The 72,089-nt window shown below is 50.4% G+C and overlaps 1 long non-coding RNA gene across 1 annotated transcript; it reads right to left on the reverse strand.

Annotated features, from left to right (window-relative positions):
* Positions 1-37,910: 37,910 nt before the first annotated feature.
* Positions 37,911-45,318, reverse strand: LOC144119034 (uncharacterized). Its single transcript, XR_013312239.1, has 4 exons — positions 45,194-45,318; positions 43,653-43,786; positions 40,507-40,678; positions 37,911-38,121 (listed from the first exon to the last, which is right to left on the reverse strand). It is a non-coding gene; the product is annotated as an uncharacterized LOC144119034 (long non-coding RNA).
* Between the last annotated feature and the right edge of the window lie 26,771 nt (positions 45,319-72,089).

Here is a 72,089-nt window from a genome sequence, read left to right on the forward strand (position 1 = left end):
GCTTAGCAACCGGACCGACCTTCACGTGATCGCCGTAGTGCTGGGCGTTTCCATCATTGGCTGTGCGTGTATGCTGACATACTCGCCCACCGACCACGGAATGCTCGAGCTGAACGCCGAGGATGTTGGCGTCGGGAAGGGGAGCAACCTGGGCGCCGAGCTGCAGACGCTGCTGAGCCTTTCAGCGATGCTGATCTTCCGGACCGCCCTTCACGTGATCGCCTTCGTGCTGGGCGTTTCCATTTGGCTGTGTGTGAATGCCAACGTACTCGCCCACCAATTGCGGCATGCTCGAGCTGAACGCCGGGGCTGTTGGCGTCGGGAAGGGGAGCAGCATGGACGCCGAGCTGCAGACGCTGGTGAGCCTTCCAGCGATGCTGAGCAACCGGACCGACCTTCACGTGATCGCCGTCGTGCTGAGCATTCCCATCGTTGGCTGTGCGTTAATGCCAACGTACTCGCCCACCGACTGTGGCATGCTCGAGCTGAACGCCGAGGATGTTGGCGTCGGGAAGGGGAGCAGCATGGACGCCGAGCTGCAGACGCTGGTGAGCCTTCCAGCGATGCTGAGCAACCGGACCGACCTTCACGTGATCGCCGTCGTGTTGGGCGTTTCCATCGTTGGCTGTGCGTGTATGCTAGGCTACTCGCCCACCAACCACGGCATGCTCGAGCTGTATGCCGAGGATGTTGGCGTCGGGAAGGGGAGCAGCATGGACGTCGAGCTGCAAATGCTGGTGAGCCGTCCAGCGATGCTGAGCAACCGGACCGACCTTCACGTGATCGCCGTCAAGCTGGGCGTTTCCATCGTTGGCTGTGCGTGTATGCTATCCTACTCGCCCACCGACCACGGCATGCTCGAGCTGAACACTGAGGATGTTGGCATCGGGAAGGGGAGTAGCATGGACGCCGAGCAGCAGACGCTGGTGAGACTTCAAGCGATGCTGAGCAATCGGACCGACATTCACGTGATCGCCGTCGTGCTGGGCGTTTCCATCGTTGGCTGTGCGTGTATGCTAACCTACTCGCCCACCGACCACGGCATGCTCGAGCTGAACGCCGAGGATGTTTGCGTCGGGAAGGGAAGCAGCATGGACGTCGAGCTGCAGCCGCTTGTGAGCCTTGCAGCGATGGTGAGCAACCGGAACGACCTTCACATGATTGCCGTCGTGCTGGGCGTTTCCATCGTTGCATGTGCGTGTATGCTACCCTACTCGCCCACCGACCACGGCATGCTCGAGCTGAACACTGAGGATGTTGGCATCGGGAAGGGGAGTAGCATGGACGCCGAGCAGCAGACGCTGGTGAGACTTCAAGCGATGCTGAGCAATCGGACCGACCTGCACGTGACCGCCGTCGTGCTGGGCGTTTCCATCGTTGGCTGTGCGTGTATGCTAACCTACTCGCCCACCGACCACGGCATGCTCGAGCTGAACGCCGAGGATGTTTGCGTCGGGAAGGGAAGCAGCATGGACGTCGAGCTGCAGCCGCTTGTGAGCCTTGCAGCGATGGTGAGCAACCGGAACGACCTTCACATGATTGCCGTCGTGCTGGGCGTTTCCATCGTTGCATGTGCGTGTATGCTATCCTACTCGCCCACCGACCACGGCATGCTCGAGCTGAACACTGAGGATGTTGGCATCGGGAAGGGGAGTAGCATGGACGCCGAGCAGCAGACGCTGGTGAGACTTCAAGCGATGCTGAGCAATCGGACCGACCTGCACGTGACCGCCGTCGTGCTGGGCGTTTCCATCGTTGGCTGTGCGTGTATGCTAACCTACTCGCCCACCGACCACGGCATGCTCGAGCTGAACGCCGAGGATGTTTGCGTCGGGAAGGGAAGCAGCATGGACGTCGAGCTGCAGCCGCTTGTGAGCCTTGCAGCGATGGTGAGCAACCGGAACGACCTTCACATGATTGCCGTCGTGCTGGGCGTTTCCATCGTTGCATGTGCGTGTATGCTACCCTACTCGCCCACCGACCACGGCATGCTCGAGCTTAACGCCGAGAATGTTGGCGTCTGGAAGGGGAGCAGCATAAACGCCGAGCTGCAGACGCCGGTGGAAAAGCGAGGCTCAACAACCGGACGGGACTTTATGTGGTTGCCGCCGAGATCGGCGGTTCCATCCGGGGCTGTTGTGCGTGTATTCTGACATAATAGCCCACCCACCACGGGAAGCTGGAGCGGAACGCCGAAGATGTGCGTAGTTACACAGCGTCCAGTGACAAGAAGATTGCGGCCAAGATACTTGCCGCAAACGAAAGACCTGTGCAATACGCAGGGTAGTGCGACCCGTGTTCTGAGACAGGACGATGGCCTGATATTCTGGCCTGAAATATCTTCGGCCAGCAATTGTAACGTTGGAATATAGAATCACTAAGCGTGTTCGTGTATACGGCTTCGATTTCGGGATATTTTCGGCGACGGCGCCTGTTGGCGCCTCTTGCGCATACAGTGACGCGGTCTGTTTCACGTAAAAAAGAGTGCGTTACAAATAGTTGGATAATGAAACCGGTTTGAAATTTCTTAAGGACGCTATGCAGATCAAACCATTCGTGTGAGAGATCAGCGCACCAATCCTGTGTAGGTAAATGAAAAAATTAGCGGCGGTTCAACTGCGGCTGAACCTGGTTACAGCGCAAATGCTGTGGTGTATCGGGCAAGTATAAACGCGCCTTGGCCTTTAAAGTTGAGTGCGTTCCGCGCACTAGAAAAGCAACGCGCCCACCCTGTCATGTGGACGTTAAAATAATGCGTAATCGCGAGAGTTTAGTGACACAATGAACGCTGCGACCTATTTCAGCAGCAGCGCATGTCTGCCACAAAGTTGTCAACGCTAACGAATGCAGCCTACATCTCTCTCTCTCCCTCCTCTACGTACCTCTTAGCGCGATGGAGGTGTGCACTGCCCCAGAGAGCCAGCTATGCGCCTACCTTTCCTCAAAATCATAGGAATGTAGAGCGTTGTCAACACTAACGTCAGTGAACACAACGCAGTGGTCTATAGCTACAACGTTGTGAATGTCAACGCATGTAGCGAAAATGTCACTTTCACCACATAGGTTAAAGCGCGACTAAGGTTGGCTTTTCAACTTTCTTTTAAAGAAAGCGAGTGTCGCAGCGACTGTCTCACATATATCGGTGGAGAACCGAACCGGATTGGAGGAAAGGAAATGGGATAGTAACTAATTTTTCTCGGAGGACACCCGAACTGCGCCGTAATGAAAGGCATAAAGGATCGAGTGAAGGGAAAAAGGAAACAAAACGTACTATAATGGAGGTCTCCAGAATAATCTCGACCACCTCAGGACCTTTAACGTGCGCTGACATCGCACAGCGCACGGGCGCCTTTTGCGTTTCGCCATCATCGAAACCCGTCCTTCGCGGTCGGGTTCGAACCCGGGTACTCCGGCTCCGTTTACGGGTACCTTATCCACTGAGGCACTGCGGGCGGTCAGCCGCCAAGAGCTACGAATTGTATTATAAGCTTGATCGTCGTAAGGCCTATCCAGCAGCAGATAAACTGCCCAGCAGGAAAGAGGAAATAATGTGGAGGAAACTGCAAACCGGTGTGTTTCCAAACCCTCATCTTTACAGTAAATGACATCCAGGAGTCTCAAATTCTAGATTTACGACCCGCCGCGGTGGCTCAGGGGTTAGGCCGCTCGGCTACGGATCTGGAGTTCCCGGGTTCGAACCCGACCGCGCCGGCTGCGTCTTTATGAAGGCAAATCGCTAAGGCGCCCGTGTGCTGTGCGATGTCAGTGCACATTAAAGATCCGCAGGTGCTCGAAATTAGACCGGAGCCCTCCACTACGGCTTCTCTTTCTTCTGTAACTCACTACTCTATCTCTCCCCTTACAGCGCGGTTCAGGTGTCCACCGATATGTGCCATTTCATCCCCCCCTCCCCACAGAAAAAATAATTTGAATACATGCGGCTATTTTTGACCCGCAGACAATCTTTCATTCGAATCCACGATAACGAATATGGTCCTTTTCATTTAGCAGCCAGGGTGCACAATTCAGACTTTCGAGCGTGCGTTCTGTCACGTGGTATCTTTCATATTTCGCGGTCTCTTTTTGCAGCGCGGAAAAAGTACCACGTGAGACATATCGTGTAATAATTGGTTTTGGGGGAAAGGAAATGGCGCAGTATCTGTCTCATATATCTTTGGACACCTGAACCGCGCCGTAAGGGAAGGGATAAAGGAGGGCGTGAAAGAAAGGAAGAGTAGGTGCCGTAGGGGAGGGCCCCGGAATAATTTCGACCACCTGGGGATCTTTAACGTGCACTGACATCGCACAGCACACGGGCGCCTTAGCGTTTTTCTTCCATAAAAACGCAGCCGCCGCGGTCGGGTTCGAACCCGGGAACTCCGGAACTCCCTAACCACTGAACCACCGCGGCGGGGGAGACATATCGTGTAGGAAACAACTTTTTTGTGTCGGAAACTTTTTTAAAGGCTTCTGAAGGTGCTCTAGAACTTTGCGTATCACACTTGGGATCTGAAGCGAGCACTAATGAACTAATTAAGGGAAATCTAAAACAAAATAAGAGATAGACTGGCCTTAAGGCTGCGCGCTTCACGCAGCCAGTCTATTGCACTCCACCCATGCCCTGAGGACTTATGCAACGTCACACTCCAATCTTCAGCCACCAACGCCAGTTCTTCCCCCATGGAAATTTGTACAGTTCAGCGACAACAAGCCAACAGATAATCGCCGGCCAACATCTGCTCATTCGGCATCGTTGCTTCGCCAGAAATTTGAGGAACAAGATGCTTGTCTGCCTGAAGGATCCATTGCTGTCTACGTAGACGCAAGCGTACAAGACTGCAAAGCAACAACAGCTATCTACTGCCCGTGCAGACCTGCCCTGAACCAAACCTTTTGGTTTCAGCTTACGGAACCCCCTTCGTCCATTTGTGCTGAGCTCGTTGCAGTTCAAGAAACGCTCTGCTCCGTGGCCAACATAACTATGCTCCCTGCGGCCCGCGTTGTCATCCGCACTGACGTCCTGTAAGTTGTCCGGTTGCTACGACGTGTTAGCCGCTGTCCAACGATATGTCAGGACATCCACAGGCTCACGGCACGCAGCCAGTACGTATTGAGTGGGTCCCACGGGATCTGCTGATCAATCAAATCCAGGCAGATTAACGACTGCCTTGCGAATACAAACTCCTTACCGCCTCGGCTTCTTCATTTGCACAATTTTACCCTCCTTTCATCAAGAAAGGACCTCCTCCGGCGCCGCACACGTGCTCTCGTCCCTCCGTGTGCGGTAACGTTTCCCCGCGGTCTTAGCCGTGCAGAGGAGGTTGCGCTTAGGAGGATCCGGGTCGCGTTTGCCCTCACACAAGCCATCACTCGGGAGTGGCCTCAGTACCGATAATTGTTTCCTCGGCCAGGGTGTCCGATATGTAAACACGATTGCATTGAGGCCGACATTCACCACTTACTGTGGCACTGCCCAGCTCTCAAGCCTACAAGGATCCGGCACCTGATGATAGCGGGTCTTTCATCCAAGCAACCCTCCTTCATACATTGCCTGGACGCAGGTACCGTACCATCGTTCTCTACAGGACTTCATCAAATCAGCTAACCTTTTTTTCATTCATTTAATCAGTACTACCTCATTCATCACACCTTTACCCATCATTAATGCCCTGGGCAATACATTTCGCTTAAAAAATAAAAATATAATGTGGGTTTGCTCAGCTATTCCCGGATACACAAAGCGAAAGATGGTGGTGTTCACTGTGTTCATTGGCGTTGGCGTTGGCAACGTTCTAGATGGCGATGGCTTTGAGCAAAAAAAAGGGGCATAACTGGCTCCCTCGATATGAGGAGGCCTCATTCGAGCTTTGATACATGTGGCGGTGATGAGAGAGAGATGTGGCCCGAATGCATTAGCGTTGACAGCGTTATGGCTGACATGCGTCACTGCTGCAATAGCTAGGCCGCAGCGTTCATTTGGGGATCAATCTTTAGCGATCAACCATTAACTGCATCCCACCTGGCAGGATGGCAGGGAGGGCCCGCTGCCTATCCAATGTGCGGAACGCAGTCAAAGCAGGCTTTTGCAGTTGGAACCCAACACCACGCACAATAAAGCGAGATTGAGGTCTCCACTGACCCACAGAGCCGGTTGTGTGCCTTTCCTTTCGTGAAAATTAACGGCCTTTGCAAAGGATTCAACGCCAATGCACTGCATGAAGGCCGCCGGCTCACTTGTTTTGTTTGGTTTTTGAGGAAAGAAAACGGCACAGTAACCGTCTCACATATCTCGGTAGACCCCCGGACCGTGGTGTAAAGCAAGGGATAAAGGAGGGAGGGAAAGAAGAGAGAGAGACATGAAAATGGCTTGGCTTAGCTTATGGTTAAGCCTAGGATGCGAAGCATACGCGGCATCGGTGAGACATTCTTGAGTCTGCAGTAAAACCATTTCTTCTGCGCGCTGCTCCTTTCATTTCTCACTTTTCTTCTTCCGGTAAGCACGCTCCTTTACAAGGCGCTGTTCCCGCTGTTCAGGAGTTTCTTCAGCACGCATTTTCCGTTTGGTAGCATTTCGCCGCTCGAACCGAGTAGAAGTACTCGAAGCTTCATCCTTCACCTCGGCATCGGTTGTCGAACGCTGCCGTCTAGCTGCATACTGTGCACGTCGCTTGGCAAGCCGTACGTCTTGTTCTTCTCACGTTTCCGTGGCTCTTTGTAACTTGCGCTTTGCGGTCTGGCGAGCCGCCCTCTCCCTGGCCGACATCTCGCTGCTCAACTGGCTAGTAGTAAGTGGATGAAAGGGGAAGAGGAAAGGAAAATGCACGGGCCTGTGACTGGTGTTAAAACACCACAACCACTGCCGGCGTGCAGATAGAGAGAAGGATAGGTAGGGTTTCAGAAGAAGAAGGAAGAACGCGCGCGCAGGGGCGCGCGCGCCAACCCCTCAACTGGCTCAACGAGTGCGTCGCCTTTTATACAATTGCGTGACGTCAGTATCTCCTAGCGGTAGAACGGGAGTTAGGCCGCCGGCGGAGGCTGCGCGTCCGCTAGCGAGCGCACGAGTTGAGCCCCAGCTATCACAGCTGTTGTGACGTCATATCACGTGGTGCGCCGATGTAGGTCAAGTGGTAGCTACGCCGCCGCCCGCGGCGCAGCAAGGAAGAGCTCGGTTGTGCGGCTAGTATGCTTCGCATAAAAATGGAAAGTTGAATGTTGAGGAAAGGTGCGCCGCTGCACAGCGGCAGAACACTTCTCGCTAGGTGCTACTAGTGGCGCATGCGCAGTAGTGACTAGGGAGCGAGAGAGAGAAGTGCGCCGTGCGTGACGTTATTTGAGCTCGTATATACGCCGGCTCGCGCGAAGCGCGGTGTTGACTAGCGTAGTGAAGCTTTTCGCTTCAAAATAGCCTGAGTTACTATAGGCTAGTGCCAATATTATTCACTCGGTTCCATTCGCGTCCGAGGTTGCTTTCATTTTTAAAACTTTCGCCCAAGTTGTATGGGACAACCTTCATATTCGATATTGCCGAAACATGGCCGTTTATAATTCGCCATTCTTTCAATGCTTGGCAACAGTGAAGGTTGTTCCGCGCAGTTATCAGATGCTAATGTCCCTTTGGTTTAATTCATGGATTTGTAAAACGAATTGGTAAGAAATTCCAAGACTATCCAAGTGGATGGCTGCGGAATAATTTCGACCACCTGGGGATCTTTAACGTGCACTGATATCGCACAGCACACGGGCGCCTTAGTGTTCTTCCCCCATGGTGGTGGTGGTAGTGGTTTTATTAAAAATAATAGTAAGAAGGAAGGAAAAGATTTTTGCTAGCCCCGGCATCTGCCATCGATACTGAAGCACCTGAGCTGGGGCAGCGGAAATAAAGGACAGCAGGCAGAATGGAGAAATGAAATGAAAGAGGTGAGGGGACAGGAATAGAGGACAGGGGGAGAAGTAATATGTACAAACTTTTTACACAATAAGTAATATGTCCAGGTTGTGCGCGTGATTAGTTCAGTTTAGAGGAATTAAATCACACACGCGCACAGCACTGTGCAGGTTACAACTGGAGTGGGGCGTCCAGTTATTAATCGTTCAAGGTAGAACTCGCGGAGCGTTCGGTCACTGCGTGTAACTACTTGACGGAGAACAGACGGGACGTCAAGCCCGTGTGTTCGAGGAATGCACAGAGGCTCATCAAAGTTCGCTCACGAGTGCGCGCACTGCCCTGCGACCACAATAGCGTCTTGATGGAGTCTGGTGGTATGCCCTGCGCCCTATAGGCCGCGAGCATATCGCGACGAGCATCGGCGAACGCGGAGCAGCAAAGGAGCAGATGTTCTAGTGTTTCCACTGCACCGCATCCGTCACACACATCACTCATCGCGATTCCGTGCCGCACCCGTCGTTCCCCGGGCCACACGCAGCCAATGCGCACGCGGAGGACCAGTGCACGTTGCGACCGTGTAAGTGCGCGACAGCCGGTGACACTGTCGATGCGCTCACCTCCCGCGATGCGTGGGTCGGGGTGCTGCTTTCGGAGATGGTCATGAATGGCCGCACGCACGTCCTCCAGCGCAAGGGGCAGATCGCTGGCAGGTAGTTGGTGTGCAGCGGTCGCGAGGTCGTCAGCTTCTTCGATGCCGGCGATGCCGCAGTGACCGGGAACCCACTGTGCACGCACGGCACAACCTCTCTGCGCGAGGCGCTCGATGCGCGAGCGAATTTCCCGCACTAGTGGGGTACAGCGGCCGTTAGATTGCAGGCGGCTGAGGGCGGCGCGGGAGTCGCACAGCAGAGCACTCCTGGGCGGCGGAGGGCCGAGGGTGAGCAGCAGGTCCAGCCCGAGCCGGATCCCCATCAACTCCGCCGTGGTGGAGGAGCCCAGGAAGGTTGCGTGTTGCTGGCTGTGCAGTCGCAGGGCGGGGATGGTGGCCGCCGCAGCAAGGGAGCAGCTGTCGCGGGCCACTGAGTCGTCGGTGTACACGAGGAGATGGTCCTGGAGCTCCTCGTGTATGACGGCTCTGGCCAGCTGCTGCACAGCGCAGAGGGGTGTGCTCCGCTTTCCCGCGATGCCGACGATCTCTCGCTGTACCTCCGAGGCAGCAGGCCAGGGCGCGCAGGAGCAGTAGGGGGGTGGGCCTTGGGTCAATTGCTCATACTCGAGCAGCGCCGCGCCCATTCGTGAGCGCGGGTGCGAGCGCATACGCTGCAGCAGCGAGCCGCCGTCCGGTGCGCGGTGAAGCCGGTCGATGTGATTCAGTGCCCTGCGCGCTGCTTGGAGCTCAAGGGGCCACGCTCCTGCCTCGGCCAACGTTGCGGCGCACTGCGAGTTTTTGGGCAGGCCTAGGCACACGCGCAGGGACTTGCGGTGCTGAAGCTCGAGCTTCTTCCAGCACGGCTTGCGCACCGTGACGAGCGGCAGCGCATAGAGCACCGCCCCCAAAGCTGCGGCATTGTATAGACGCAGCGCGGCTTGCTGGGAGATGCCCTGGCCTCGAGCGGTGAGCTTGTGCACGGCGGCGGTGATCCTCTTCATCTGCAGACAGGCCTTGCAGATGAAGAGGATCACCGCCGCCGTGCACAAGCTCACCGCTCGAGCCATAAAAGTTATTTTTGAAAGGCCAATTTTTATTGTACAGCACACGGCCGTTTATTTTTTGGCCTTGCATCGACAACAGGGCAAAGCAAAATGAAGAGTAACAATAATATCTCAGCTTCGCTTAAAATTCCGATTCTAAATTTACATTGATTAAAACTTCGATGCAACGCCACCAGTGTACAATCAGCGTTGAAAGCAAGGAAGGATTCCACTTAGACTTTGAATTTTTTGAGCAGAAGCCTCTTACTGGACCACTGATTTTTTGTGCGCTGAATGCATTAGCGGTACCTAAACAAGCATTCACCGGCTCCATATGTGGTGTAATGTTTGGGTTCACGGCCACGAGCTTGGTCATGTTCATGTGCGGCACTAACTGTCTCGGCCAGGTATATTATGCGCTCCCAAGTACCCTTGTTTATACACATTGATTGCTGGTCTGGCGGTCAAAATTCTATTTTTGTATTTCATGAGCGTATGTAGCTGTGACTAGCCAGCCCGTCTTCATAAAGTTCATTCTTTACTTAAATTCACCTTGCAAATATGGCGCGATAGTTTTGAAGTGTCCGTGTGGTCGCTAGGGGATTTCGTGGCGCACCATTACGCAGATATCGGCAGCTCTTCACGTGGCTTCACATCCTGTCTATTACACGTTATAGCACGTGTTCCGAGCCGCTAATTAGTGGCCCTTAAAACTAAGTTTTTCTCTTAATGTCATTTGCGCACGTTCCTGTGCGACGTGCTTGTACAAATCATCTGTTTATCCTCCTGACCAAACATCCTCATTGGTGAAGAAGTTGTGCCCGGCTTCCGAACGAAGGAACTCCGATTCACTTCCGCTTGACAACCTTTTAAAGCGAAAGCTTCACCACAGCCGCTCAATTGCAACGCACTTGGTGCCATTGAGCAGCCGTGGCTTTACTATCCACGCGGTTCCGATTGCGCAGCGTCTGTACGAATGACCTTGAACAGGAGGAGCGGAGCTTTATAGGCAACCACGTGATGTTCCACGTGACTCGCAGCAGCTGCAGTCGCGCGCTCCGCCGTCGTCGGGCGGCTCCGCGCGGCCTATCCACCGTCTCGCTATGGACGAAGCAAGTCAGCCGGAGCCGACGTCCTCGAGAGTGGGTACTCGCAGACTCCGGACCGAGTCTGATCACCCGGTCAACATTGCCAACTGTGCGAGGGATTTAGCAATCGATAGAGAGCGTGTATGCGCTAAACGGCCTGCCGAAACAAACGGAGGGCGGGAGCTTCGCCTGGCTCGACGGCGAGCGAAAGATGCCGAATGAAGACAGCGACGAGCCTTGTTAGCAGCCGCGGCGGAGACTAGCAAACCGCTGGAAGCGAGTTCTCGCAGTGCGGAACCCGCAACCACCCACTTGGTTCTTCTGCCTGTCAGACTGTGCTTCGGCCCCAAGAACCTTTGAAATTGACCTCACATGTAATCCGGGCTTTCGCTTGCATAGCTAGGGTTAGCTGAGCTAAGCCGCAGCCATTTTTTCTTTGCAGCGATCCTGTTTCTCTACGTCACTACACCCATTCCACGAATTCGAATTTCCCAGTCGCGCCCATGCGTGGTTTTCCCTCCGAGCGGGATCATTAAACCTCTTGCTTTAAGGGGTAATGCATTGTTACTAAGCGCCCTGATGTCATCTAAAATCAAGAAAGATTGATATCAGTCATATTTCACGACAGTTGACAGGCGTAAATGCATTTCGTTCATTTTCTTAATGCTGCTTACTAGCAGTAACAACTAGCTCTGCTTGCAATCCACTTTTTCACATAACTTACGCTGACTCTATAAAACCCTGTCAGACGGCTGTACCTCTCGCTTGCCGTAGACATCTCAATGGCACCGTTAAGGGGGTAAATTGGAAAAGAACTGCATGTAAGTTCGCTCCGTCTCCGTTGACACCGAACACAGATCAGTGGACGCGATCTTGCTCTACGTTTCCTTCGCCTAAAAAATACAGTTAAGGAGGCAACCCCGTGGAACCCTTACCTCGTAAATGGGAGGGAGGCCGTGAGAACGCTCGACGCAATGTTGCAGGACGTCACCAATGAGTATCACCTCGACGTCGCCGCCTACCTGCACTCTACTCTAAGCACGAATACACCAATATTAAGAAAGGGAGTAAGAAAGAAGTAAGAAAGGGAGTATGCTTCCGAGGGAACTAGCCATAAGTAAAAACCGGATGTGTGCGTTAAAAGTCAAGGAGGGCAATGCCATTAGCGATGTGGATAAGTTAGGTAAAGTAGATGAAGAGTTCTACCCAAATCTGTACAGCAGCCAGTGCAATGAGAACGTTTATGATACAGACAGTAGCACACACCATTGCGGCATCCCGCCACTAAAGAAAAAGGAAGTGAAGAAAGCATTAGCAACAATACAAAGGGAGCTGGTGAGGATCAGGTAACAGTAGAACGGTTGAAAGACGGAGGGCAAATTCTGCTACAAAATCTAGCCACCCTGTATACGCAATGCCTTACGACCTCGACCGTACCACAAGTTTGGAAGAATGCGAACATTATCTTAATTCATAAGAAAGGAGACGCCAAGGACTTGAAAAAAAAATACCGACTGATCACCTTATTGTCCGTTGCCTACAATGTATTTATTAAGGTGGTCACTAATAGAGTGGGGGTAACCTTAGACTTCAATCAACCAAATGATCAGGCCGGCTTTCGTAAAGGATATTCAAAAATAGATCATATTCACACTACAAATAAGGCGATAGAGAAATGCACAGAGAGTAACCAACCTCTATATATCCGTCACTGAACACGAGAAAGCTTTTGAAAACGTTGAAACCACAGCTGTCATAAAGGCATTGCGTAATCAGGGTGTGTAAGAGTCTTATGTAAGAATACTGGAAGATATATAGAAGAACTGCACAGCTGCCATAGCCCTCCATAAACTGACATATTAAATTCCGATAAGGAAGGGCGTCAAACAAGGCGAAACGATCTCGCCGATGGAATCCACAACGTGTTTAGAGTTGGTAATCCGAGGCCTGAATAGGGAACAGTTGGAGATAAGAGTTAATGGATCATGATCATGAGAGGGAAATAACTAAAAGGGTAAAAATTAGGTGCAGCGCATATGACAGGTTCTCTCATTTCGTGAATAGCAGATTACAAATATCCCTCAAGAGAAAAGTGTACAGCAGCTGCACCTTGTCGCAACACTTCTACGGGGCAGCAACGTGGAGGCTAATGAAAATTGTTCAGCTTTAGTTAAGGAGGACGCAGCGAGCCATGGAAAGAAAAAGGATAGGTGTTAAAAGAACGGACGCGGGAAGAGTGGGTAAGGGAACACAGGCTGGTGAATGACATCCTAGTGGAAATCAGGAGGAAGAAATGGGCTGGGCATTTAATGCGAAGGCAAGATAACCGCTGGTCCTTAAGGGCAACGAAGTGGATTCCAAGAGAAGGCAAGCGTAGAAGAGGGAGGCAGAAAGTTAGGTTGCAGGATGAGATCATGAGGCTTGCAGGCATGGGGTGGGTGCAGCTGAGAAATGAGAGGATTAATTGGATAGACATGGGGAGAGGCCTTTGCCCTGCAGTGGGTGTAGTCAGGATGATGACTAAGCTGTCCTCTAGAGAACGGGAACGTGCTGGACGACACCCGACTACATTTCAGCACCGTTATGTTTATGGTTTGCAGTCTGCAGAAGAACCCCGACGTCATGTCTGGTTGCGCACTCAAGACGAGTAGCGCGCCGACAGTTGACGTTTCAATCTTCGTCGGCGCCAGGCAGAATGCAAGCCAGCTGACCGAGTCTGAGTTTGGACATCCATTTGTCCCAATGGACTCAGTGAGAACGTTTTCGCTGGTGCTGCGGGCCGTAGAAGATGATTCGCCTGCTATGTTAGCGGAACCCTGAAGTTGTTCTTGATGGAGTGACAAAATCCTAGTGACGCCGAACCCGAGGAGAAGTAGTGCATGTCGCAGGTCGGAAGCAATTTAATGAGCGCTAATATAACCATGTGTTCGTGCTCGTGCACTTTATTTCGAGGCGTCAGCTTTACATGTTCCATTGATTCAAAGCTGCTAGTTGTCGGCGTCGGAGCAGAAAAGATCGGAGAGCCATGGAGATAGCAAGAAGTAGAGAAAGATAGAGAGACAACGTTATTTCCCACAGGTGCCGCGAAATAGTGCAGGTGCGTCCAGTGCGGCCCTCAGGCGGGGGCGACGTACTGGGCCCATAAAATGAGTGAAAGTTGCGTGGTCGTATGCGGCTTGTTTAGGAGTTGGTCCCAGCATTCCGCAGAGGGAGCTGCCAGGAGGGCCGTGGGGGAGGGTTATTTTCGCATTTCCAGAGGATGTGCGGCTGAGTGCCGGATGATCCGTGACTGAAATTTGGGCATGTGGGGTCGTATTCCCTGTTGGTGATCAGTGATAACTTTGAGTGGCCGAGAATTAAGAGCGTCTGCAATCATCGTAGTAGGGTGGCTCAAGCTTCTTCGATGTCAGGTTGGAGAGGCAGGAAAAGGTGTCACGTCTTTTTATGAACATTGGTGACGTCTGCACATGTCTAGAGGTCAGCGAGGGCTCCAGGGTCCTTGCCGCGGCCGCCGGGATTGTTAATGCTCGTTCACGTCGGCTGGCCTCTTCCTTACCAGCCTGTTCGGCGTCAGTGGTGTAAGCAGGGGCTTTTTATTTTTCAAACTTTTTAGGTTCCCCAACCTGATATATGTCCCTTCGTTACCGCACTTGCCCTCATGGGCGGGTGCCCAGACTAGGTTAATTTTGCGATCGGTTGTGCAGCCGCGCAGGATGCGTGCGGCGGCAATGCAGATGCAGCCTGCCGAGTAATTTAGGTTTGCTCGTTTTGTGTCACCGAGGACTGTGCGCGTACGGCGGTCAGCGATAGCCAGCGCTATCGCAGTCTCTTCTGCTGCGGCGACGGATGGGGCGCATACCGCGGCGGCGGAGATAAGCGTAGATCGCGTCGTGGTTGCACAGACCACGTAGGTTGCACCTTGTCTTGCCGCGTCCTTGTGTGTAGTGTGTTCGTCGGCACGATAGAAATCATCCAGTTCTCGGGCTTTGTGCTAAAGGTGCGCGTCGTGTCGGCGAGGCAGCTGCTTCTTCGGTAGCGGTTTGACAAAAAGGCGGGTATGTAATACACCTGGGAATTAGTGGAGAGGGAAGCGACTGCAGCAGCTTTGGAGCGAGTACGCATTAGCGTAGAGGGCGTCGCAGTCCAAATAGAACTTCAGATGGCGGAAGGCGGCGGAGTGTCGGAGGCAGCAGGTGCCAGCTTAGGACCACTAGGTGAATGGCTTAGTCGCGCCACTGCTCACGCAGTAGGAGTGATAAGTGTCTTTGCGAGGGGTTTCGCGGCTGGCGCGTCACTGTCGCTTCAGACTCCCTGCCGACGGGGTGTGTGCAATGCAGTCAGTGTTGTCGGTAACGCGTTACAAGAAACGGCGTTACAGGTAACACTTTATTTTTCGGTAAATTAGTAATGTTCCCGTTACCATTTCGAAACTGTAAAGGGCAACGTACTTGCGTTAACATTTTTCGGTAAAGTGAGGTGTCAGGTTACTAGTTACTTTTTATTCATTTTGTCAGCCCCCCCCCCCACCCTCTTCGCCTCCTTTTTTTTAAAGAAACAAAGCGCGGAGTATCTAAAGTGATGTTGCAGATAAACAAAATGTACAGGTGTTCTCGACAACTCTTCTTGCGGCTCGCGTGCGTGCCCAAAACACCTGTCATTGACGGCGCACCCAACTGAAAGAAAAAGTCTCAGTACCCATAACGCACAAAACATGTCCACGAACACTCATTCACACACTTGCCTTCAGCTACCACCCTTCGCAAACCATTGCACACAAAAATCCCTAAAGTTTGGAAGCGTGCCCGGCATTTTGGAACATCACATTGTTCAAAATTACTGTAAATTTTCTGATAGTTGAGCGATGCTTTGTTCGGAAAGTTAGAATTGATGATGAAGTTTCATTTTGTGCTTAATGTCATGTTCAGAAAATGACTTCACTATGTGCCACAGTGCCTGAAGCCAACACGTATAACTCTGCAAGACTCTTGACGCGACTCTAGCATAGCTGAGCTCCTGAACATTTGTGTAAATTATTGTCCTTAAATCCAAATTTCGGGTAAAATTGCTGTTTTGGCTAGATCCATTATATGAAATATATTTTTAATAAAATTGTTGTCGTGAATTCTTGCAGCGAAGACGCACTGATTAAAATTTACGGCCATGCGGTAATGAAAAGTAACGAGTGGTACATTTTTTCGGTAACGGTCACGGCAAGGCGTTACAATTTATTTTGTAGCTAAGGCAGGGCAGTAACGCGTCCCTGTGTTTTTAGCGTGAAGAGTAACGTATTTAATAATTTTTTCGGTAACGCCTAGAACACTGGATGCAGTGTAATGGAACGGCGACGACATCAATGTCTGTGGCCTGCGAGGCGACCGCGCCTACGTGAACAGCGGAACGAGGGCGCGCACAAACGTACGCTACCGGCTCCAAGGCACGAGAGCCGATAAATCCTATACGGTGGCTGCAGAGGCGGGCTTCAACATCGACGATCACCGCTATGGTAAGAGCGCGGAAAGCCAGTCTCAACCGGTTGAAGAGGCGTTGAAGCACGCAACGAGAAGCGGACATGAAGCGACAGAAGCGTGCGGGCAACGTCGAGTTGAGGAAACGTGAAGCGGGAGAAATGGGGCAGAGGCGCGAACAGGAGGCTCGATCAGGTAGGTGGTGGTGGTGAAAACTTTAATGGACTCAGGGGACTTTAGGACACGCAGCTGCTTGGGCCCCCGCACGGCCCCTCTGCACAGAAACGTTCAAACGTTGCACTCGCGGAGCTATAGAGCTTTCTAATTCATACTCATAACCAGTCATAAGTGTCCGCGGCGAATTTTTCTGCCGGCATCTTTTTCGTTGATAAGTATGTGCTCGAATCTTCGCCAGTACAGACAATGCCGCGAAGGCGGTTAATCTTTGTTCTTGCTCAAAGCGACCGGTGCGCGGCTTTAACATTTTCTGCTGCGACAAATGGATAGTTTTATCTAGAATGACTGCAGCTACGTTCAAAGACTTTCATTGCTCGACATTGCTCAGTTACCTTTGAGGCTCAATGGGAGTTTTTTGGCAACTTTGTCACCGCGGCCGAGAGAAGGCGAAATCCTGTCTTTCGTGGTCCGCCCAACACATCTCTTGCTATCTGTACCGCCTGCTTGTTCAGGTATCTGTGGCCGAAAGTGAGCCCTATAAAGAGTCCTTTAAGAACCACTTCAGCAATGCAAACTAGACTGACAAATCCTAGGCATTTTGTCTTCCTCGCGCTATGGGCGCTATAAAGTTACTCGACGTCTCCGCAGTGGCTAGAGCAAGAGTCGCACTCGCAGACTATTGGACAACATTGATTTGTCCCTGATTGGCGCGATGCGGCGGCAGGCGCGCACGCAGCTGCATGTTAACTGGCGCCATCTGGCGCCCTAAAAGCAATCTGCGCATGCGCACTGGCGACGCGCGTGCTCGCGGTACGCGGGTAATGTATACAGCACGGTACGTGTTATGGTAAAAGCGCCTAACATCTGCAGGGATGGTCCTCGCTTCTCATATGGGTAAATAACATAACGCGCTTGTTTCATCCTGACATGCGAAAGAAAGCACGCCATTGCTCTCATGGATACTTCCCCAAACAAAATGGAGCAATGCTCATTTTCCCCTGAGGTGCGGAAAAAGGACGCAGTCGCTGGTTGGTTCAGGCGCTCGTGACTCTCCCGAAAGAAAAAAAATCTTGGTAAGAGCGCAAATGCGAAAGCCTTTCCCTGTCCTCATTATACCTTAACTTTTTTCTACTTAATTTTTTATCTTCTGCTTTTCGTTTAATTTTTTCCTGGTTTTATTTTTATTCACTTCTTCTCTCTATTTTCTTTTCATTTTTTATTTTTATTCATTTTCACATTTAGTCCTATTTTCCAATTTCTGGTATTTTTGATTACTTATACGCTGCATGAGAACTTCGGCTTAATCAAATTTCACGTTTTTGTTTTAATCACCACACAACTTATGTTTGATAGTTCGTGCGGACAACTTCCGTCTACAAATTTCGTCCACGCCACTCATGAGCCAAGAAAGGCTTCCGCCTTAAAATGCTCTGTGGGACGTTATGCCACGCGACTATCCACGCCTTGCCGCAGCTGGGCGCGTTGAGCCGACGGCACTCGCTCCCCTCGCAACTATCTCATCTTGCCACGCTGCGTTGCGGAGCCGACCGCCCCTCCTCGCGACGGCCGTAAATCGCGTGACGCTCCATTGGCTATATAAGAACGTGTGGCGTGTGCTTACTTTCGTGTGATTACCTTAACTGAGCTTTCGCCTGTCTTGCTAGGTTCAGCCGGGTTGAACCACAGCAAACTTTTTGGTGCAAAAAGCTCCTCTTTTTGAATGCAAAGCTGGAGGTCAAATGACGCATGGATTTGACCTCTGGCTCGCCGCACGTGTGGCTGAGACGTCATAACACGCAACTTGTCGCACTGGTACCGCTCGTTCCGCAGCTGCGCTGACCGCGGTTCAGACCGCTCGTTCTCAGAATTTTCGTCACGTGCCTAACCACGTACTTCGCTCTTGCTGATTAAAGGCCAGAGCTCACCGCCTAGACACCCCCCCCCCCCCCCCACCACCAACCAAACCACATGTGTGAGAGCCCGTAAGGCCAGCAGTTTCGTTTATAATATTCCTTCACTGGCAACAACAGACACCGCAGAAGGCGACGTGTCTTCCCTGCCCTACGGGAATGGGATCTATAGGAGCTCTCACCAATCTGGCGAGTGCTCCTTGTCACCGGGTGTATCTGTTGCTATACCGTCGTCGTCGTTTTGGAGGATGCACCCGCCGTGGTTGCTCGGGGGTTAGGCAGCTCGACTACTGATCCGGAGTTCCCGGGTGCAAACCCGACCGCGGCTGCGACGTTTTTATGGAGGCAAAACACTAAGGCGCCTGTGAGCTGCGCGATGTCAGTGCACGTTAATTATCCCCAGAAGGTCGAAATTATTCCAGAGCCCTCCACTACGGCACCTCGTTCTTCCTTTCTTCTTTCACTCCCTCATTTATCCTTTCCCTTACGGCGCGGTTCAGGTGTCCAACGGTATATGAGACAGATACTGCGCCATTTCTTTTCCTCAAAACCAATTATTATTGTTAAGCAAAGTCTCCAAGGGTTCTCAACTTACTGCATTTTGCCCCACCTCTGGTGGTTGTGGGCACGCCGAAATTGTGTGGCCGAGGGTCCCTCTCTCGCCCCACAATGCACAGATCGTTATCTCCAAGCTATGGTAGCACGTGAAACGACCAGACTATCCAAGGCCGCAACATAGAGACTGCGGAGTAAGTTGCGATAGCGCTCGCTTGTGTAAAAAAACGGATGCCAAGGATAAAATAAGCGACAGCAAAACTACCGTCTAAAATTTTGGAAAAGGGAGGATGTCACTTGCAGCGGCCAAAATCCTCACCCAGAGAACGCTGAATAGGAAAAATCCGTTAATTTGGACGCCCGCGCACGCTGCCTTCACTGGTAAGGAGGCGGCTCACGAGCTATCACTACCTTACTTCCGAGTATCCGTCGGCCCTCCCCCCCCGCACACTGTGCATACGACGAGGGCCAGAAAAACTGCGGAAAACAATCGACCACTATAAATTGGGACGCAGACTGACACCCCCGCTACATGTGGGCCTAAATAATAGAGAAGCCGTCGCGTGGAGGCGGCTCCAATATATTTCCTGCCAACGCATATGTAGTTCTAGCCTAGGAGGCCGGAGAGTGCGGGAAGGTGTCTAATCAGACGGATGCTTTCCAAACGGCCTCCAGTGTCTCCAGCATTTAAGGTTCCCAAACATATGTGCACTTAATATCTTAACCACACATCCACGACATAAGCAGCAACAACGCGCTAAAGGCTCTGCCCACCCGCACATTAGGTCAGCAAAGTGGCCCCCAGAATTTTTATGCTAATCCGCTGTCCTATTGTGTTAATGAATGTTCATGCATCGCGTTGCTGCTTGAATTGCGGGTGTGTAAATAAACTTTTGTAGCGAAAGCTACACCAAGATAGCCAGCGTCGCATTTCAGTTAAGTGTCACTAGTGTACTGAGCATTCGCCACTATTTGCACCGCGCCACAAGTGTTCCCCCGATGTGCCGCGCTGCGCCTTCCCTCAAAATCCAGTTTTCAGTTCTCTTTCTTCGACCCGCCGCGGTGGCTCAGTGGTTAGGGCGCTCGACTACTGATCTGGAGTTCCCGGGTACGAACCCGACCGCGGCGGCTACGTTTTTTATGGAGGAAAAACGCTAAGGCGCCCGAGTGCTGTGCGATGTCAGTGCACGTTGAAGATCCCCAGGTGGTCGAAATTATTCCGGAGCCCTCCACTACGGCACCTCCTTCTTCCTTTCTTCTTTCACTCCCTCCCTTGTCCCTTCCCTTACGGCGCGGTTCAGGTGTCCAACGATATATGAGACAGATACTGCGCCATTTTCTTTCCCCAAAAAACCAATTATTATTATTATATTCTCATTCTTCCTTTCTTCTTTCGCTCTCTCCTTGCCGCCGCGGTGGCAGAGTGGTTATGGCGTTCGGCTGCTGGCCCGAAAGACGCGGATTCGATACCGGCCGCGGAGGTCGAATTTCGATGGAGGCGAAATTCGAGAGGCCCGTGTGCTGTGCGATGTCAGTGCACGTTAAAGAACCCCAGGTGGTCTAAATTTCCGGCGCCCTTCACTACGGCGTCTCTCATAGCCGGAGTCGCTTTGGGACGTTAAACCCCCATAAACCAAACTAACCCTTTCGCTCTCACCTATCCCTTCCTTTTCAGAGCGTTTCGTGTGGCCACCGAGATATTTGAGACAGTTACTGCACCATTTCATTTCCTCAATAACCAAACAAAACAAGTGAGCCGCCGGCGTTCATTGGCGTTGACAGCGTTCTAGGGGCCGTTAATTTTCACTAATGGAAAGGCGCAAAACTGGCTCCCTCTGCTCGCATCATTGTTGGAGGTGAATGGCTCCCTGAGCCAGTGGAGACCTAAATCTCACTTTCATGTACATACGTGGCGTTGGTGTACAACTGTATAAACCTGCTTTTATTGCGTTCCGCACACTGGATAGACCATACCTATTCTTTTGGATTGCATATCCTGAGTCTGGCTTAAGGTAGTGTCACTCTCCATCGACTGGAAGACCGCCCAGGTAACCTTCATTCTTAAATCCAACAAAGGAGTAAGCCGGGCTAGTTCTTGCATTCTTTGCATGGAAACAGCGCAGCAGATGGCCATCAACACGGACAACCTCCGTCCCATCTGTGTGGGCAAACTCATGAAAACGATGGTATCCGACAGGTTGTCCGAGTTCATGCAATTCCAGCACCTTTTTGCAGACACCATATTCGGGTTCCCCTACTCAGATCGGCATAGGATGTCCTACTACAACTCTGCATAGGCTGTCCTCGACCCCGTCAGATACTCCCTCAATGACAAGGTCGTACTCGACTAGGATTTGAAGGAAGCATTTGAGGACGTTACCCACAATATTATTCTCACCGACCTCTTTCAAACTAACTGCGGCGCGGTGGCTCAGTGGATAGTTCGCTCGGCTACTGATCCGGAGTTCCCCGGGTTCGAACCCGACGGCAGCGGAAGCCTTTCGATGGGGGCGAAACGCTTAGGTGCCCGTGTGCTGTGCGATTTCAGTGCACGGTACCCGAAATTAGTCCGGAGCCCTTCACTATGGCACCTCTTTCTTCCTTTCTTCTGTCACTCCTTTCTTAATCTCTTCCCTTACGGCGCGGTTCGGGTGTCCGCCGATATGCGCCATTTCCATTCCCTCCCCCCCCAAACAAACAATTTCAATACATGCGACTATTTTTGACCCACAGACAATCTTACATTCCAATCCAGGATAACGAACATGGTCCTTTTCATTCAGGAGCCAGGGGTACACCACAGGGCGCGGTAATCTCTTACCTGTTATTCTATTTGGCTATGCTGCACCTACCGGCCCATCTGGGCGCTTTCGCCAGTGTGCAGAATGCTCAGCATGCTGATGACATCACAAAGTGGGCCACGCAGGGCTCCCTCCGAGACATTGAGGCCAACCTGCAGGAGGCGGCGACCATAGCGGACCGTTTTGCTTGCCGCTGTGGCCTCCATTGCTCTCTCCAAAAGTGAATTGTGCACGTTTGTGCACAATTCAGATTTCAGCTCAAGCGCCCTGTCACGTGGCATCTTTCATATTTCGCGGTCTCTCTCTGGAACGCGGAAAGAAAGACCAGGTGAAACATATCGTGTAGACATATCGTGAGACATATCGTGAAACAATTTTTTAAGAGGTTTCTGATGGTGCTCTAGAACTTTGCTTATCATACTTGGGATCTGCAGCGAATACTTAAAAAGTTAATTAATTAAACGAAGCTAATGAATTAGTTAAGCAAAAATATAAAAAAATATTGTGGATTAGCTTAGATAATCCAGGATATACAAAACGAAAGATGCCGGCGTTCACTGTCTTCATTGGCGTTGGCGTTGACAACGTTCTAGATGGCGATGGCTCTCAGCAAAGCAAGGGCGCATAACTGGCTCCCTGGATATCAGGCCTCATTCGTGCTTCGATACATGTGGCGGTGGTGAGAAAGAGATGTGGCCTGAGTGCATTAGCGCTGACACCGTTGTGGCTGACTTGCGGCACTGCAACAACTGCTAGGCCGCAGCGTTCATTTGGTGATCAATCTCTCGGGATCAACCATTAACTGCATGCCACCTCCCAGGGTGGCAGGGAAGGCCCGCAGCCTATCCAGTTTGTGGAATGCAGTCAAAGCAGGCTTTTGCTGTTGGACACCAACACCACGCACATGAATGCGAGATTGAGGTCTCCACTGACCCACGGAGCCGGTTGTGCGCCTTTCGTTTCGTGAAAATTAACGGCCTTTGCAAAGGGTTCAGCGCCAACGGACTCTATGAAGGCCGTCGGCTCACTTGTTTTGTTTATCTTTTGAGGAAAGGAAATGGCACAGTGACCGTATCACATATCTTGGTAGACACCCGTACCGCGGCGTAAAGGAAGGGATAAAAGAGGGAGGGATGAGAAAGAGAGAACTGAAAATGGAAAGTAGGATTTTGAGGAATGGGGCGGCGTTGCGCAGCGGCGGAACTTTTGTGGCTCGGTGCTACTATTGGCGCATGCGCACTAGTGACTAGGGAGCGAGAGAGAGAGAGAAATGCGCCGTGCGTGACGTCACTCGGGCTCCGACGTACGCAGGCTCACGCGAGGCGCGGCGTTGACTCGCGTAGTGAAGCTTTTCGCTTAAAAATATACTGTGTTACTCTAAGCTAGTGCCAATATTATGCACTCGGTTCCATTCGCGTCCGAAGTTGCTTTCATTTTTAAAAGCTTCGCTCAAGTTATGTGGGACAACCTGTATATTCGATATTGCAGAAACATGGCGATTTATAATTCGTCATGTTTTCAATGCATTGCAACATTGAAGGTTGTTCCGTACAGTTATCGGAGTCTAATGTCCCTTTGGTTTAATTCATGGTTGTGTATAAGGAATTGGTAAGATATTCCGAGACTATTTCTTTACTTCGCAATTCACATATGCAGATGACTACTCGTCCTTCGCCGGAGACGGATTTGTTGAGAACAGCATGAAAGTGTAGCCAGCGTCATTTTGACGCTGTTGTCTTTTTAAAATGTCGCAATTATTGCATGCTGTGACACCCAATGCATTCCAACAGGCCTTCTAACCTTCGCAGTTTCTGTGAAAGGCACAGTCTTCTCGTTGAGCCCCTATGAGGCCGCGTGCGCTCTATTATCTCTAATCATCACCTTCATGTAAATCAGCCTGACTAATCCCGGTGCAGGACAATGGCTTCGCCCATATCTCTCAAACTAATCGTGTCCTTTGACAGGTTCGGCCGCCGCATCGCCGGAAACTACTTAATGTCATCTGCCCATCTGATATTCTGCCACCTGTTTCGCTTGCTTGCTCCAACACGCCACTGATGACCTTCGGTTATCTGCCTTCACATCACATGTGTTCGCAGTGGCCGTTTGTTCTCGATTTCAAATACGCTAAGATGTAGCCGAGTGTGTTCACTGGCCAATTCTCCTCTTTTCCTGTGTCGTAACGCGCATCTATTATGTTCGTTTCTTTAGTGCGCTGTGCTGCCCGGCTTTCCGTAAGTATAGGCAATGTTTCCGCTTCATATCTAAGCGAGGGCAAGATAAAAAATGTTTAATGCTTTCGTCGTGATGTTTACTGGAAATCAGCTATTCATGACCTGAGAGTTGTTGCTGAATACACGACACAAAATGATTTTTTTTATTTTCCTGGTTATTTCAAATGCGTCGTCATAATGAGCGTCTATCTGCCCTTAGTAGATGCATTCATGTTTTGCATACAAAAGTAAAATACTCTGCCCTTCCGAGACAGGTGAAAAAAATGTGTCCCCACCGTCTGGAAGATGTTGGAGTAAGAAGCGTTGGATGCTTGGTAGCGCCATTTATTGTCCATGGGATGTATTCCCACGTGATTAGGCTACCTTTCCATACATCACGGCGAGCGGGCGCCTTCCGCTTTGAGGTCGGATATTTTTTGACCAATTTGGGCCGGAAAAGTTTTTCGACTCTTTGGAGGGCCATTTTTCTTACCTCAAGGCGGTAGGTGCCCCAAATGAATGAATGAATGAATGAAACTTTATTCTCCACCGAGAAGGAGCCCACATATCCGCGGTCCCTGGCACGCAGACCTGGGACGCGGGTAGGAGGAGGAGGAGGATCATTGCCGATCATTTTTACCGCTAACTGTTCTCAGTTCACAGTCCTGAATACATAATTTTAACGCGCGGTGAATAGTACTGAAGAGATATTGTCGCCCTGGACTGACGTCCCTTCCGACTTGGATATTATCAGTTTCCTTACAGATGTTAATTGTCCCTATAAGGACGCTACAGTTGTTTTTTTCAGCAGCTTTGCATAATTATTTTCTAAACTCTGGAAAGGCAATGCCCACGGAACTGCTCTGGATTCAAATAAGTGAAACGTGTTCTCCTACAATACGCAGGACAATATCGGGGTTGCTTATATTTTGCGTATACCTTTATCACCTGGTTCAAGGTGTAAATATGGGCCACTGCCACTCGCCGTTAGGAGGGCCAGCCACCTTCGTTTGTCAACGAAATTCTAAGATCCCTCAAACTCTTCAACGATTAGCTTCAAGAACACCTTTCATGATCATGGTATGTTTGCTGATGCAAGCTGTGCTACACTGGTATCGAAAAATTCGTTTGCTCAGCTTATCCCGCTGTCTGGGGTATAGAAAATCTATCTTGAACTCTTTTATTACCTGTAGAGTACTTTCAGCACTCAGCGCTAATTTCGCGGTGCTCAATGCACGGGAGGCGATGCAGGGACATTTTAACAAAAAAAAAAACTGGTGATGATGACTGCCAGCACCAAAACCTAGAGCATTATTACGGACGGAATGGTGTCCGTACTGTCGTCTTAGTCGGAATTGTTTTACGATTCGGCATGATTTACTCCTTCAGTTGATTAGAACCACAATCCAGTGAAAAACTAATTTGGTTCACATGTGGAATAACTCGAACATTTGCCTATACTTAAACGCTCGGATAATGATGGGACACCTTCGGCAGCTCCTCGAAAGCTGCCAGCGCCACTCACGCCGGACGTCCATGAGAAGTTATCGCTCGGAATGTTCACGAAAATTTCATTTCACGTGCCGTGTGCTTAATTATTTCCTTTGTCTTCACTTTGTTCAGTGCTTCTCCTTGGCTGAAAGTCCGGCAACAAATACGCATTTTTTTTCTTATCGCATTCCTATCGTGGCAAGATGAGACTGATTTGTGAAGCCTGAAGATTTAATGAGGTGCATTGTCTTCACTGAAATTTCTAGAATCGCCTAAATGCTAGCCTCAACGGAGTAACACTCCGAACAGCTGAATACAGACACTGAACTATTGAATTTTGCTTGCTTAAAGAAATAGTTTCGAGTCATTTTTGTTGGATGAACACAAGCCACGCAGGGCAATTGCATCTCGCAGCTTGTACTCGGCAGCAAGATTTGGTATTAAAAATTTTATTTTCATTCTTGACGAAACACCTAGCTTAGCTACATGCATTCGACCTTCATATCACGGATTTGCAAGAATGCAGGTTTCAAGGAATGAATGCAAGCTTCGCATTATAAGCTAAGGATTATTTCACTCACGTAGCGGTTGATGATTTTCGCTATAGGTCTATTGCTCGTTATTGGACTGGTATTAAGCAGCAATCCACATGACTAAACCACTGAAATTTAATGTGAGGATGTCAGAGGCAGACACAATAGAGAGATTTAGTTTCACGTACGTAGAGGCTTCACGTACGTAGAGCTCTTACGGGTGACCAGTGCGCATGCGCAGAACGCAAAGGGTATGCGCGAGTCTCACGTACGTACGTGAGATTCGGATTTTTACGTTGCGGTCTTTCCGTTGCTTGCGTACGTAGCGTTGACAAACATGGCGGCGCCCTGCCCGCCGCTTCACAGCGATAACAGCTTCGTCGCTAATCCCTCGATGCGATATCGTGTTTTAAACTGTTGTATTCGCCTTCGATTTGCCCATTCTTACCCTCGCATAAGGTATCAAGCAACAAATAGCTTTTGTTTTTCAGACAGAAGGGCGATTTTTCAGCTGTGAAGCCTGACGACGTAGCGTTGGTCGTCGTCATAGCAACGGTCTTGCGAGAGGACAGACCGAGTGGCTTGGCTTAAAGATTTGTCTTGGATGATTTAGGCTACAACTAGTGTCTGTGTTGCTTAGTAGATGGCGCTAGGAGTAACGCGCGGCCTGCGTCGCGTACGTGTAACTATAAGTTTCAAACGACCTGCGTGCAGGCTACGCAGACTTCTCACGTTTGCGTACGTGAATCCTTTACGTACGCGAAACTAAAACTGTCTAATGTCAGTGCGACAGTAGAGAGTTTTAGTTTCACGTATGTAGAGGCTTCAAGTACGTAGAGCTCTTACGGGTGACCAGTGCGCATGCGCAGAACGCAAAAGGTATGCGCGAGTCTCACGTACGTACGTGAGATTCGGATTTTTTCGTTGCGGTCTTTGCGTTGCTTGCGTACGTAGCGTTGACAAACATGGCGGCGCCCTGCCCGCCGCTTCACAGCGATAACAGCTTCGTCGCTAATCCCTCGACGCGATATCGCGTTCTAAACTGCTGTATTCGCCTTCGATTTGCTCATTCTTACCCTCGCATAAGGTTTCAAGCGACAAATAGCTTTTGTTTTTCAAACAGAAGGGCGATTTTTCAGCTGTTAAGCCTGACGAAGTAGCGTTGGTCGTCGTCATAGCAACGGTCTCGCTTTGAATGGCTTGACTTAAAGACTTGCTTGGATGATTTGGGCTACAAACAGTGTCTGTGTTTCTTAGTAGATGGCGCTAGGCGTAATGCGCGGCGTGTTTTGCGTACGTGTAACTATAAGGGTTTCAAAGCACCTGCGTTCAGGCTACGTAGACTTCTCACGTTTGCGTACGTGAAGCCTCTATGTACGTGAAACTAAAACTCTCTAGTGTTAAGAAGCTCGTCCCGCTGAAAAGCAGGTGTCGACGGCGTCGGCCGTGAGCGAAAAATCGCCCCTCCTCCTCCTCCTCGCAATGTACGCCAGTGCCCCAACAGATAGCGTGCGACGGCAGAGCAAGGAAGGGACGCCTGTCAACTCGGAGGGAGGGAAAATGAAATGAAAATTGCTTTTAAAGAAAAGAGGTGAGCCCTATATATCACATATCTCTGTGGACACCCGAACCGCGCCGTAAGAAAGGAAGTTAAATGAAAATTGATTTTAAGGAAAGGAAGTGACGCGTCTGACATATCTCTAGATTGGAAGCAGCAGGCACGCAGGAATCACGCGGTGGGCGGCTAACAACGCAGCGCACATCCGAAGCGCGTTCACCACGGAACTTGCGGCTTGCTGCCCGTTCGTTCAGCCCGGAAGCTATGCTGTCGTTCGTGGCATCGGGTTTGTCGAGAACTATGTGCCGACAAACTAAGACTGCGACTTGAGCCCCGCGCGTTTCGGCAAGGCTCCTGGCAGCGCATCTACGTGGTTTGCCAATAAGCGCGTCCGTTTCGTGCGTCCGTTTCACCGTACGTAGCAGAGCGATTTGTCTAACGGGCCAGCCGTCGCGCCGAACGGGCGATGGCATTCCGTGGACTCCCTCGCAGTGCGCCAACACGCTGTAGCATTCAACTCTTAAAGTCGAGGCTTAAGCGTCCTACATTTTTTTTTTTACAATGTGAATATGAGGAGACTGGGACGAAGAATTTTGCAGTCCACCAAGTCCACGAAGCTTCGGCCCTTCAGTAATAAGGGCACTCGACTGCTGCGCAAGAGTACACGCGACCGATCCAGTCGGCTGAGGCAGCGTTTCGATAGAGCTTAACCGCAAACGCGCCAGTGTGTTGTGCGTTGTCAGTGGAGATTATGTAGTCCCAGATGGTCGAAATGATTCCGGAGCCCTCCTCTACGGCACCTCTTTGTTCCTTCACTCCGTCCTTTATCCCTTCACTCACGCCGCGGTTCAGGTGTCCACACACACATGTGAGGAAGTTACTGCGTCATTCCCTGTCTTCAAAAGTGTAAATTGTAAATTGGTTATTGGAGAAAGGAAATGACGGAGTATCTCACATCTCGGCGGACCCCTGAACCGCACCGTAAGTGAAGGGATAAAAGAGGGACTGACAGAAAAAAAGGAAGAAATAGGTTCGTAGTGGAGGGCTCCGGAATAATTTCGAGTACCTTTGGATCTTTGACGTGCACTGACCAATTTTTGAAGCGAAAAGCTTCACTATGCTAGTCAACACCCCGCTTCGCGCGAGCCGCCGCATGTCCGAACTAACTGATCAGTTCAATCTGAGGTTCACCTCCCGAGAGAATTCTCAAAAGCCATGGTTCACTAGAACACTTAAACGTCTGGAGAATCGAAAGAAGCGTCTTTTTCGCGCAGCCAAAACACAAACTAACCAGACGGCCTGGGATAAGTATCACGCTGCTGAAAAGGCATATAATTCATCGGCCCTGAACGCTACAGGTTCCTTTTTGACCAAGGACTTGCCTAAAATTCTACACACTAATCCTCGGAAATTCTGGGACATTATCAACCCAAAACAGAAACCCGATGTCAGTATCACAAATGAAGCGGGTGATGTACTTAGTCATTTCTATCAGTGTTCACTAATGAATCTGATGTGCCATTTCCTATGCCAAACACTTTTCTTGATGATTCCATGTCTCCTGTTGAATTTAACACTTCTGGAATCCTGTCACTAATCGATAAAATGAAACTTTCATCTTCTGTCGGTTTAGATAATATCAGCGCCAAATTTCGTAAGGATGCTAAACCCACCAGTGCCAGATATTTATGCTTGTTATTTCAGCAGTCACTCTCTTCTGGCCAACTTCCTCAGGATTGGAAAAATAGGAACGTCATTCCAGTCTTCAAACCCGGTAATACAAATTCTCCATTAAATTATCGCCCCATTTATTTTACAAGCGTACCTTGCAAGCTCATGGAAAACGTCATATTCGCCCATAAAATTGCCTACTTGGATGCGAACAATTTTTTTCATCCTTCGCAGCATGGGTTCCGGAAAGGCTTTTCTTGTGATACTCAACTAGCCCTCTTTATCCATGACTTGCATGCCAACCTAGATCTTAACCTACAAACTGACGCTATATTTCTTGATTTTAAAAAAGCTTTCGACAAACTTGTTCACAAACGCCTGTTACACAAGTTATCTCACCTTAACATCGATCCTAATGCTGTTGAATGGATTAAAGAATTCCTAACTAACCGCACTCAGTCCGCCTTTGTAAATGAATACACTTCCAGATTCCTTCCTGTAACATCTGGCGTTCCTTAAGGTTCCGTACTAGGTCCCCTTCTGTTTTTAATATACATAAATGATTTGCCCTCGCATGTTTCCTGTCAAATTCTCATGTTTGCTGACGATTGTGTTCTTTATCAAACAGTTAATAACACCTCTGATCAGTTATCCCTCCAAAACAACCTTAACAAGATTTAGGATTGGTGTAAAATCTGGCTAATGGAACATAACCCTCAGAAATGCAACGTACTCTCTTTTCATCGTTGCCGTAACCCGCTCTTGTCCTTCTATCATATTGACTCCGTTCCTGTGCTGCCAGTAGAATCATACTAATATTTAGGCGTGACTTTGTGCGCTGACCTCTCCAGGAAAAAGCATATAAATAACATCATTTCTTCAGCTAACAGGTCCGTTGGTTTTCTAAAACGTCATCTTCGTGATGCGCCCGTGGATGTTAAGTTATTAGCTTACGAATCACTTGTGAAATCAAAATTAGAATATGCTTAACCCATTAGGAACCCACATCAAGCTTATTTGACCAACACATTAGAACTTTTGTAAAATCGCGCCATTAGATTTATTCGTTCTTCATACCATTATAGCATGAGTGTTACATATCTGAAATCGCTTTCAGGCATTCAGCCACTCGATCTGCACCGCCGCACAGCCAGTCTTTTATTATTCCACAAGTTTCTTTACAGCCATCTACGAACTGCGCCCTACATGGTCCTTCCGGCACCCATATCTCACCGCACTCTGCATCAACTACAGATCACCCGTCCACGTTCACGCACTGTCACCTTCGCAGCTTCATTTTTTTCTCACACCGCCGCGGACTGAAATGGGCTTTCCGCTGACATTGCAGCGTTAACCTGTCCCGCGAACTTCGCGCGTAGAGCCTACAACTACTTGTCATCATAACGCATGATTACTTGCTATCGCATAAAACGTTTTACCCACCGCTTATGTAATGCCCCTAAAAAGGGGTCTTTATGGAAACAAATTGATTGATTGATTCCCAGAGAATAGGCGTGCATATTCAACTTGGAAGGAGAAGAGAGTGATACTGCCGATACATAACTGCTACCACGGGAGTTGGCTGAAAAAGAGCGAAGAAATGAAAATGGCCTGGCTTAGCTTATGGTTAAGCCTAGGATGCGAAGCATACGTCGCTTGGCAAGCCGTACGTCTTGTTCTTCTCCCGTTTCCGTGGCTCTTTGTAACTTGCGCTTTGCGGTCTGGCGAGCCGCCCTCTCCCTGGCCGACATCTCGCTGCTCAACTGACTAGTAGTAGTAAGTGGATGAAAGGGGAAGAGGAAAGGAAAATGCACGGGCCTGTGACTGGTGTTAAAGCACCACCACCACTGCCGGCGTGCAGATAGAGAGAAGGATAGGTAGGGTTTCAGAGGAAGAAGGAAAAAGGGAAAAACAACTGACTCAACGAGTGCGTCGCCTTTTATACAATTGCGTGACGTCAGTATCTCCTAGCGGTAGGAGCGGAAGTTAGTCCGCCGGCGGAGGCTGCGCGTCCGCAAGCGAGCGCACGAGTTGAGGCCCAGCTTTCACAGCTGTTGTGACGTCATATCACGTGGTGCGCCGATGTAGGTCAAGTGGTAGCTACGCGGCCGCGCGCGGCGCAGCAAGGAAGAGCTCGGTTCTGCGGCTAGTATGCTTCGCATAAAAGGCTGGAAGCTCAGCGAGCGTCCGACACCTAAGCAACGAGAAGAACGTCTGTCTGTCTGTCTGTCTGTCTGTCTGTCTGTCTGTCTGTCTGTCTGTCTGTCTGTCTGTCTGTCTGTCTGTCTGTCTGTCTGTCTGTCTGTCTGTCTGTCTGTTACTGCCAGGAAGGAAGAAAGAAAAGTGCACCGGCCTGCTCACTGGCTCAAGCCGAGCCACAATCGCTACCACGTGCAGATAGAGGAGAGTTGAAAAATGGAATTGAAAGACAGGATAGTAAAGACGCGCTAAAGACAAGGCCAATCCCGGAGGTAGTGCAATACCGGGCCAACCGGTGGCGGGAGTGAAGCATCCTTCAAACTCTCCGCCACATTTCCAAAAATAAGTCAAACTTGGACCCGTAACAGATACACCACGGGTCCGGACAATCGCCTAAGAACGCCTTGCTAAACGACGCAGCAAAGCAGAGTCTGAAACGCGAAAAGTACTACAGGCATGTCTCGCTAAATGGCATGTTTCTCTCTCTCTCTCTCTCTCCGTGGTGTCCACCGAGATATGTGAGATGGTTACGGTTACTGTGCCATTCACTGTAGTCAATATCCAAACAAAGCAAGTGAGACGACGGCGTTCATAGAGTTCATTGGCGTTGACAACTTTGCAAAGGCCGTTCATTTCCACGAAAAGAAAGGAGCACAACCGGCTCCGTATAATGAAAATGATAGCTTATAGGAAAGATGTGGCGCCCGTGTTCTGTGCGACTCAAGATCCACAGGTGGTCTAAATTATTAAGCAGTACTACACTACGGCAACTCTCTATTTCTTCTTTCACTACCACTTTCCTCCTTTCTCTTATGGTGCGGTTGGCGTGTCTAAGGAGATTAGACAATGTTTGCGCCGTTTCCTTTCCTGAAACAACCTATTTTTCAAAGGCCGATTTTCATTGTACAGCACACGGCTGTTCATTTTTATTTTTGCTGTGCGCCTACTACAGGGCTAAGCAAAATGAAGAGTAGCAATAATATCTCCGCTTCGCTTAAATCTCAGATTTTAATTTGACATTGATTAAAACTTCGATGCAACGCCGCCAGTACACAATCAGAGTTGAAAACAAGCAAGGGTTCCATATATACTTTGAATTTGTTGAGCGGACGCCTCTTAAGGGACCGCTGATTTTTTGTGCGCTGATTGCATTAGCTAGCGGTGCCTAATCAAGTAAACACCGGCTACATTTGCGCTATGGTGTCCCTCTGTATCACGTACACGAGCTTGATCATGTTGATTTTCGGCACCACTTGGCTTTGTAACCAATTGTCTCAGCCAGGTATATTATGTGCTGCCAAGTACCCTTGTTTGTACGCATTGATTGCTGGTGTGGCGGTCAAACTTCTCTTTTTGTATTTAATGAGCGTACGTAGCTATGGCTAGCCAGCCCGTCTTCATAAACATCACTATTTAAATTCACCTTGCAAATATGGCGTGATAGTCTTAAAGTGTTCGTGTGATCGCAAGGGGATTTCTTGGCGCACCATTACGCAGATATCGGCAGGTTTTCACGTTGCATCACAACCTGCTGTATTACATGTCATCGCACGTAATCCGAGCCGCTAATTATCGGCCCTTAAAACTAAGTTTTCCTTTAGCGTCATTGTGCACGTTGCTGTGCGACGTGCAGTACAAATCCACTGTTTATCTTCTTGAACGAACACCCTCATTGGTGAAGAAGTTTTGCCTGGCTCCCGACCGAAGAGACTCCGGTTCGCTCACGCTTGACAACCTTTTAAAGCGAAAGATTTACCACGGCCGCTTAATTGCAACGCACTTGGTGCCATTGGGCGGCGGTGGATTTACTATCCACGCGGCTCCCATTTCGCTGCGTCTCTACGAATGACCTTGAACACGAGGAGCGGAGGACGCACCACGTGACTCGCAGCAGCTGCAGTCACTCGCTCCGACGCCGTCGCGGCGGTTGCGCGCTGCCTATCCACCGTCTCTCTATGGACGAGGCAAGTCAGCCGGAGCCGACGTCCTCGAGAGTAGGTACTCGCAGACGTCGGGCCGAGTCTGATCACCCGGTCGCCATTGCCAACTGGTCGAGGGTTTTAGCAATCGATAGGGAGCGTAAACCCGCCAAACGGCCAGCTGAAAGCATGGGAGGGCGGGAGCTTCGCCTGGCTCGACGGCGAGCGAAAGCTGCCGAATGAAGACAGCGACGAGCCTTGTTAGCAGGCGCAGTAAAGACTGGCAAACCGCTGGAAGCGAGTTCTCACAGTGCGGAGCCCGCAACGACCCACGCGGTCCGTCTGCCTGTCAGACTGTGCTTCGGCCCCAAGAACCTTAGAAAATGACCTCACATGTAATCCGTGCTTTCGGTTGCATAGCAAGGGTTAGCTGAGCTAAGCCGACCCATTTCTTTTTTCTTTGCTGCGTGCCTGTTTTTCTACGTCACTACACCCATTCCACGAATTTGAATTTCCCAGTTGCTCCGATGCCGGGTTTTCCTGAGAACGGGACCATTAACATTTTTGCTTTAAGCGGTAATGCGTTGTTAGTCAGCACCTTTATGTCTTCTAAAATCAAGAAGGATTGATATCGGTCACATTTTAGTGCAGTTGACAGGCGTAAATGTATTTCGTTTATTTTCGTAATGCTGCTTACTAGTAGGAACAACTAGCTCTGCTTGCAATCCACTTTGTGAGATAGCTTACGCTGACTATAAAACCCAGTTAGACGGCTCTACCTCTCGCTTGCCGTAGACACCTTACTGGCAGCGTGAATGGGTTAAAGTGGAAAAGAACTGCATGTAAGTACACTCCGTCTCCGTTGACACCGAACACAGATCAGTGGACGCGATCTTGCTCTACGTTTCTCTCGCCTACAAACCACAGATGATGAGGTAACCCCGTGGAACCCTCACCTCGTAAATGGCAGGGAGGCCGTGACAACGCTCGACGCAATGTTGCAGGACGTCACCAATGAGGACCACCTCGACGTCGCCGCCTACCTGTACTTCACTCTAAGCACGAATACGCCTATATGAGAGTAAGAAAGGGAGTATGCTTCCTAGGAAACTAAGCATAGGTAAAAACCAGATATGTGGGTTAAGAGACAAGGAGGGCAATGTCATTAGCAATATGGATAAGATAGTTAAAGTAGCCGAAGAGTTCTACACAAATCTTTACAGCAGCCAATGCGATCAGAACGTTAATGATAAAGACAGTAGCACACACCATTGCGGCATCCCGCCAGAAATGAGAAAGGAAGTAAAGAAAGCATTAGCAACAGTGCATAGGGGGAAAAGCAGCTCGCTAGGATCAGGTAGCAGCAGATCTCTTGAACGACAGAGGGCAGATTCTGCTACAAAGGCTATCCACCCTGTATACGCAATGTCTTACGACCTCGACCGTACCACAAGCTTTAAAGCATGCAAACGTTATACGAAAGGAGACGCCAAGGACTTGAAAAAATTACCGACCGATCAGCTTACTGTCCGTTGTCTACTAGGTATTTACTAAGGCAATCACTAATAGAGTCAGGACAACCTCAGACTTTAATCAACAAACTTATCAGGCAGGCTTTAGTAAAGGATATTCAATAACAGATCATATTCACACTATAAATAAGGGGATAGAGAAATGTACAAAATATAAACAACCCCTACATATATCCTTCATTCATTACGAGAAAGCACTTGACAAAGTGGAAACCTCAGCACTCCTACAGGCATTGCATTATCAGGGCGTATAAGAGCCTTATGTAAAAATACTGGAAGATTTATACTAGAACTGCACACCTACCATAGTCCTCCATAAAGTGAGCAATTAAATTCCGATAAGGAAGGGCGTCAGGCAAGGAGACACGATCTCGCTGATGCTATTCACCACCTGTTTGCAGTTGGTATTACGAGGCCCGAATAGAGAACAGCTGTGGGCAAGAGTTAATGGAGAATACCTAAATAATCTGCGATTCGCTGATGACATTGCCTTGCCGAGTCACTCAGGAGATGAAGTGCAAATCATGATCAATGAGTTACATAGAGCAGAAAGGTGGGTCTAAAAATTAACCTGCAGAAAACCAAAGTAATGTTCAACAGTCTAGCAAGGAAACAGCAGTTCACAATTCGCAGCGAGGTGCAGCAAGTGGTAAAGAATCTACTTAGGGCAGGTAGTGGCAGCGTATCCGCATCACGAGAGGGAAATAACTAGAAGGGTAAGAATTGGGTGCAGCGCATACGGCAGGTTTTCTCAAATCATGAATAGCAGATTACCAATATCCCTCAAGAGAAAAGTGTACAACAGCTGTACCTCAACCGTACTCTCCTAAGGGGCGGAAACGTGGAGGCTAATGAAAACGGGTAAGCTTTATTTAAGGACGACGCAGCGAGTCATGCTATAAGCTATGAGTCCGGAAGCGGGCTTAGTGGGTAAGGGAACAAACGCGTCTTAATTACATCCTAGTCGAAATCAATAGGGAAAAATGGGCTTGGGCAGGGCATGCACTGCGACGGCAAGATGACCGCTGGTCCTTAAATGTAACGAAGTGGATTCCAAGAAAAGGCAAGCGTAGCAGAGGGAGGCAGAAAGTTAGGCGGCAAGATGAGATTATGAGGCTTGCAGGCATTGGATGGGCGCAGCTGGGAAAGGAGAGGGTTAATTGGAGAGACATGGGACAGGCCTTTGCCCTGCAGTGGGTGTAATGATGATGACGAAGCTGCCCTCTAGAGCACTCCTTTTTACAATGGGAGTGTGCTTGAGGACACCCGACTACAATTCAGCACCATTATGTTTATATCGTGCAGACCGCGCAAGAACCATGACGTCATGCGTGGTTGAGCACTCGAGACGAGTAGCGCGCCGACCATTGACATTACAATCTTCGTCGGCGCCACACAGAATACAAGCCAGCTGACCGAGTCTGAGTTTCGACATCCATTTGTCAGGGTGGACTCAGTGAAAACGTTTTCGCCGCTACTGCGGGCCGTACAAGATGATTCGCCTGCTATGTCAGCGGGACTCTCAAGTTGTTCTTGATGGAGTGACGTAATCCGTGCGACGCCGAACCCGAGGAGAAGTTGTGCGCGTCGTGGGTCGAAAGCCATTTTATGAGCGCTTATGTAACCATGCTTTCATGCTCATGCACTTTATTTCAAGGAGAAAGGTTTATATGTTCCATTGATTCAAAGCTACTAGTTGTCGGCGTCAGAGCACAAAAGATCGGAAAGCCAAGGAGATGGCAAGGAGTAGAGAAGGAGACAACTTTATTTCCCACAGGTGCAGCCAACGAGAACAGGTGGGTCCTGTGCGGCCCCCATGGTGGGGGCGACGTACTGGGCCCATGAAATGAGTGAAAGTTGCGTGGTCTTATGCGGCTTGTTGAAGAGTTGGTCCCAGCATTCCGCGGAGGGAGCTGGCAGGAAGGCCCGAGGGGAGGGTTATTTTCGCATCCCCAGAGGATGTGCGCCTGAGTGGCGGACGATCCGTTCTGTCAATTTGGGCATGTGGGGTCGTATTTCCCAGCGGTGATCAGGGGTAGTGATGAGTGGCTGAGAAATAAGAGCGTCTGATTTCTTCGAAGCAGGGTGGCTTATGTTCGTTCGAGGCCGGGTTTGAGAGGTGGGAAAGGGTGTCACGTCTTTTTATGAACATAGGTTATATCGGCACAAGTCTGGGGGGCTTCAGCAAGTGCTCCAGGATGCGCGGCGCGGCCGCCGGGATTGTTAACCCTCGGGCAAGTCGGCCGGTCCCTTCCTTACCAGCCTGTTATGCGTCAGTGGTGTAGGCAGGGGCTTATATTTTTTCAATTTTTTTAGGTTGCCCAAACCTCATATATGTCCCTTCGTTACCACAGTTGACCTCATGAGTGGGTACCCAGATTAGGTTAATTTTGCGGTCGGGAGTGCAGCCGCGCAGAATGCTTGAGGCGGCAATGAAGATGCAGCCTGCCGATAAGTTTAGGATTGCTCGTTTTCAGTCACCGAGAACTGTGCGCGTACCGCGGTCAGCGATAACCAGCGCTATCGCTGTATCTTCTGCTGCGGCGGGGGAGGGGGCGCACACCGCGGCGGCGGAGATAAGTGTAGATCGCGGCGTGGTTTCACGGACCACGTAGGTGGCACCTTGCCTTTCCGCGTCCGTTTGTGTAGTGCGTTCGTGGGAACGATAGAAATCATCCAGTTCTTGGGCTTCGCATGTGGCAAAAAAAGGCGGGTATGTGGCAGGTAGTGGAGTGGGAATCGACTGGAGCAACTTCGGAGCGAGGACGCATTACCGCACTGTAAACCAAGTTACAGACTTAAGGGTGCATTACAGTGTCTGTAACTAACACCCTTCAAAAAGGATAACTTTAGGTAGCAAAGCCTCCTTATACAGGGCACTTTTCTCACAACTCCGCCCTTCTTTACCCGATGTATTGGAAGGTGGTTTACGTAACTTACACTCTAATATAATGGGTGTACCAGTCACACTTCACATTTAACACCCTTTTCAATTTTTCACTTTTATGCCGCGTTATTCATTTTAGGCTTTCCACTATATTTTGAGTAGCAATGTGAAGCTGTTCAATATATTGCATTTTATCAGTTGACATTTTAGCCACCCACACATGTAGTATGTGCTAGAGGCAATAGCTTGCCTTTTGCTTTGCAATATGAATGCCCAGAACATGAGAAGAGCATTCAAGAAAGGTCAGGCACGTTACACTGCATGCTCCGGCAAATATTTATTGATTTGAACCAGCAAAGGCAACTTGATGCATGCTTACAAACCATCAGACAATGCACTTTTACTCAGTCACATAAACATCCAGAAATTGGAGTTCGAATATGAAACAAAAGTTGCAGGCTCCTGGTTTGTAGCTCCTGTCGAACACGCAGTACGCACCCGTAAATGCATTTGCACTCTTGACAGCATCACCGACATGTTCTCTCCTGTAAAAAAAAGTAAAAGTTGCACTTTCTACAAATGATAGCTTTGGTGCCATGTACTAGTTGTCAAATTTAGGGCAGTGCAAGTTGTCACAAGGGGCTTGAAAAAAATTGTTTGAACACTTCAAAAGCACTAAAAGATTACTCGAGTTCTCCATGCCAAATCTAGGTCAATCTCCCATGCCATATTTGTAAAGCAGAATGTCATAATACTAGAAAACACCACCTTCCATATATAAAGAATTGTTGACCTCATGATGTGACAGACAAAAAGAAAGAGAACAAGGCAAATGGATGTCAAACTGGTGCCTCAAGTTTGTTTTCTAAGCAGTTATTTCTGCATTACATATGTCTATCGTTCAACTTTTCTGTGAATTTTCTTGCTTCTTTTCTTTTGACTGTACTCCATTGATTTTTTATTTAGCTAAATAGAGAAAGGGGTTGAGAAGGAAAGGCAGCCACACCTACTTGGGTGGACATAGTGTAGGGCCATGGTTTCCATGAAGGCATAAAGCCAGCAGTGGTCAATCCTGTTCCATCTGCCGTACCCTACAATGTCATGCTAGAATTTCCAAGCGGATAATCTACAAGTTCATGAGAATCAGTTGATGCCACTAGCGGGGGGGATGGACAAAACCATCAGCGCTTTCCACTTATCTCGCGCCTTTCCGACCCGCTGACATGTGTTGCACGACCTTACCAAACGCTCCATGTCCTTAAAACATCCAGACAATAGTATTCCTGTAAAAGCCTCTGGTTTGTTTTCCTGATTCTCAGGTTGTATGACCACGAATTGCCATGAAAAAGTCGTAGTAAGTCTTGTCGGTACTTCTGCGAAACGACTAATTGGTCTCGCCCCACCCCACGACTATTCTTGTAGCATTTAGGTAGTTTTCCTGAAACTGCGGCTTCGGTTGTAAGCGTACCGAAAGGGCCCTAAATTACCACTGTCGCGATAGGCAAGCATACGCTCTGTTCTTCCCCTACCTGTCAGATCCATACACATTTTTCTGCGTAATTGGATGGTGACGCATACAACAGATGGACAACATCCATCGTTGCAGCTGAGTTGCTTCCCGTTCACTAGCAGGCTATGCGAGTGAAGTCGCAACAGCTTCATGTTTTCACCGCAGTTCTGACATACGGGAGCGCAACCTTTTCTTTTTCACAGTTCACTGCTATGTGACCCTGCTCATTGCATCTGTAGCAAGAGAGCAGCCTCCTAGCCTGAAACGAGACTTTTTCTTTCTTCGCTTTGGCCACTTTTGCACCGTTCTCATTGTCTTCCCTTTTTTGAGCTTTATCGGAAGAAACTTTTCTTTCGTCTTTCTCAGCTGTAGAGTTCCCAAAGTGCCACTCGTGATGGTAATGCATACTTCTCCCGAAAATACGGGTCATATCAACTCTAGTGTTGTTAAACAGCTGGCGAGAAGCGAACTCCTCAATGTGTTCTGTAGCTTTGGTAGCAAACGTTACATTGTCTCGGTCCAGTAGCCAATTTCTTTCCTCTTCAGTGAGGCAGTTGTAAAACTGCTGCAACAACATCCTCTCCACAAGAGCCTGTCGGTCACTATAGGACCCGGTGCGCTTAAGCCATTCGACCAAGTTAGTTTGCAGCTTGTACAAAAAAATCGGGATGGCTCTTGTCCCTCGACTTCTTAGCTCCCCGAAATCACTGCGTGAACGATTCTGCGCTAAGTATACATTCGTAGAAGGCAAGCCTTGACGTTCTCGTAGTTGTCCGCGCCCTCCTTGCTGAGCCGCGCGACAACCTCCGATGCCTCGCAGGGCAGTACAGTCAGTAGCCTTTGATACTAAGTCTACCAATTGAAGGACAGTTGGCCGCACGTTCGTCCAAAATAGAGACAGATATCCCCTGACACCACATATGGCTGCATGTTCCTAGACATCTTGAACTCTACCTCCTCGTTGAGAAGCGGTACCGCTTGCTGAAGACAATTGCCCGACCTCTTGATCAACTCCACTTCTGACGTACGGAGCTCTATTGCCCGTTCCTGTTTTTTGCTTGATTCTCTCTTTCACGCTCACGCCTTTTCTGCTGTCTGAGCTGCTCTTCCATTTTTTGTTCAATGATGTTCCACGCCTCACTGAGCTCCTCATCATCTGCCCCCAAATCAGTGATTGCCTGAATAATCATGGGTTTTCGTGCAAAAGACTTTTGTATCGATCCCCAATTCCTCATACAAAAGCAACAGATCCGGCTTCTGCAGCTTTTGTAGGTCCACTATGCTTCTGAGTCTAGGCTATTTCCAAAACAACTATGCCAAAATACCAACCCTCGATGATTTAAGCACATGTCTCTACCAGTTCTAAATTTTAACCCTCTTTTAGAATCTGGACCACATCAGAGGAAAGCCAAGCACTCACCCACACATGTGATCATGTCCTGAGACAGCTGCTCTCTCGTTGGCTGACCGTTGTTACCGCTTGTAGGTTCCGATCTCACCGCTGGTCGCCAGTTTTCGTGGTGCAGGGGCTCACTCGAACCCGGGCGCCTTCGGGTAGCGTGTCCGAGTCATCGGGCTGAGGAAATATGGAACTTGAAGTTTGGGAAAACGAAAAATAAGCTGGTTTACTGGCACTTTGAAGAAACTTTTACATAATTGCATAATTTACATAATTTATAAAAGAGCAAACCGTCAAATGGTAGAAGTCCATAGCGTCGAGCGACTGGATAAGCCTTGTCGTCAGGGCCCAGAGCAATCGTTCGCACTCAGGTCGCCTGTTAAATATCCCAAGGCTCCGCCCCTCCACAAGTCGGCGGCTAATTCAACACGTGGCACTGATCGGTAGAATGACACAGCACATAGCACGCGGAGGCACTCGTGGGAATGGGCGAGGAGCATTCGGGGGTCCGCCGCTACCTCGCTCAGAAGAGCGGGACGTCTCTGTGTCACCACTTCGCGCACATTTGCGTGCGCTCCCAGGCACCCTTATAGCGTGTGGGGGTAGCGGTCTCGGTCACAGAGGAGATGTCCTGGACTCAGCGTGGCAAGCTCAGCCGGAGGCCAGCTACCAAGTGACAAGGGGGTTGGTCGTTTGGTGCCTGGCTTTCGCCGGTCGCAAGCCAGAGAATGGGTCGGAGCCAAAGGTTCCCAAAACAAAACAGTTTATACAGCTAAGAGACGATACAGAGGAATTTACAATCACTCGTACTAGCACAAAGTGATTTACAAACACAATGCAACTCATGCAAAGGCACAATCGAGAGAGATTACAATTTCACAGAACCTTTGCACCTAAAGTGCACTAACACAGAGAGAGACAAACACAATTTGTTCACCGGGCACTGCGACAGTCCGACGACCTGAGGAGCACGACGGGGCCGATCCGCAGACTGGCGGACGTTGCCTCGCTGGTCCGTGGCTGAGCGGTGGTCTCCCGGGAGTCGAGCGGGAGCGCTTCTCGGAAGCTTAAACGGCGGCTCGGGATAACAGACAGCGGTTGCAGCCCCTCATTTATAGGCGCAGCCCGCCTCTGTTCTTCGCGCTAAGGCAGGCGCGCACATACAGGCAGTATAAATTGCACAACCTCCTTCTCCTTCTCGTGCCGGGAACGCGACCCCATTGGTCGAGCGCGGACACCGTCTTCCAGACATTTCTGGTTCCATCTCGCGTGCGAAGACGCCAGCGCGAGAGTGAAGAGGGGAGGGTGCCACTTTACCGCGGAGAAGGTCACGCCCTCTCCGTCGACAACGAGCAGAAACTTCGACATTCTTGAGAAATCGACGCCGCGCGTGGCTGTGATTACTTTGGCGCGCCGCCGGCGAGCTGAGTGAGAAGCGTACGCAAGGTTTACGCGCTCTCCAGGGTCCTTCCCCGCTGTTTTTTTTTTTATTTTACCGCGCGCGGGCGTGATTGCGTACGCGCAGCGCGGTTTTTTTCGAATATGCGCCGAATTTCGCGACACTCTGTCAAAAACAGGTGATTCATGCGGGTGCTGCGGTCACTGCAGCGGCGGGCCGCAGGTCGGCTCCTGTCAGTCAATGCTAAACACTGGAAGGCATCGTGCCCTCTTCCCTCTGTTGTCTTGTCCATCGTTAATGACGTCTCGCGGCGAACCAGACAAAGGGTAGGCCATCTCCTTCCCCTCCATAACAGCGTGGGAAAGATTCCGCAGGTAGGTTCTCAGAGACAGCCTTTTTTTTCGCAGGGTAAACGAGGGGTCCATAGACGTGTCCTCAGCAGGGTTGCAACAATGCCAATGAACTTCGTTCATATTGGCCTTTCAAACACATGCTCTGATATGCAGGTACTTGCAGAATTTCGTTTGAACTGCACTGAAAGGCACAGCTCTAATTCGATGAAATTGATTGGTACTAGAGCAACTGGCATAGCCACACACTGCTAGAAAAAGGTAGTAAAAAGGTGGTGACGGCTGCTGTTACTACCTTTTTTTAACAGTTGCTACCTTTTTACTACCTTCTTACGACCCCGATGAAAAAGGAGGTAGTAAAAATGCAGTAAGTACAGCTGTTACTACCTTTGTACTACGTCATTACTACCTCATCGAAAGCAGAGGTAGTAATTACGGCTGCTACTCGTATGACACCATCCGGAACAAAAGTTGGCGAATATACAATTGGAGGTATATATGTTAACGGTTCGAATCTCCGTCAAGAACTAGACTCCAACCTGAGAGTCGTATGGTATATGCAGTGGGAAGTCGTATGACACCACCAGCAGCAGTGTACAAAAAACGGATACGTAAAATATCGATACGAAAGTCTAGAGAAATCGCTGCCAGTGGTGTGCTCCCACTCCTCGCGCTCCTGGTCACATGTGCGGCGCCCACCTACGCGTTAGTAATGGGCTAGTGCGATTGTAGTTTTTTGCATTACTTTTGGTTTTGTCGAAGCCATATAAGAGCTCTGCTTCTAGCACTGGAGTCATATTTTTGCAAAGCAAAGTTTTGCAGCGATGAGGCAGTGCCTGGCGTCTAACCCAGCATTCAGATTAGAGGTTGCTTTAAATGCTGTCTAGAGGTAAACGTTGGCAATGGCAGTTGCTGTCTCTGGCTTCGAAGGTATTAAATGAAATTAATGTCTAGTCGCTGTTACTACCATCAGAGGTAGTAAATGCTAGTAATTGTAGCTCCTGTTGCTACCAAGTAACCATTACTACGTTGCAGTTACTACCTGCAGTTACTACCTAGGTAGTAACATATGTGAAAAGCAGTTACTACCCTGAAAGTTAATAACTACAACTACCTTTTTGTTGAGAGTGCATAGTCATGGCAGCCAGTACTAAATTGCTGTGATGGCATTAGTGTGGTAGGTAAGCAAACAGAGTCCATTGCAGAATGCAATAAAATCAAGTGTATGAGATACCAAAAAGGAATGGGAAAATTATTGTAGCGCAGTGACATTCTGTAGTGCTCTTTAATTTTGCGGCGCAATCATACAATTAAAAATTTTCCAGAATTCCAGGGTCCCAGCTTCTTTTTATGCTGTATTTTTCATCACAATGCAGTAACAACCACCTGACAAGCTGTAGTTCTAAATGCACACCTACCTGGAATGTTTTCGAATTGTGGAAGAGAATGTTCACGACCCCTCCTGTGTTGAATTAATTGGGGTTGTTCCTCACCATACCCTCATGCAAGCCATCCACGTTCGGGTAGGGGGAAATCTTTGCCATCATCTGCACTGAAAAGAAAACAATCATAAGTTAAGAAAACGTAGTGAAATGCAACAATATTTTTTAATAACTGCAACAGTAGCAAATGGCATTGATGCCAATTTGCGCAGTCCCCAAGGTTTATGAAGGGTGCTTTTTGCCTCCAAAATGGATTCTCGGAAATTGAACAGTACTACTTCTGCGCAAAAAAAAAATTGAGGAGAGGAAAATTGTCAGCTGTACATTTGTTTTTCTAGCAACACTGACACTGCACCCTAACAGATGAATATTTTTAATGTGGGAAAGAAATCAGAATGTTCAAATGAGCACCAGGCACATAAAGGGAACTACCAAAAATTAAAATAAATAAAAACATGAAAAAGCAGCCCTCTAGGTCTCCATTTAAAGTAAAGAAAATATGTTTAGCAGCCTGGAATACCTGACATCATAAAATTAAATTGTATTTCCGGAAACCACTTAATGTGTGATCGGTCAGAACCTGAAATGATGTATTATTTTGTTTTGTTTTGAGGACTGCCTTGTGCGCCTTCTGTAAATGCACAAAATTCTGATCCCTTACTCATGCACTTGTTTTTTGGTGCTTGCATTCAGCAGTAATCAATTCTAACGTAACCTGCTGCATACAGTTCTCAATGGTGACTCTCAGTAAGCGACTTTCATGCCTGTAAAAGCAATGGAAAGCGGCTAAGCAAAACAAACTAAAATTACTGAGCACCGGACAAACATCATCACTTGGAATAATTGGCAGATATGGCCTCAAAACACACGATGGATACTCCAAGTCAGGAATTGTGTGATCTTGAAATTTGACATATTCATCTAAATTATTGTCCAGGCACCTGCACAGAAAATTAGGATCTCATGAAAATTACACTGTAACAGAAGGTATTCAGACATATACAAGTACGTTGGCAAAGCCTTAAATAAAAAGTAACGTGGACATTTCCATGTAACAGCCACAAAGCAGTCGCAGATAACTGAAAATGCCAGACAGCTCGCACACATAACACTGGAAAGCTCTCTGGCACACACTACTTCCATTCCTCGTACCATATGAATGGCAGACTCCGCGTAGCACATTATGCAACGCCAAACAGACCTAGCGGCGCAAACGGCCGACGGCTACCGGCATGGCAAGAACGTGTCATCGCACGCCGAGGGCGGAGCGGTTCTCCGACGGCAAGCGGTGCCGGTGAACGAGTCAGCAGCACGGAGCAATGGCGGGGACGTTGTTTATGAGAAAGGAGATAAGCGGCGCCGGTAGCGGCGGCGCGACGCCGCCATTACGGAATAGATTCGTGCACATGCATTTTAAGCCCTGAGGCGACGAACGAGTGACGAAAGCAAAAGCTGCGCACTTTTTTTCCTGGAACTGTGAAATAGAGGCCATAATGAATTTCTACATCACAACTCACCTGGAACGTGTCGCTCCCAAAGTGCATTTCAACACATGGCAGAGTGCAAGCACTGGCGGCGGCTCTCCAGCTGCGCAGTTTGTGCTCGTTCGCACTCAACTTTTATCGGGCCCAGCGTTGCCAACAGGTGCGTCGCCGATGTCATTTTCCGGCCCTGTTTGTAGAGACAGGGCAGTATCCTCGCTGGCAGCACGAGGGAACATACATAATCTGACGCACCGGCTACACGTGCAGCTTTCTGTGCGCGCGAACTTCACACAACCAGATATGGATACGGATGAGGCCCGTTTCATATGCTGCGACTGGACCGAAAATATCCGGTGTAGTCGGTGAGGCCGCAGTGCGATTTTCGGTCAGTGCTTTCACATGCCACACCGACACAACGAATTCGGTCGGAGGAACAGACAAGGTCCCTTGAAGATTGCATAGACAACCCATTATTAACCGCTACAGAAACATCACACAGATTGTGTTGATGATTTTATTACTAGCGTATTTTTAGATGCAAGGCATTATTCCGTATGTTTTAATTAGAATAAACAGTTTTGCTTCCACCGCGGTAAGAGCTCCCACGTGACCGCACGTCGCACGCCGTCTCTGCGCTCCCCATTGGTCAGTCGCAGAGCGAACACACCGACGCTGCGGCTGAATACCAACCGGACGGAACTCGATCGCAAGCCGTCTGCGACTATACCGACGGCTCTCCTCAGTCGCAGACCGACAGAATTCACAGTGTCGCAGGCGAAAATCGCATGCATGCGACATTGTCCTGAGTCTATTTTGTTGAAAACGAGAGAAGTCATGCCTAGACGGCGCAGTGGTTACAAAAACTCTTTTACATGATTTCGTGACTAATTACAACTTATATTTTGAATCTCGGTCTTTGAAGACTCTTTTGAATTTATAATATCACTGCGAGCAGGATCCGGCAAGGACGGCAAACAGAGAAGTCGAAACTGCGGAGCTTCTGTCTCCTCTGTTATGAGCATGCGCAGACACAAGCGTTTGCGGGTCGGTAGGCTGGAAACGCTGATTGGTCAAAAAAGTGACGTCACGCCTGTAATGTCATGGTCACGTGACGTTTAATGACGTCATGTCCGGTTGAAGATAAACATATTTTCCCTAGATTTTTCTCGGAATTCCCCACGTTTCTGACAGCGTGCGCGGGATAAAAAAACGCATCTTTACCTCCACCCCACCCAGTTCGACCACTTTGCCGAGCGGGGTGCAATTGAAAAACCCTTGCCTAAATGCTCCCGCCATTCACGTTTGCCCCGCACCCTCCTACGACACTTTCCCGAACTCGGATGTTTTGTCGCCTTTTTTATTTTTATTTTGTGTGTTTGTGTTTGCATGTACAGTGCACGTGTCTCTACTTAAGCAAACTGCGCCGCTGATTCCGCATTAACTATTCCTGCCGAAGAGGCTCCAGGGAAATGTCCTGCCCTGTTTGCGTTTTGTTCTGTTTCTTTGTTTACTCGTTTTGGCCAGCGGCACGCGAGTCATGCATCTCCGCGAATCCGCCACCGTCTGTGTCTGTACTCGCCGCCGCTCTGCCTTGAGGGGCGCCTGTCACATATATTAAGGAGCCTAAATTAAATTTTAAAGGAAAAAAGGTGTGAAGAAGACGACCCGAATTAACCGAAGAATAAAGAAGAGGAAGAAGAAGCATTCGGTGAGGTGGAGGGAGATGATTTGTAGAGAAGCATTCGGTGAGATGGAGAGAGATGATTGGTGGAGAAGAGAAGAAGACGACAACAAGGCATACGTGTATTAACACCGAGGCTATAAAAGGGCGAGTGAGAGCGAGGCCCGGGGGGTAACAGCAGAGAGCAGAGGCTCCGGCGGGTCAGGGACACTTTGGCTGGAAGAGAGCGACGCCGGCTACTGTTCCGGTGAGCTCGCGTTCTACGACATCGCATCGTGGATTTCCTGCCGTGCCTGAGCCCGTTCCTGGGAGTCAACAGAGGACGCTACCACCTGCTACGGCCAGGGGTGTCTCCAGTGCTGTTGCCACCCATCCAGGTGGTGCCCCCAACGCCAACAACACCGGCATCATCTCCACGGGCGCTTGGACCGGGAGATTATACGACGCAGCCAGCGACGCCGCCACCAAAGCCAACAACACCGGTATCATCTGCACGGGCGCTTGGACCTGGAGCTTGTACGACGCAGCCAGCGACGCCAGCCCAAGCGCGTCGAACGCCGCCAGCGACGCCATCCCAAGCACGTCGAGCGCCGCCTCGATGCCGCCTACTGGATCCATACAACGCCGCAGCCACACCGAACCAACCGTGAGCACGAACGCCGAGATATAACAAGCCCCGTTCCGGTCATGCCGTTACGAAGTAGTACTGTAAGGAACAGGGCAAGAACGCTGCATACAAAGTGCATCGGACCGCTGTCTTCACCTCCTCCTGGATGCCTGCGTTGCACGATCGTGGCGCCATGCATACACACGACGTCGCAGTCACGTCGCAGCGTACTGCCGTACATCGTGGAAACAAAACGAGACCAGCGGTGGCGGCAAGGAAACGTCTTTATTCTGACTCCGCTGAGTATACGGCACTTCTGTAAAAGATACACAAGCCATGGCTCCGGCGCTACCCGAAATTTTCTTGACGGTGTGGTTCGCATTGGGCAAGAAAAGCAGAGTTGGGGAGACGACAGGCAATGAAACTGAAAACAAGACCGTGGTAACGGAACTACGTGCCACATTCCTGCCACATTTTTCTTCTCGTAAAAGTATACTATCTCTTCACTGTGGTCCAAAAACCGAATCCCTGAAGTTAAAGAACCTGAGTGGTGCACAAGCCACTTGCAGGCAGCTCCAAATCGGACCATTAATGTTTGCCATCTCTCTGCCTTTAGAAGTTTTTTTAAAAAGAATGCATTTGTATATTGTATCCTTAAAATCCGTTCATTACTGTTACTTATTTTTGCAGTCCATAATGGACTTTTTAAAAGAAAATTTTTAATTCCGTGCTCCACTCGCGCATTGAAAATATTTATTGAGCACTATATTCATCCAGTCTATAAGTCCTCAAAGTCCATAAAAGCAGGATTCGCCGTAAGGATTACACTAAAAAATTGCGTATAGCTTGTGCTCCGTGGTTTTATTTCCAAACAAAAATATAGCTCATGGATTTTACGTTCATAGTGCAAGGTAGCTGTGTAAGTTTGTTAGAAATTTTTTTCGAGACTGCAGTTTTAAGCACTTTACAGAATATTGTTACTAGCACGTCTTCAAAACACTGTTCGCAATTTAACTTGTGCATGCGAGTTACATTCATTCCATTGAATGTTCGAAAATGCTGAATTACACAGACCACCGCTACAAATAGCACTGGATTATCACAAATGTCAGTTACTAACCTACACACATATCTGAAATATTAACACCAGCAGCATTAAAAGGCTGCTTAACATGTCAAGCTTATTCAATTGAAAAGAAATTGAAGAGCCTGTGTAAAGTAATGAAAAGGTCACAAAGACCTGTAGATTACAATTTTATTTTTTTAAATAGAGGACAATTAACAACATTTTAAACCAAAATTCTTGGACAGGTATTACAGGTAGGGACTAACTTGAAATCAGCACCTAAATGTAATCAGAACGATACAATAGCAAATCTTTAAAAACAATGCACAGTTGACTTGAAAACTTCTTCGCTACACTTTGGGCTAACTGGTGCTGTCAGATAAGATTAGCTAAAAAATTGTTATGCACCACATAATTCCCAGTGGCTAATCCCAAGTGGCTAACTTCAAGATGCAGATTACAAACTACAGTAAAAGAAATACTAAACAGACATTCTAAAGCAGCCCACTGAATCAACAGTAAAATATCACAGGTATCCAACCCCTAATGTTTGTGTTTGTTCTTGCGAAACACATAGGATGAACATAACCTTAGAAATCATGTACAATACATTCATTTTAACACACAAGCACATAAAAAGAACACAAAACAAAACTTTACACTCAATATATGGAGACCTATGCTCTAGAGAAAGTTTATGTGCCCCGAAAGATATGTTAGCCACCCATTTGAAAGAGCCTGTCGGAAATAAAATGCAGCACTCATAACTTATATGGAAAAAATTAGAATACAGAAACACATGCACACATGCTTTTCAATCTAGCTAACAAGTAATGACTAATACTGAAACACAACGAATTAGTCAACCTGGTATTACGTGACTGTGCGCACTACAAGCAAAGCAAAAACAAATGGGCTAAGGTCAAAGCGCTCAGGACACAGGCATTCTCTTTGATCGCGAGAAAGGCATTTATCACCTTCACTTTAGGACGAAGTGAAGAAAAATTCCAGAAAAGTTCCCATGGCAACTGATCAGACTAAGGACTAGTAACTTTGTGATTAAATAAGTAATATAATTTCTGAAGACCTGTGTCTAAGCACATATTTTATTGAAAAATTAATTGTTCACCAAATCCATTATCACCATTATTTTTTTCTAATTAAATGATATGTATAAATACTAGCAATTCTGTCATGTGGCAGAACGGGAAGTCTATTAAATAATAAAAAATTACAAAATTCTGACAGTGCTCCCAGGAAGCTGTCCGAGCTAAAAGCAAAAAGATAAAAACCATCACTAGCCCATACAGGGACAAGAAACCAGGGGGGTGATGATTCTTAAGGTCAACGAAATGTTGCTGTTCCTGTTTGCCATGTCTTTCCATGCTGTCACATAATGTGAGTACAGCATTTGTCGAAGTTTAGAGCCCAAGGAATTCGCTTCTGAGCCTTGTTGTGCATCGCTAGCATTCCAGATCTCTTGAAGGTACAGAAAATCTTGCCCTGACCACCGTGAATGTTGGACATCCATGGATGCTCAGAGGCCTTATTACACGGCTTAGAAGCCAAACCCTTTGGCTCTGTACTTTTTGACAAAGGCTATACATAAGTTTTCTCACAGATTCATGCTGATATTGTTTTCCTTCTTCTTCGCTCAGGCCAACTGTATCATGTTAACATTGATAAGTTATAGTAGCAAAGTTTGTGTTCCACTACCAGTATTCCAAACAACTAGACATGTAAAACATGTACAGGCAGATAGAAGAGGCTGCTGTGAAGGAAAGACGAAGTGGTTTTTAAAAACTAATGAGCTCAAAACCATCGAAGCGTGGTTTATTTTAAGCCAAATATATAAAAGCACTCTCAAGAAAGGTCAGCAGACAGAGTGCCTTCTTTAGATTTTCCAAACGGAACACCCAGAATGCTGCAAACAGCAGAATGCTCACAGAAGCGATGAGGTTTTCACTACAGGGTGATGGCCTACCAACAGGAAAACTGCACTTTGATAGGTGAGGAGGCATGCTGTAAGTGCTTGGTCCTGCAAAATTAAAAACGAAAAATCACTGACATTTCTAACACTTGTAGAAGAGCAAAAAATCTGTTGCATTTCAGTATAATGCACATTTATGACTACACTATCCTAGGGATGAATTCATGAGGGGGTGGTCTCCCCTCCTCAAAGTGAGAATTTTTACAAAGAAAAACCATCCTCAACCCAATTTTTTCAAGAATAAAGTCAAAGAAATGGAGGTTCAAACATGTCACTGAGTGATCTTTAAAGATAACGGTAACCAGGCTAATGTACTTGGAGCTATCAACATTGTCTAGCTTCAACTTCATTGCCCACCACTATGTGCAGGAGACCTTGGTGACAAGTTTTGTATCAAAACTTTTTCATTCATGATTCGTTAGTATGGATGAATCACTTTGCGAGAATTTTGCTCGGAAACCAGTGTCCATATTACAGAGGTGCAACTGTACATATCATTTGTCCATTAGAGCCATGATCACATTTAGTGGGCCACCACAACTATGCAAGAGTTAAACAAAATGCTGCAATGGCCTCCCTGCCAAAGATTTGAAAACCATATTCTAGCTAGAAGACAACTGAGTTGCTCAATCTCATTTAATTGCAACCAGTGCAGCAACAGCCTAACTGTAATCGAACTAGTGGCTAAAGGAACAATGGTGAGCCACTGCTCATAAGGGAGCATGGTACAAAGTGCGTATTTGAAAGGTACAGCTGCACATGAAATCTACCACTCTTGCTTTATCCGTGAGATTTGATACATATGGCGACTACAGGAATTTTTCTGAGCATCGAAGAAGCAAATGTTCTCTAGGGAATCACATTTTGAGCACCTATAACAGCCCGGGATGCAACAATCAGTACTCCCCATGAATCATATTTGTGTGTATATAATGACGACCAAAAATAGAAAACTGGTATGGTGTTGTTCAAAGTGTATATCGCCATTATAGACAGCTTGTGAAGTAGCACTCCACAATGATTGGATGCCATCGAAGACTACAACACAAAACACTATTTTCCAACTGAAAATAAAAAAGGCTGCACCATATCCGGACCTCATTACCATTTGTCAATAAAATGAAAAAACCACAGTCGCAAAAGCAAATAATGGTGATCGCCTCTCTATAGTTTCGTACAAGTCTAAAGAAACCACAACCGTCTCAACATTGGATTATTGGTTATTTGAAAAGAGTGGTAGTGAACAAGCATGAAAATGAGACAGTAGCAATGCAAATCCCAAAATAGCAGCGTGTCAGTACGCTGTATCTGGTTTAATCATGAATTAAAGACTATTTTCAGAACTGAGCATAGCTGAAGCAGTTACACTGGCTCCTTATTCCTACTATTGTATTTTTTTAATTGCACAAGTAACTATGCCTGAATTTTAACGAAAATCCCTTGGGCGTCAGCAGCTCCTTACTGTCACTGTTTGCATCCCGCCTCTTTTCAAGATAACGAAACACCAAGGCTTTGTACCAGCCCTTCTAAAATAAATAATCACAAAACCTAAGCTTTGCTAAGGCTCGTGACATCAATGACTAAATTTGGGTAAATTCTGTGCCTAAAAGGTAGTCAACACATGCTCAGATAAATACTGAGCTGCTATTTTCGTACAAAAATTTCAGTTCCTGCCTTGTCCACCAATAATTTGAACAAAAATACCTACAAGTGTTGCAGGGGGCATCTTTCTTTGCGACTTAACTCTGAACTGTTTGGTACTGCTTGTAGATTAAACGGATGCAACCTTGGAGTTCTTCATAGATTAGAACCTGTATAGAACAATGTCCAGTCAGGTTTGATGCCAAACAAATCATTTTGAATAAAATGTATGTCGTTCGAATTACTGACTCCAATAATGATAGGTGAGCAAGGCAATGAAGTATGTGATGCTTTGAAATTAAAGCAGCTGTTATATTTTCACAAATAGTGACAGCACGTTAATACTGCACCCATCGAAGTTATGCCGCAACGAACCGCAGAACATAAGGCAAGAACTGACAGCCGTTGCTTTCTCGCTTTCACTCGTGTTCCAGTGACAAAGAGATTGCGCCATTGACTGAAAGCAACAAATAATCAGATAGGAATTCGAAATGTGGCGCCCGAATCTATGACGGTAGAATACAAGTATGCACTTCAGAACCTTTGAGCACATTCATTTGCTGCGACGCGCACGATAGGCAAAATTATGTTTTTTGTGGGGAACCATTGCATTTTAGAAAAAGCAACCTGATTTTTTTTATGTTAATAGCGATGCCGCATACCTCGTTCTGCGAACATGCATGAAATTAAGAGTGGCCAGAAATGCTGCCCATATCCAAACTAAAATGACACAAATGCTTCGGAGGGCACTAAAATAACAATGCCGAAAACATACAGCCGCTTGCAAGGTGTACTTCAGTGCAGACGCAAGCAGACCTGTACTACAGAGCGCTCGTGCGGTGCTTTGCGGAATGAAGGCGAACTTATAACGCAGACAGTGGGATTGACTGACAATGCAGGTGCTCAAGCGCTGACGCATAGTCATATAAAACAACCCATACACTGGCAGCGCGTCGTTAAGAAAACTGCGCTAATATTTTGCTCCATTCCGCAGCACAGTGCTTCAGCGCTCCACACAAGCCGGCTCACGTCTTTTTCGTACAACGATATTTAAGACGCAAAATAACTTACCATGACGGCGAGACGGATGTGAGACGGCAGGGATTCAAAAATATCCTTCCGGGCAGCAGTGTCGAGGTAGAAATTTCTCTCCCGCTGGCCAAGGGCGCGAAAGCCAGCGCTTGTCTCAATTCGCTCACAACGGCGCCATACCGCCATTCGCAAACAAGAGCGAAGGGAAAGCTCAGCCGTCGTTTACGATATCCACTTCGGTGAACTCGGTTAAGCATTCATCTTTCCTTTCTCCGTCGCGCATCGAAAAGCAGCAGCGGCAAACGCACAGTCGCCGCTCACGATATCCGTTCCGAGAGAGGCTCCAGACAACGCGCCGCGCTCAATTCTGCGACGCAATCCGAGACGGCCCCGCTGGCTCTGCTAGGCCTAGCGCCTACGCCGCTTCGGTCACAGCGTCCGCACTCACACGAGTCACGACTCTCACGCCGTCTTCTGATCCTTTGCGCAGCCTGCTGTGGATTGCATCCCCACCGAAACCAAAACTTGTTGCTTCGTTCCGAAACTAAGCGAAACACATAAAACTACAAAGTTCCACTGGCGCGTTCTTTTGAACATCAGCAGGAATTCGACCTCGCTCCGTCTCAGTTGCCGTACGGTGTCTTTTTCTACACCGTTCGGAAGGTTCGGAATGGCGACCACCACTCCGTTAGAGACGGCTGATGAACGATTGCGGACCTCGTTAGCACACCGTCAGTTCTAGCTGGTGTTGCTTCGGTGTTTATGATATCATGTGCACCATTTTACCTGTGTTCTCGTCTGGCGATGCGGTGTTTTGAAGCGGACGAACACGGATAAACCTCCTATCTCGTGTCATTCGTGTTTAGTGCGTATGGCGCGGTTCAGGTGTCCAATGATATATGGAACAGACACTGCGCCGTTTCCTTTCCCCAAAAACCAATTATTATTACTAAGCAAGGTCTCCAAGGCTTCTCTACTTACTGTACTTTGTCCCACCAATGGTGAGATTGAACACGCCCAAATTATGTGGTCGAGGGTCCCTCTCGCCCCACAGAGTTTGCACTGATCGTTATCCCTAAGCTATGGTAGCGCGTAAAACGCCCAGACCATCCAAGGCCGCAACATAAGAGCCTGCGGAGGAAGGTTCGATAGCGCTCACTTGTGTAGGAACGGATGCCAAGGTTTAAATTAGCGACAGCAAAACCAAAGTCAGCGGCACACGGGCGCCTTAGCGTTCTTCCTCCATAAAAACGCAGCCGCCGCCGCCGCAGCCGCCGCCTTAGCGTTCTTCCTCCATAAAAACGCAGCGGCGGCTGCGTTTTTATGGAGGAAGAACGCTAAGGCGCCCGTGTGCTGTGCGATGTCAGTGCACGTTAAAGATCCCCAGGTGGTCGAAATTATTCCGGAGCCCTCCACTACGGCACCTCCTTCTTCCATTCTTTCACTCCCTCCCTTGTCCCTTCCCTTACGGCGCGGTTCAGGTGTCCAACGATATATGAGACAGATACTGCGCCATTTCCTTTCCCCAAAAAACCAATTATTATTAAACCAAAGTCTAAAATTTTGGAAAAGAGACGATCTCACTGGAAGCGGCCAAAATCCTCACCCAAGGAACGCTGAATAGGAAAATTAAGTTAATTTGGACGCCCGCGCAAGCTGCCGTCACTGGTAACGAGGCGGCTCACGAGCTATCGCTAGCTAACTTCCGGGAAGCCATCCCCTCCCCCCCTCCCCGCCCACTGGGCATACGACGAGCGCCAGAAAAAGTGCGGGGAAACAATCGACCACTATAAATTGGGACGTAGACTGGTAACCCGCTGCATGTTGGCCTAAATAATAGAGAAGCTCTCGCGTGTAAGCGGCTCAAATATATTTCCTGCCAACGCATAAGTAGTTCTAGCCTAGGACGCTGGAGAGCGCGGGAAGGTTTCTAATCAGACGGATGCCTTCGAAAAGCCCTCCTGTGTCTCCAGCATTTAAGATTCCCGAACAATTGTGCACTTAACATCTTAACCACACATCAGCGACCGAAGCAGCAACAACGCGCTAAAGGCTCTCCCCTAACCGCACTTTGGGTCAGCAAAGTGGCCCCCTGAACTTTTATGCTAATCCGCTGTCCTAGTGTGAATGTGCATGTACCGCGTTGCTGTTTGAATTGCACATGTGTAAACAAACTTTTGTAGTGAAACTACACCAGGATAGCCAGCGGTGTATTTTAGTTCAGTGTCACTAGTTTACTCAGCATTGGCCACTATTTGCACCGAGCCACAAGTGTTACCCCGCAGTGTCGCGCGGCGCCTTTCCTCAAAATACAGTTTCCGGTCCACTTTCTTCCCTTCTTTGTTCCCTTTCTCCTAGCCGCCGCGGTGGCTGAGTGGTTATGGCGCTCGGCTGCTGGCGCGTAAGATGCGGGTTCGATCTCGGCCGCGGCGGTCGAATTTCGATGGAGGCGAAACTCTAGAGGCCCGTGTGCTGTACGATGTCAGTGCACCTTAAAGAACCCCAAGTGGTCTAAATTTTCAGAGCCCTTCACTACGGCGTCTCTCATAGCATGAGTCGCTTTGGGACGTTAAACCCCCATAAACCAAACTAAACCTCTTGCACTCTCCTATCCTTTCCTTTTCGGCGCGTTTCGTGTGGCCACCGAGATATTTGAGACAGTTACTGCACCATTTCATTTCCTCAATAACCAAACAAAACAGGTGAGCCGCCGGCGTTCATTGGCGTTGACAGCGTTCTAGGGGCCGTTCATTTTCGCCAATGGAAAGGCGCAAAACTGGCTACCTCTGCTCGCATCATTGTTGGAGGGAAATGGCTCCCTGGGTCAATGGAGACCTCAATCTCGCTTTCATGTACATACGTGTGGTTGGTGTTCAACTGCAGAAACCTGCTTTTATTGCGTTCCGCACACTGGATAGGCCATACCTATTGTTTTGGATTGCATATCCTGAGTCTGGCTTAAGGAAGTGCCACTCTCCATCGATTGGTGACCACCCAGGTCACCTTAATTCTTAAATCCAACAAAGCAGTAAGCCAGGATAGTTTGTACATTCTTTGCGTAGAAACAGCGCAGCAGAAGGCCATCGACACGGACACCCTCCGTCCCATCTCCTGTGCGGGCAAACTCGTGAAGACGATGGTATCCGACAGGTCGTCCGAGTTTATGCAATCCCAATTTGCAGACACCACGTTCGGGTTTCCCCACACAGATCTGCACAGGATGTCCTGCTACAACTCATTGGGGCTGTCCTCGACCCCGTGAAATGCCCCCTCAATGACAAGGTCCTGCTCGCCTTGGATTTAAAGGGTCACTGAGGAGAACGCTACCAATTATTTTTGTTAGCAAAATATGTTAGTTCGGCAATTCATGGCGTTGTGTCCGCTTCTCCGGGCGCGAAAGATGCATTTATTTCAAAGAAATTTGGGTTCGAAGTTGAAAAAGTTTTTCCCGCCGCTCCGATTCAAACTCGAGAACTCTTATGACGTGATGGAGAACTCTTATGACGTCACAGGACGGAGTGACGTAGAACGTGACGTAAACAGAGACTCCGTGATTTCTGGCCGCTAGCGGTGCGGTCTAGCAGCTGTCGAAATGAAAGCTACTGCCGCCGCACGTTGAAGGCATCTATCGGGGGTCGCTACAGTCGCTTCGTTTACGTTTGCACAAGCGTCTTGCCAGCGTTACGACGGATCCTGTTTCCGAACCCGACGACGAAGTTCTCGCAAAAACTCCGGCCTGCATTTCAGCGACCTCAGAGAGCGTGCGATGCTTTTGATGGAGCACGGTTAGGTTAGGCGCCGCCGGGTCATTTCCCCCTTCCGCCGTGAGCAGCCGCTCCCAGTGCGGGGAGTCGCGAGGGGCCGGGTCAAGTTCGGTGCCTTGCGCCGATCAGAGGCTGGCCGGGGCTTTGGGGCCAACGGATTGTGATTCCTTGAACGGCGCGGTTGCACGTTGCAGCAGGCGGCGTCGAGGTATCTCACGGTTGCAAGGGCCAAGTTATTTATTTATTTTCCACAAAAAACGGATGGGTGCTCAAGGGCGGTCGCGTTTAAAATTTGCGGCTTGAAACTAAAGCCGACGCACGACACTTCAACGGCTTCCGCTTGATCCAAACGGGTCCACTAGATCGGGCTCTCTCGCACATTGCATGTACCTTCAGATGTGTACTGTGAATGTATTAAATTAGCCGAGAGCTCGAAAAGAACAGCTCCGCCCAACTGCCGAAGCTATTGAATTACGACACAACGCGCACCTCGCCGCGGAGCCGAATCAGTCTGGCCGGGCCGGCGGCGGCTGGCGCACTCAGAGACATGCTGCAAGTCCCCGCCAGTGCGGTCAGAGTGCGCCGAGGTCGCCGAGCGTGTCGGCGTTCAAGCGCAGTTGGCGCTTAGGCCGACGTGACGTCGCCGTACAGCGAGCGCGCGTTACGCTGGAGCATAAACGCGCCTTAGCAGAGCCTGCGCTTAACCGCTAACTAACGTATTCGGTGGCGGCATCTATGAGAGCCACAGAAACCCCCCGCCCACTCACTGAATAAAAATAAAATCCTGTGACGAGGCTGTGACGAACCACGGTCTTCGGCGTTTCAGGCGGAGACGCTACCACTCCGCCACGACGGCTCAATGTGTAACTGCCCATAAAGGCGCATCTAGTGAATGCACTCTTCCGATGCAGAAATCACCGCCCTTTCGCTACATATCTGCTGGCCTAACAGAACTAGGCCATCCGCACTTTTTCTTAACTGCCTTGTACCTTGTCCCCCGTCCCTAATAAGCGATTTCCGTTAAGTAGTTTGAAGTTGACTGACACAGCCGGGAACGTTTCGCCGGGCGAGCGTGCGTAGACAAAAACACGAACTGCCTCGTACGATCACCGACCATCGTGCCATCATAGTTTTTCATCGACCGTGGCGATCATCTGACCAGCCTTAACAGGCTCCTTCAAAGTTTAACTAGCACTTGAAGCGGCACTTGGAGTTTCTCTGCTGTTCGGCGCTTGTATATCGAGGCGGGCCACGCACAGCTCACGGGCCACGCAAAGCTCATAGATGGCAAGCGCAATAATAATAATAATAATAATAATAATAATAATAATAATAATAATAATAATAATAATAATAATAATAATTATAATATTAATAATAATAATAATAATAACAATATTAATAATAATTGGTTTGGGGGGAAAGGAAATGGCGCATATCTGTCTCATATATCGTTGGACACCTGAACCGCGCCGTAAGGGAAGGGATCAAGGAGGGAGTGAAAGCAGAAAGGAAGGAAGTGGTGCCGTAGTGGAGGGCTCCGAAATAATTTCGACCACCTGGGAAGCTTTAACGTGAACCGACATCGCACAGCACACGGGCGCCTTAGCGTTTTTCCTCCATAAAAACGCAGCCGCCGCGGTCGGGTTCGCACCCGGGGAACTTCGGATCAGTAGCCGAGCTCTCTATCCACTGAGTCACCGCACCGCGGTTACTTTGAAAGAGGTGGGTGAGAGTTATATTGTCGGTAACGTTGTCGAATGCTCTCTTTAAAGGGACACTGAGGAGAAATTGAATTTGGCTTGTATCGAGAATACCAGCTCCTGATCACAAAAACGCCGCTCTTACTGAAAGCAAGGCTCTTGTAAGGTAGAAAATAGCAGGAACCAAAATACAGGTATCGCCGCCATAGGTCAATCTCGCAAGTACAAGCGTGGCGACGTAATAGGACAAGAGACGCCACCTTGGGGAAATTTCCTTCCTACAAGGGTCGCGAATCTCTGAGGCTGTCAAAGGGAAGGTTGCGCGGTTCAATATTGAAGTACGTTGCTTTTAAAACCGATAGTGCACTTTTATCACACAAGGAAGGCAGACCGAAGACAACCTGAATGTTGGAAGCAAAGAAAACCTATGCTTGGCGGCGCCACAGGCGGCCAGGAGAGAGTCGATTTTTTTATGCCCAAGCGCATTAAAAAAATCGACCCGCACCGCCGACATGGCCCCCCCGCACGCGGAACGCCTCGCCCGGTGGTCCCCGGCACCACAGAACTATGTCGTCTGGATATATGGACATGTACACATGGCGTCGGCCACTCGGGGGGAGGGAGGCCGGCACCACCGACATGGCCACAATAAACAGAAATGGTGATAAGACAAAGCCCGGCGGCACGGCCATCTCCACCGGGCGAGGTTTGGAGAGCTTACCCCTACTCATACGCGCATGGTGCGCCCGCTCAGGAAGCCATGAACGTATCGCAAAAGGCGCCCGCTCACACCAGCCCCCTCAAGCACCGCCAAAATTGGTGCGCGGTGAACGTTGTCAAAAGCACCAGAGACGTCCAGTAGTAGCAGCAGCGCAACCTGGCCCGCCGCCCTGGCATGCTCCAGCGCTGTAACAGCGTCCGATATAGAATCAGCCGTGCACCGCATCCCACGGAAACCCGTCTGCCGTTCGTCAAACAAATCAGCCTCCGCAGCCCGCTCGTTCAGGCGCTGGCCGGTATCCACTGGCCGGTATCCGCTCAGCTCCGTAGGTGGGCGCCCTGCTTTTCGGATATGGGACAAACGACCGCGGTTCGCCAATCCTCCTGTAGCTCCCCGCGTTCCCACACCAGGTTGATCTGCTGCAGGAGATGTCGTTGCTGCGCATCAAGGTTTCGCAGCATCTGGTATGTCACCCCGTCCGGTCCGGGCGCCGAGCGGCGGCGGCAGCGCTGCAGCGCATTGTTCAGTTCCGCCGCGGTGAACGGCGCATCACATGGACCTTCCGAGGCGACGGGCGAGGGACTGGCGTTGCCTCTGGGGCTCTCAGGAGCAGCTATGTTAGCTGCGTTTGCGGTGCTGGGCGGCGCGAACCGATCGGCAAACCGCTCTGCCAACTCTTCAAAGCTGAGCCCGCTGGAGATTGCGAGTGCGGCCAGCGGTTTACGGTTTGCCTGTGGTTCGGTGATGCGCCGCAGGGTGTCAAACAGCCATGATTTGGCATAGTGAAGCCCACTGCCGGCGGTATAGCTTGGCGTGGTGGCGCTCTGCCACGTCCAAGCGATTGTAGACAGTCCAGTCGGCGGCTCTGTCAGTCTGTCGCGCCCGTCGCTTTGCGCGATCTCTCTTCTCGCGCAGATTGAGCACCTTCATATCAGGTGTGGGCTGCCCTGCCCTTACCTCTGCTCGTTGGGTGGATGCGAGAGCGCTTCGGACTAGACTTGAAAAGAAATCTGCGCCAGTGTCCCGTCGAATGGCGCTGGACGACCTTGCTGTGGATGGCGTTCATCTCCGTCATCGTGAGCGTGAGCAGCCTGGCCTGCGTTGCTCATTGTCACCGCCGAACACAGGCCGTCGCTCGTTCACGGTGTCTGTGGCCTCCATGGGGAGACCCTGCAACGCCGCGAAGCCTTAGGCCCAGCGTCCGAATGAGCAGAGAGCTAAAAAACACGTCCGCTCGCTTCGAGCGCCCGCCGAAGAATCCCCGTATTTTTTCTTCAGATCAGTCTGATTTCTGAAGCCTGAAGAGTGAATGAGGTGCATTGCTTTCACCGTAATTTCTAGAATCGCCTAACCGCCAGCCTAGGCTGAGTAACACTCAAAACAGCTGAATACAGACACTAAACCGTTGAATTTGCCATGCTTAAAGAAAATTAACTTTAGAGCCATTTTTTTTTATGAACACACGCCACGCAAGGGCAGATGGCATCTCGCGTCTTGAGCTCGGCAGCAAAATTTGCAATTAAAGGAATTTTATTTTCATTCGTGGCGAACCACCAGGCTTCGCTACATGCATATTTGACGTTCAGGTTCACGGATTTGCAATGCAGTTTTCAAGGAATGAATACAACCTTCGCATAATGAGCTCAGGTTTATTTCTCTCACGTAGCGGTTGTTAACTTTCGCTATAGGTTTATTGCTCCTTAATTCAACTGGTATTAAGCAGCAATCCACACGTCTAAACAACTGGAATTTAATGTGAGGATGTAAGAGGCAGACACAATGTCAACGCGACAGCCTGAAAGAGCTCGTGGCGCTGAAAAGCCGGTGTCGTTGGTGTCGGCCGTGAGCGAAAAATCTCTCCTCCTCCAACTCCTACTCGCAATGTACGCCATTTCCTCAACAGATAGCGCGCGACGACAGCGAAAGGTAAGCAACGGACGCCTGTTACATATTTCGGTCGACAACCCGGACTTCGCCGCAAGGGAAGGAAAATGAAATGAAAATTGGTTTAAGGAAAAGAAGTGGGCCCAGTATCAGATATCTCTGTGGACACCCAAACCTCGCCGTAAGGAAAGGAAAATGAAATGAAAACTCATTTTTAAGTAAAAGAAGGGACGCGTGTGGCATATCTCTAGTTTGGGCGCAGTTGGTCCCTGCGGGCACGAAGGAATCACGCGGTGAGCGGCTAAAAGCGCAATAGACATCCGAAGCGCGTTCAGCACGAAGCTTGCGGCTTGCGGTGCTGCCCGTTCGTTCAGCGAGGAAGCTATGCTGGCGTTCGTGGCATCGGGTTTGTCAAGAACGATATGCCGACGAACTAAAACTGCAGCTTGAGTCCCGCGCGTTTCAGCAAGGCTTCTGGCATCGTACTTACGTGGTTTTCCGCTCCGCCCGTCCGTTCCGCGCGTCCGTTTCACCGTATGTAGCAGAGCGGTTTGTCTAACAGGCAAGGCGTCGCGCCGAACGGGCGATTGCGTTCCGTGGACTCCCTGGCAGTGCTCCAACACGCTGTCGCGTTTCACTCTTGAAGGCGAAGCTTAAGCGTCCTACAATTTTTTTTTTTGCCATGTGGATATGAGGCGACGGTGACGAATTTCGCAGTACATCAAGTCTGAGAAGCTTCGGCCCTTAAGTGATAAGGGTACTCGACTGCTGCGCCCGAACAAATGCGATCAATCCAGTCGGCTGGGGCAGCGTTTCGATAGAGCCTAACCGCAAACGCGCCAGTGTGCTTTGCGATGTCAGTGGACATTATAGACCCCCACGTGGTCGAAATTATTCTGGAGCCCTCCACTATGGCACCTCTTTGTTCCTTTTTTAGTTCCTCCTATATCCCTTCCCTTACGGCGTAGTTCGGGTGTCTACCCAGACATGTGAGGAAGTTACTGCGTTATTTCCTTTCTTCAAAAATATAAATTGTAAATTGGTTTTGGGGGAAAGGAAATGGCGCGGTATCGCATATCTCGGCGGACACCTCAAGCGCGCCGTAAGGGAAGAGATAAAGGAGGAACTGACAGAAGAAAGGAAGAAAGAGGTGCCGTAGTGGAGGGCTCTAGAATAATTTCGAGCACCTGGGGATCTTTAACGTGCACTGACCAATTCTTGTTTTCATTTTTACCGCGGTCATAGGGCGCTCGACTACTGATCCGGAGTTCCCGGGTTCGAAACCGACCATGGTGGATGCGTTTTTATGGAGGAAAAACGCTAAGGCGCCCGTGTGCTGTGCGATGTCAGTGCACGTTAAAGATCCCCAGGTGGTCGAAATTATTCCGGAGTCCTCCACTACGGCACCAAATTCTTCCTTTATTCTTTCACTCCCTCCCTTATCCCTTCCCTTACGGCGCGGTTCAGGTGTCCAACGAGATATGAGACAGATACTGCGCCATTTTCTTTCCTCAAAAACCAATTACTATTATTATTATTATTGTTCATATAGTATAATGAAAATGATAGTTTATAGGAAAGACATGGCGCTCGTGTTCTGTGCGATTAAGGATCCACAGGTGGTCTAAATTATTCAGGAGCCGGCCACTACGGCAACTCTATTTATTCTTTCACTACAACTTTCCTCCTTTCTCTTACGGTGCGGTTGCAGTGTCCGGCGAGATTAGACAATTATTGAACTGTTTCATTTCCTGAAACAATCTATTTTTATTAATATTAATAATAATTGGTTTTTGGGGAAGGAAATGGCGCATTATTCGTCTCATATATTGTTGGCGACCTATACCGCGCTGTAATGGAAGAGTTAAGGGAAGGAGTGAAACAAGAAAGGAAAAATTAGAGGTGCCGTAGTGGAGGGCTCCGGAATAATTTCGACCACCTGGGGATCTTTAACGCGCACTGACATCGCAGAGCACACGGGCGCCTTAGCGTTTTGCCTCCATAAAACCAATTTTTCAAAGGGCAATTTGATTCTTCGGTGGGCGTTCGAAGCGAGCGGACGTGTTTTTTAGCTCTCTGCTCCTTCGGACGCTGGGCCTAAGGCTTCGCGGCGTTGCGGGGTCTCCCCATGGAGGCCACAGACACCGTGAACGAGCGAAGGCCTGTGTTCGGCGGTGACAATCAGCGACGCAGGGCAGGCCGCTCACGCTCACGATCACGGAGACGAACGCCGTCCAGAGGAAGGTCGTCCAGCACCATTCGGCGAATGCAGGCTGAGATCGCTGATCTGCGGGACACGGTGAGGTGCCTGACGGCGGCGCTCATCACCACCTCGGAGAACCTTGAGTCCGTCATCGGGACCTTGGACGTGTCGCCGGCGGACCCACGCGTTCTAGCCTTGAGGGACGCCATGGCGCTCGCTCACCAGACGCAGAACTCCATGGCGGCTCCCTCCCCGCCATTTCTGGCCACCCCTGCGCTTCCTGCCGCCATTGCTGCTCCTGGGGAACCGGCTGTGATGCCCTCTCCCCCTGATGCTGCTGCTGCGGGCTCACCGCGGACACCTGCAGCCGAGGAGAGCATGTGCACCCCAATGGACGAGTCTGCTCTCCGGAAACGGCGACGCTCAACGGGGTCCGAGGAGGAGAGGGACTCGGAAACCAAAAGGGTCATCGCGGTGGCCAAGCGGGAAGCTCGAAGGCCCCCCACTGTCACTGTTCCCTCTCCCTCCACACTCGAAGGAGCAGGGCCTTCTCAGCAGGAGCCCCATGGAGCCCACCTCCAGCCTGCTGCTGATGCTGCTGCTGTTGCTGGTGGGGCGACGGCGTCCGGAAGAAAAACGGGTGCGACCTCACCAAATCTCGCCGCACGAGACCAGGCTGCAGCTGGGGCTTCGTCTGCTGGCAGCGAGCGCGTCCAACTCCGCGGCGCGCCGCAGCAATGCCCCGCAGGCAGCGGCGACGCTGATGCTGGGGCCAGCCTGGTCCCGTGGCGCATTATCACTACCAAGGCGCAGCGGCGTCGGAGAGCTGCCCTGGAGCGAGCCGCGGCTGCCGTGGAGGTCCCGTCCAGCCTGGTGGGGACGGTGCTGTTTCGGCCGGCGAACCGGGGCACCGCCTTCACCAGGGAACAGGGCTGGGAGTTGGCCGAGGAGATCGGATCCCGCCCGGGCGTCCTCGCCGTCCGGGTAAACATGCGGCGGAATGTGGTGGCAGTGGACGCGGGGAGCAGCGATGCTCTCCAGGCCCTGCTAGCCACGGCCGTCATCCGCGGCGTGCCGGTCTGCGCCAAGGAGCCTCCTCCTCGGAATCAAAGCTCCGGCCTGGTCTTCGGTGTGGACGGGCGCAGGACGGCGGAGGAGCTGCTAGCGGCGGCGGAGTCAACGGTACCGATGGTGTCGGCGTCTCTGTCGGGCAGCACACTCGCTCTCCGTTTTGCGGCGCCGACACCCCCGGCGTTCATTACCATATTCAAGCGCAGGCTCGCGGTCCGCCCCTGCCGTCCCCGGCCGCTCCAGTGTGCCAAGTGCGCCAGCCTGGGGCATGCCACTGAGGTGTGTCGTGCTCCTGCCCGATGCACGCGCTGCGGCGGGCCACACGAGCCTGGTACCTGCGCGAGCAAGCCCCGCTGCATTAACTGCGGGGGGCGGCACGCAGCCATTGACCCAGCGTGCCCGCACTGGCAGCGAGAGCGTCACGTGGCCACTTTAATGGCCACATCCATGGCCCCGATGTCCAGGCGGGTTGTCCGAGCCATCGTCCAGGCTGAGACAGCGGCCCCAACCCAGCAACATCAGCAGACGCCGCGCGCTCTTTCTTATGCGCAGGTCGTCAGGGGAACACCCCAGCAGCAGCAGCAGCAGCAGACACAGAAGCAACGGCAGCGCCGGCAGCGGCAGCAGCGATCCGGTTGCCCGGCGTCCCGTACAGCGCGGCCCGGGCCTGCGGCCGCTTCTCACGGCCAGCCCCCTGACGCACGGGACGCGGAGATCGCGCGCCTAAAGCTGGCGTTGCGCGCCCTCAGCGCACTTTTCCCGGAGGGCACCGATGGACACCGGGCTTGCTTAGAAGCAGTGGGTGCTCCCGCACAGATAAGCCAGCATGATGGCTAGCCGCCGGGCTCCCTCCCGCATACCATCCATCCTGCAGTGGAACGTGCGCTCACTTGCGGCGCGGTACGCCGAAATGCGAGTTCGCATCGCACAAGATTCGCCGGAAGTTATCGCGCTGCAGGAGACGTACGTACGTTCACATGACGGGGAGCCCCAGATGCGGCTACCTGGCTACATTGGCTACCACTCAGCCACCACGTGCGAGGAACCCACCTGTGCTGCAGTGCCCTGTTGTGTCACATCTCATCGCCCCGGGAAATCAAGGTGCGCGATATACGTGCGGCAGGACGTCCAGCACACACTCGTCGGCTCGGCGGTGGCGACATCTGACGCCCAGGAGTGCGTGGTGGTGACAGTGCGCGTCGGTGGTGTTGACACGTCGGTGGCCAGTGTTTATGTGCGTCCAGCTGTCGCGTGGAACGCGCTGTGTTTTCGTGCTGTGTCTTCGTGCTGTGCCCCGCGCCAAATCATCTGTGGTGATTTTAACGCCCACCATAGTGCGTGGGGCAGTGCGCGCCACTCCGTGCGGGGAGACGACCTGCACGACGCAGCAACGCAGCTGGGACTCACCCCCTTGAACACCGGCGAGCCCACCTTTCGACGACGCGGAACAACCGGCTCCTGCATCGACGTTGCCTTCGCATCCAGAGGCATCGAGGCGACATGGCGCCGATCACCATCTCTCTGGGGCTCGGATCATTACTCCATCCTAATTGAACCCACTGCGATGGAGGCGCGCCCCAAACGTGCCTACTCCATTACCAACTGGAGTGCGTTCAGGCGGGCGGTCGACGAGGCGGCGGCCACTGGCGCAGATTTCTTTTCAAGTCTAGTCCGCAGCGCTCTCGCAGCCACCCAACGAGCAGAGGTAAGGGCAGGGCAGCCCACACCTGATATGAAGCTGCTCAATCTGCGCGAGAAGAGAGATCGCGCAGAGCGACGGGCGCGACGGACTGACAGAGCCGCCGACTGGACTGTCTACAACCGCTTGGAGGCAGCAGCGCGCCGCCACGCCAACAAGCTATACCGCCGGCATTTGGCTTCGCTATGCCAAATCATGGAGGAAGATGTCAGCTCGCGGAGACTGTTTGACACCCTGCGGCGCATCACCGAACCACAGGCAAACCGTCAACCGCTGGCCGCCCTCGCAATCTCCAGCGGGCTCAGCTTTGTAGAATTGGCAGAGCGGTTTGCCGATAGGTTCGCGCCGCCGAGCGCCGCAAACGCCGCTAACCTAGCTGCTCCTGAGAGCCCCAGAAGCGACGCCAGTCCCTCGCCCGTCGCCTCGGAAGGTCCATGTGATGCGCCGTTCACCGCGGCGGAATTGAACAATGCGCTGCAGCGCTGTCGCCGCCGCTCGGCGCCCGGACCGGACGGGGTGACGTACCAAATGCTGCGAAACCTGGATGCGCAGCAACGACAGATCCTCCTGCAGCAGATCAACCTGGTGTGGGAACGCGGGGAGCTACCGGAGGATTGGCGAACCGCGGTCGTTTGTCCCATCCGAAAGGCAGGGCGCCCACCTACGGAGCTGAGCGGATACCGGCCAGTGGCATTAACATCGGCGGCAGATAAGCTCATGGAGCATATGGCGTTGCAGCGTCTGAACGAGCGGGCTGCGGAGGCTGATTTGTTTGACGAGCGGCAGACGGGTTTCCGTGGGATGCGGTGCACGGCTGATTCTATATCGGACGTTGTTACAGCGCTGGAGCGTGCCAGGGCAGTAGGCCAGGTTGCGCTGCTGCTGCTACTGGACGTCTCGGGCGCTTTTGACAACGTTCACCGCGCACCAATTCTCGCGGTGCTTGAGGGACCCGATGTGAGCGGGCGCCTTTTGCGATACGTTCATGGCTTCCTGAGCGGGCGCACCATGCGCGTACGAGTAGGGGGTAAGCTCTCCAAGCCTCGCCCGGTCGACATGGGCGTGCCGCAGGGCTCTGTCCTATCACCATTTCTGTTTAATGTGGCCATGTCGGTGGTGCCGGCCTCCCTCCCCACGAGCGGGCGACACCATGTGTACATGTCCATATATGCAGACGACATAGCTTTGTGGTGCCGGGGACCACCGGGCGAGGCGTACCGCGTGCGGGGGTGCCTTCAGGGAGCCCTGACCGCAATCGATGCCAGCTTGCGCGGCCTTTGTCTGTCGCTGAGCGCGGACAAATCGGTCGCCATGGCCTGCGTTTCGCGCTCGCGCGCGCACCTTGCGCCACTGTCACTGGACGGGACTCCGATTCCTTGGCGTAAATCGGTGCGGTACGTTGGCCTGGACATCGACTGGCGCCTTTCCTTCCGCCCCGCGGCGACCAAGGCCTGTCTGCAGATGAAGAGGTTCACCGCCGCCGTGCACAAGCTCACCGCTCGAGGCCAGGGCATCTCCCAGCAAGCCGCGCTGCGTCTATACAATGCCGCAGCTTTGGGGGCGGTGCTCTATGCGCTGCCGCTCGTCACAGTGCGCAAGCCGTGCTGGAAGAAGCTCGAGCTTCAGCACCGCAAGTCCCTGCGCGTGTGCCTAGGCCTGCCCAAAAACTCGCAGTGCGCCGCAACGTTGGCCGAGGCAGGAGCGTGGCCCCTTGAGCTCCAAGCAGCGCGCAGGGCACTGAATCACATCGACCGGCTTCACCGCGCACAGGACGGCGGCTCGCTGCTGCAGCGTATGCGCTCGCACCCGCGCTCACGAATGGGCGCGGCGCTGCTCGAGTATGAGCAATTGACCCAAGGCCCACCCCCCTACGGCTCCTGCGCGCCCTGGCCTGCTGCCTCGGAGGTACAGCGAGAGATCGTCGGCATCGCGGGAAAGCGGAGCACACCCCTCTGCGCTGTGCAGCAGCTGGCCAGAGCCGTCATACACGAGGAGCTTCAGGACCATCTCCTCGTGTACACCGACGGCTCAGTGGTCCGCGACAGCTGCTCCCTTGCAGCGGCGGCTACCATCCCCGCCCTGCGGCTGAGCAGCCAGCAACCCGCAACCTTCCTGGGCTCCTCCACCACGGCGGAGTTGATGGGGATCCGGCTCGGGCTGGACCTGCTGCTCACCCTCGGCCCTCCGCCGCCCAGGAGTGCTCTGCTGTGCGACTCCCGCGCCGCCCTCAGCCGCCTGCAATCGAACGGCCGCGGTACCCCACTAGTGCGGGAAATTCGCTCGCGCATCGAGCGCCTCGCGCAGAGAGGTTGTGCCGTGCGTGCACAGTGGGTGCCCGGTCACTGCGGCATCGCCGGCAACGAAGAAGCTGACGACCTCGCGACCGCTGCACACCAACTACCTGCCAGCGATCTGCCCCTTGCGCTGGAGGACGTGCGTGCGGCCATTCACGACCATCTCCGAAAGCAGCACCCCGACCCACGCATCGCGGGAGATAAGCGCATCGACAGTGTCACCGGCTCTCGCGCACTTACACGGTCGCAACGTGCAATGATCCTCCGCGCGCACATTGGCTGCGTGTGGCCCGGGGAACGACGGGTGCGTCACGGAATCGCGACGAGTGATGTGTGTGACGGATGCGGTGCAGTGGAAACACTAGAACATCTGCTCCTTCGCTGCTCCGCGTTCGCCGATGCTCGTCGCGATATGCTCGCGGCCTATAGGGCGCAAGGCATACTACCAGACTCCATCAAGACGCTATTGTGGCCGCAGGGCAGTGCGCGCACTCGTGAGCGAACTTTGGTGAGCCTCTGTGCATTCCTCGAAAACACGGGCTTGACGTCCCGTCTGTTCTTCGTCAGCTAGTTACACGCAGTGACCGAACGCTCCGCGAGTTCTACCTTGAACGATTAATAACTGGACGCCCCACTCCAGTTGTAACCTACACAGTGCTGTGCGCGTGTGTGATTTAATTCCTCTTAAATGAACTAATCACGCGCACAACCTGGACACATTACTTATTGTGTAAATAGTTTGTACCTATTACTTCTCCCCCTGTCCTCTATTCCTGTCCCCTCACCTCTTTCATTTCATTTCTCCATTCTGCCTGCTGTCCTTTATTTCCGCTGCCTCAGCTCAGGTGCTTCAGTATCGATGGCAGATGCCGGGGCTAGCAAAAATCTTTTCCTTCCTTTTTACTATTATTTTTAATAAAACCACTACCACCACCAAGGGCAATTTTCATTGTACAGCACACGGCTGTTTATTTTTTTTTTTTGCTGTGCGTCGACAACAGGGCAAAGCAAAATGAAGAGTAACAATACTACGTTCGCTTCGCTTAAACCTCAAATTCTAATTTGTCACATTGATTAAAACTTCGATGCAACGCCACCAGTACACAATACGCGTTGAAAGCAAGCAAGGGTTCCACTAATACTTTGAATTTATTGAGCAGAAGCCTCTTACTGGACGACTGAATTTCCGTGCGCTGAATACATTAGCTAGCGGTACCGAATCATGTAAGCACCGGCTCCTCTGAGGTGTACTCACGCTCCCATTCCGGACACGAGCTTGCTGATGTTTATGTCCCGCACCGCTTGGTTTTTTAAGTAATTGTCTCGGAAAGGTATATTATGTTTTTCAAGTACCCTTGTTTGTACACATTGATTGCTGGTCTGACGGTCAAACTTCATAAAAATTCATTCTTTATTTAAATTCACCTTGCAAAATATGGCGCGATAGTTTTCAAGTGTCCGTGCGGTCGCTAGGGGATTTCTTGGCGCACCATTACGCAGATATTGGCAGCTTTTCACGTGACAGCTCATCCTGCTGTATTGCTCTTGATCGCACGTAATCCGAGCCGCTAATTAGTGGCACTTACAACTAAGTTTCCTTTAATGTCGTTTGCGCAGGTTGGTGTGCGACGTGCTTGTCCAAATCCTCTGTTCATCCTCCTGAACGAACATGTTCATTGGTTAAGAAGTTGTGTCCGGCTCCCGACCGCAGGGACTCCGGTTCACTTCCGCTTGGCAAGCTTTTAAGCGAAAGCTTTACCACGGCCGCTCGATTGCAACGCACTTGGTGCCATTGAGCGGCCGTGGCTTTACTATCCACGCGGCTCCGATTTCGCTGCATCTCTACAAATGACCTTGAATAGTATGAGCGTATCTGCGTAAGACACCACGTAACATACCACGTGACTCGCAGCAGCTGCAGTCACGCGCTACCGTGTCGTCGCGGCGACTGTGCGGTGCCTATCTACCGTCTCGCTATGGACGAAGCAAGTCAGCCGGAGCCGACGTGCTCGAGAGTGGGTACTCGCAGACGTCAGAGCGAGTCTGATCACCCTTTCGACATTGAGAACTGTGCGAGGGATTGAGCAATTGATAGGGAGCGTAAACGCGCTAAACGGCCAACCGAAAGGAACAGAGGGCGGGAACTTCGCCTGGCTCGACGACGAGCGAAAGATGCCGAATGAAGACTGCGACGAGCCTTGTTAGCATCCGGGGCGAAGACTGGGGAGACGCTGGAAGCGAGTTCTCTCAGTGCGGAGCCCGCAACGACCCACGTGGCCCGTCTGCCTGTCAGACTGCTTCGGCCCCAAGATCCTTAGAAAGTGACCTCGCATGTAATCCGTGCTTTCGCTAGCATAGCTAGGGTTAGCTGAGCTAATCCGACCCATTTCTTTTTCCTTGCAGCGAGCCTGTTTTTCTACGTCACTACACCCATAATAATAATAATAATAATTGGTTTTTTGGGGAAAGGAAATGGCGCTGTATCTGTCTCATATATCTTTGGACACCTGAACCGCGCCGTTAGGGAAGGGATAAAGGAGAGAGTGAAAGAAGAAAGGAAGAATAGGTGTCGTAGTGGAGGGCTCCGGAATAATTTCGACCACCTGGGGATCTTTACCGTGCACTGACATCGCACAGCACACGGGCACTCAGCGTTTTTTCCTCCATTCCACGAATTAATAATAATAATAATTGGTTTTTGGGGAAAGGAAAAGGCGCAGTATCTGTCTCATATATCTTTGGACCCCTGAACCGCGTCGTAAGGGAAGGGATAAAGGAGGAAGTGAAAGAAGAGAGGAAGAATAGGTGCCGTAGTGGAGGGCTCCGGAATAATTTCGACCACATGGGGTCTTTAACGCGCACTGACATCGCACAGCAGACGGGCGCCTTACCGTATTTCCTCTATAAAAACGCAGCCGCCGTGGTCGGGTTCGAACCCGGGAACTCCGGATCAGTAGTCGAGCGCCCTAACCACTGAGCCACCGCGGCGAAGTGCGAATTTGAATTTCCCAGTCGCGCCGATGCCGGGCTTTTCACCGAACGGGACCACTAACGCTTTTGCTTTAAGGGGTAATGCGTTGTTAGTCAGCGCCTTGATGTCTTCTAATATCAAAGAGAATTGATATCGGTCATGTTTCATGAAAGTTGACAGGCGTAAATATATTTCATTTATTTTCTTAAAGCTGCTTAGTAGCAGTAACAACTTGCTCTGCTTGCTTTGAGCAGACACCTCAATGGCACCGTGAAGGGGGTAAAGTGGAAAAGAACTGCATGTAAGTACACTCCGTCTCCGTTGACACCGAACAAAGATCAGTGGACGCGATCTTGCTCGACGTTTCCTTCGCCTACAAACCACAGTTAAGGAGGCAACTCCGTGGAACCCTTACCTCGTAAATTGCAGGGAGGCCGTGACAACGCTCGACACAATGTCGCAGGACGTCACCAATGAGGACCACCTCGACGTCGCCGCCTACCTGCACTCCACTCTAAGCACGAGTACGCCTATATGAGAGTAAGAAAGGGAGTATGCTTCCTAGGAAACTAGGCGTTGGTAAAAACCAGATGTTTGCGTTA

Source organism: Amblyomma americanum, chromosome 2 (assembly GCF_052857255.1).
Source record: "Amblyomma americanum isolate KBUSLIRL-KWMA chromosome 2, ASM5285725v1, whole genome shotgun sequence".
NCBI lineage: Eukaryota > Metazoa > Arthropoda > Arachnida > Ixodida > Ixodidae > Amblyomma > Amblyomma americanum.